Below are 59,209 nucleotides of genomic sequence, written 5' to 3' on the forward strand. Positions count from 1 at the left end.
CTCTGATTCCAATCCAGCTCCCTGCTAATGCACCTGGGAAAGCACCAGAAGATGGCCCAAGTGCTTGGGTCCCTGCCACCCATGTGAGAGACTCAGATGGAGTTTCTGGCTCCTGGCTTCTGCCTGGCCCAGCACCAGCTCTTGTGGCCATTTAGGGAGTGAACCAAAAGATGGAGGATCCCTCCCCTTATCCCTCTGTCCCTCTGTCTCTCTCTCCCTGTCTCGTTCTCTCTGTATAACTCTGCCTCTCAGGAAGAGGGAGAGAGGGAGAGAGCCAGGCCAAAGCCAGGAGCCAGGAACTTCATCCTGGTCTCCCACGTGGATGGCAGGGACCCAAGTACTCAGGCCATCTTCCGGTGCTTTCCTAGGCACATTACCAGGGAACTGGATCAGACACGGAGCAGCCAGGGCTTGAACCAGCACTCATATGGGATGCCAGCATTGCAAGCGGCAGCTTAACTCACTCCCCCACCATGCTGGGCCCAATAAACAAATCTTTTTTTAAAAAAAAATATGAAACTGGCCGGCGCCGTGGCTTAACAGGCTAATCCTCTGCCTTGTGGCGCTGGCACATCGGGTTCTAGTCCCGGTTGGGGCACCAGATTCTATCCCGGTTGCCCCTCTTCCAGGCCAGCTCTCTGCTATGGCCAGGGAGTGCAGTGGAGGATGGCCCAAGTCCTTGGGCCCTGCACCCGCATGGGAGACCAGGAGAAGCACCTGGCTCCTGGCTTCAGATCAGCGAGATGCGCCGGCCGCAGCGGCCATTGGAGGGTGAACCAACGGCAAAAAGGAAGACCTTTCTCTCTGTCTCTCTCTCACTGTCCACTCTGCCTGTCAAAAAAAGAAAAAGAAAAAAAATGTGAAACTATTACTTAGGTGGTCAGCTTGCTTGACTTTTATTTCAGATGTATTTATTCACATGTGTGAGGTGGAAACATGTAGAGAAAGGACAAGGGGAGACAAATGAAACTCGGGCACAGTGAGAGCCATTTGCTTGTGAATGAATGTTTCCAAACAGGCTAAACAGAACACATCTCAAAGTGTAATGGCTAATCATCTAAAAAACACTCTCGCCAACAATCTAACACTGGCCAGAATCAAAAAGAATAAATGGGGCCTAAGTCCTTTCATGGGTTAGGAGTCTGTGATCAGTCATCCTCCAAACTACTTATGCATCATGATGATGGTCAGACCTGGCTGGACCAATTAGAGCACCTAGAATCCTAAGAAAAAAGATTCTGATTTTGTGCTGTCACCATTCTCTATGGAAACAGCACTGTCATGAACTATAAATTCTAGCACCAGTGGGCAGTCAAGACTTTAGGAGAGTATGGAGGGTTGAGTAGAGAACCACCATCTTGAAGCAGGCTGCCGGAGTCATCACAGCATCCAAATTGACAAGAAAACATCACCTAAATGCCCCTCACAATAGCCTACTCTGGTACTACAAAGGTAAGGGCACATTCTAACTTCTTTTTGATTTCCTGAGGGGTATCTTAATGGTGAGGTGAAACCACAGAAGCTGTTAAGGCAGCCTCCAACTTTCTGTTTTGTAATTTTATTTGGGAGTACCCTGAGAAGGCTTTAGCCACATTTATCTGTTTCTACACAAACCCAAAGACCCCTAGCCACATAACTCTGATTACCTAGTGGGAAATTCACAGATAAATAGACTGAGATATGAAAATGAACAGTTTTGCTCACAGACTGGTGGTATTTCTGTATGTTGAAAACTACAGCCTCCATCAAACTAATAACTAATATCATTAGGTTGTTCTGGAGGTCTAGCAAGAAAATGTAAGAGAAGGGAGATATTGAGGAGTTCCGAACTGGAGAAAATGTGCAACAAGTGTACCCTCCTAGAGATAACAGAAAACAATCTTGTCCTATAGCAGACAACATGATATGCTTTGAAGTGAAAAGGTAACTGAGCTTGCCAGCACGCCACATCCTTGCTCAGGCTGGTGCAGCTTTGGACATTGTGACTCAACAAATTATGCTGTCATACCCCAGGGTCAGAGTCAGCAGCAAAAAGCCTGGCCCATCAGCCTGCTCCAACAGCTGACGGGGGTGGCAGCCAGCTGCAGGTGCCCAAGAACTTGGCACTGCCCAGTTCCATCTAACGGGGCATATCTCCCTTCTGGGTGGCACATTTTCAGCCAAAAGTCAAAAACAACTTCACTACAAGGTAATGAGTTCATAAATTTTATTTTATTTTTCTTTTTTCTTACAGTTTTTAGGACTTGACCTGAGACTATATCCAGATCACACGAGAGACCTCTATGTCTCCCCGTCTCTTTTCTAGGTGCATGTTCTGTAGCTCTTGAAACAAAGGAAACACCCTCTTTTCGGAGCATGGAAAGACTTTCTCTATAACTTTTTGAAGTTTTTGTAGATATTCTTGACTGGAAAGCCCATCTTTTTCCAGGATGGGAAAGGAGAGCAATTAGAGGATAACTCTTACCAAAATGTTAGGGGGTGGAGGAAAGGAGAGGGAGGGAGGGAGGCTGGAGGAAGGAGGAAGGCAGGAGGAGGGAGGGGGCCAAGGGAAGGGAGAAAAAGAAAGAAGGAGGAAGAAGTGAAGGATGAAAGAGAATGAGATTGTTTTGAAGAGCCAGAGCAAAAAGGAGGTCCAAGGTTTGAAGGAAGCTGGGGAAAAGGTATGTATAGAGGAAAAGGAATTCAACTGCCTTCTGATAAGCGAAATGAAGGGATTTCTTTGGTCAAATTACCAAAACAAATCAGATTCAAGCCCCAGACACCAAAACAGGTCTACTGAGTTTTTAACTGTGCTTTCTGAGCACAAAACCGCAATCTTATGTAGCAAGATTCAGTCACTGACTCCTGCCAATTTTTTTTTAATTTTTGCACCAGGCTGGGTTGGGAAGTGGGAGGGGGGAGGGGGAGGGGGGAGGGGGAGGGGGGAGGGGGGAGGGGGAGGGGGCAGGGGGAGGGGTGAAGGAAGTCAGCAGAGATCATTTTTTTCTTTTAAAGTAAAATTAAACGTGGTCCTATTGGCCTAAGATCGGGTCTTCCCTCAGAGATTTGCTTCTTGGTGTTTTGCTTCAGGCTAGTACTGTTTTCTCAACATTCAGAATCAAGTTCTGCATGCTGGAAAAGAGCTATTCATTTACTCTATTGGGATTGACCTTAGTCTTTCCCAGTGACTTTTATTACCCTAATTTCACTGTCTTTAATGTAATAAAGATCCTGGAGTCAACTAGAATTACATTGGGGGTGAGGTAACATGAACTTGATTCCTTTAAGCTTTATGCAAGAGTGGATAAAGAAATGTAGGCACAGTAGGATTTAGTTAGTGGAGGTGAGTAGAGGTAAATCCTTACATTTAATCTCCACAATCTGTATCTCTCCTTTTAAATTTGCTCTCCAATCTATCACTTTCCCTGACTGGTGTTCTTCCAAGTCACTATGGTACTTATGGTTCCAAATACTAGGTATAGGGAGTCTAAATTAAAGGAAACTATGGATTTGGGTAGACAGTAATGATCCTGAGCATCAAGTTCAAACCTTTCAGAGTGTCATTCCACACTGCTCATTCCCTCCAGTCCCTAGCCTAAACCTAAATGAAACAGAGGGATGGGTTTCAGGACCTCTCAAGAGATTCATATCCAAGCGTCTCATTTCTTAAAAACTATATATACACATTTTAAACTTATTTTCTTAATATTTTCAGATGTCTGATGATATTGACTGGTTACACAGCCGCAGGGGCGTGTGCAAGGTAGATCTTTACAGCCCAAGAGGACAACAAGATCAGGACCGGAAAGTGGTAAGATGTAAAACTACAACTACCAGGGAGTGGAAACATATCGACATATGGGTATAGATATTCTGGAGCCCAGGATAAACTAATGGCAGGTGATACTGTGAGTTTTTCAAGCACCTAAGTTCAATAAGGCCTTGTAGGTGGGCGGTACGTACCTACATCACACAGGGACCATTCAACAAGGGTGGAGCAAGGTGGGAAGTGATGTAAGGGAGGTGGGAGAGGTGTCAGGCAGGAAGGTGTCAGGCAGGAGGGTGACAGGAAGTGATGTAAGGGAGGTGAGAGGAGTGGTGGCTGCCTAGTAGCTACTGCCTGTTGCCTGATGACCTGAGTCATAATAGCACAGCCTAGCTACCAGCAAGCTACACCAGGCCCCTTAGGAGGATGAAATACTGCAACTACTTCATACTGTTACTCACTTCATATTGTGACTTCAAGGGATTTCCAGAGTACTTCCTACTTTTGATCAACTCAAAGTACTTAATACATATTTTTTACAATGTGTCTGAAATAAAGTTACATCTTAACAATTATCATTACCCTAAGAAACACTATCCATAATATTTCAGGTTTGATGTTCTGTTGAAGTGCACCTATTAAAAAGGAAAAATGTTTACCCATGTACCATCTAAAACCTTTTATATCATCAACAGTGAAAATACCAAGTTTTGAGAAACACTGATGTAGTAGAATGTGCTCAAGGGAAATTGACTTTTCCTACAAGCTCTAGCTTTAAGTTTGTGGTGGTTGGGCCAGTTACTTAGCTTTCTCAGTTGATACAAGTGGATATTGTACTTTGAGCCTCTTTGTGATGGGTTGGTATTCTTGTTTAGGAAATATAGTCATGCTAAGAGTCTGTCTGCCTAACAATAATCACAAAATTAACATTCCTTGAGGACTTTCTATGTTCCATACCCTGCATAAAGCTTCACATGTACTGTCAAAGCTAATCCTCACAAGGATCTCATGAGGTAAGTGCTATTATCACCTCTGAGAAAGAGAGCCTTCACTTTACAGCCTTTCTAAACTCACACTCCTAATTTGATGCAGATATGCTTTGTGGATGTGTCCACCCTGAATATGGAAGACAAAGACTGCAAGGTGCGTAGTCTCTGCTCCAAGGCGGAGTAGGTGGGAAACTGCTGAGATGCGATATCAGTGAAGTATGAGGAAAGGGGATGATTGTCACAGAAGGCAGAAATCAGACGACTCCAGGGTTGGGGGGAAGGGTGCAAAGCCATCATTCTCATGACCCTGGGATCCCTGGTTCTAAATTTACTGTCACACTTGATACCAGATCTCATTTTAGAACACATTTAAGTTTCTGTTAGGGCTTAAAAAATTAAAACACGGAAGATAGGATGTCAGAAAAGTCAAAAAAGACAGCCAACCTGTCCAAAAGGGTGATGATGAATGGAATATGGATATATATGGTCACTGAAACTGATGGTTTTGTGAACATCTTCTGAGGGAGAATTAGCAACTTGTGGAGGGAACTTTGTCTCAGTCTTCAGAGACTAAGTAGCATTGCAAGCCTACTTCTCCTGCAGAAAGCAAAAAGGGTAGTAAGAGACTTGGTATTCATGATGGCAGTGATGGCTTACATGGGTGGAAAGAGCATCTTGGCGAAGTCTGAAAAAGCAACTATTCATAAGAATCTTGCCTTTTGATTCCACAGGATGCTACCAGCTCCAGCCCAGAAAACGAGTTAAACCTCGACCACCTGGAAGAAAAAGAGATTATCGTCATCAAGGACACTGAGAACCAAGATCAGTCGAAGGTATCATTAGCATCTGAGATTCCACCACTTCTGATTCCTAGAGTCCAATGCAGAGTCTAATGACTCTGTTCCAGACATGGGAAGAAAACAACTGTCAAACAAGTCCATCAGTTTCAACACTATGACATTCTAGAGTACACAAACCTAAGTTCAGGCCACAGGAAGTTCAACACCCAAACATTTGATGATGACATTCATTATGCCAATAGAACCTTGCTATTCTTATCCAAAGATGTGAGCTTATAAGTAACATCATTTGCAATGTCCTTTGCTGACTTATAGTGGATTTCTGTGCCCCTCATTCCCCAGCATCCAACAAGGAAATAAAAAAGGGGGATATGGAACAGAGAAGTCACAGAAAACACCAAGTTGGGTGCCTAGTCCCAACTCTGGGTAATCTAAAAGATTACTCAGACATTTGGATAGCTTAAAGTTAGAAACAATTAGACTTGCATGCCACTGTCACATATAGACCCCCTTTGTTTTTGTTTAAGTATCTGGGAATATATCTGTTAGGATTTCTGTTTGGATAGGGAATTGGAGCACACAACAATTGACTCCCACATTCCTACAAGCCTGGGGTTCCTGTTATGGGGACAAGACATTTGGCTTTAGTGCAAAGGAGTCAAATGTTTCTTGTTCTACATCTCTGGGCTCATATTTTAATACAAAAATATGATTTCTGGCCTCAGAGAGCTTCAGAGTGGGGAGAATGGCCATGCAGGGAAGGCAAAACAAAAGCATAGCATTCTCCAAAGAGTTTTGAATTTAGTTGGGGATAGCCAACTCTGTGTTAGAGTCTTGAAGGGATCAGTTACACCTGATGTTTATTTTTAAAAGAGCAATCCATATTGACTACAGACAACACAGATCAATTTGATTATAATTAAGCATTTGCAAAAAAAGCTGACCTTATCATGACCTCACATTTGCATGAATTCAGTGAAAAGAGAGAGGTTGAAGCAACGCAAGGGACAAAAAGGAAACAGTAAGTAGAATATGTATACATAGAATATACACAAATATTCTGACATGGACAGTCACAAGCATGGGTACACACTACAAATTTAGACAAAATGATACAATCAATATACACTTAAAAATAATACATACATTCAATGACAAATACATGCCTGGCTACAGGTGAAACTGACAAACACACAGCACTAATGTAACAAACTTAAATGTACTGATCTATTCTTAAACAAGGATTTACATCTATGTAAAACTATACAAAAACACACAGATGTGGTGACATGTCCATATATATCACATGTAAACCCCCATATCCACATACATGTGCATAATGAATAAACTTACAATCATACACCAATACATACAGCCTAGACCAAACCACAGTGATCTTACACACTCAGATTTTGGCTTACACACTCATAAACATACATACCTATGCAAAAATATACATATACATGCTCATACACACTTATGCTAACATACACACAAACTTACAGCAAGTGACACATATTCATTGACATTCTTGTTTGTATCCTTGAATCACACATTGATACAAATGCGATGACACACCCACTCAGATACCCACACACATACTCAAATGCCAGGGCACATGCAATACTGACACACACATTGTCAAGCCATAAATTAATACCCAGTTAAACATGCACAGTCATTACAAATCATTAATATGTAAACTTATTCTCTAACATTAATTCATACATCATGATTTATATTGTTAACATATGTTGATTACCTGTTGACATTTGCTCATTTATAGTCAGAGACAATCTGACAGATACACTCATATTGTGACACACAAAATTGATGTAACTAATTTAAATACACTGACATATTCAAAAACAAGGAATCAGAAAAGTGCAAAGCTATACAAAGTCACAGAGAGTCAGAAGTGGCTACAAGTCCACATGTATCAAATGTAAACAGCCATATTCACATTCATGGACATAGTACATAAACATACACTCATACACTAATACACAAAGCCATGATCAAACCACATTGACCATACAGACTCAGATTTTGGCATGCATACTTATAAAAATACCTATCCATGCAAAGGTATACATGATCATTCACACTAATGCTAACATACACACATACAAACTTACACCAAGTGGTATGTATTCACTGACACACTGGTTTGAATGCCTTGAGTCACAAAAATTCAAAGACATACCCACTGAGATACACATATATGCAAATGTAGAATATAGGTAACACTGACACACACATTGTCAAGCATTGAAATACATTAATTGATATTCATTTAAAATGCAAAGATATTACACAACACTAATATGTGAGTTTACTCTTTAACTTACATTCATAAATTATGGTTTATATAATAAACATGTTGAATATCTGTTGACACTTACTCATTTACATATAGACAAATATACAGTCATATTTTGACACCCAAAACTGATGTAACTTTATGCACTGCCCTATTTTTATTCGAGGACTCACATATGTGCAAAGTTATACAACGACACACACAGTCAGATGCAGTTACATACCCACATGCATCACATGTAAACACCAATACCCACATTCATGCAAATAATGTATAAACATATACTCACACTGACACACACGGCCTTGATCAAACCAAAGAGACCACACAGACTCAGGTTTTGGCATACACACTTATAAATATAAATACTTATTGCATGGTCACATACAATCAAACTTACACCAAGTGACACGTATTCACTGCCACTCTGGTTTGTATGCCTTGAATCACACTCTGATACCATGAATATGACATATTCACTCAGATACACACATACAAAAATGTCAGAGTATGTGCAACACTGGCACACACACACACAGACATTGTCAAGCATTGACAGCATAAATTGATACCAAATTTAACATGCACAGTCATTATACAATCACAAATATGTGAACTTATTCTTTAATACTAATTGATAAATTATGATTTACATCATTAAAATATGTTTATTACCTATTGACAATTGGTCATTTACATTCAGAGACACACTGACAGAAGCACTCATATTGTGATGCCCAAAACTGATAAGACAAACTTAAATTCACTGACCTATTCTACAACAAGGACTAACACAAGTCCAAAGTTATACAAAGGCACCCAGGGTCAGATGTGGTGACATGTCTGCATGTGTCACATGTAAACACCCATATCCACATCCATGCACACAATTTATAAGTATACACTCAGACACTAACACACAGCCTTGATCAAATCACAGTGACCACACAGACTCAGGTTTTGGCACACCAACTTATAAATATGCATACCTATGCAAAGACATGCATGGTCATTCACACTCATCTTAACATACACATATACAAACTTACAGCAAGTGGCATGTATTCATTGACATTCTTGATTGTATCCTTCAGTCATGCAATGATACAAGTGAACTGACACACCTATTCAGATACACACATACTCAAATGCCAGAGCACATGCAATACTGACTACACACATTGTCAAGTATTGATATACGATGAATTGATACTGAATTTGACACAGTCACTACACAATCACTAATATGGGAATTATTTAACATAAATCCATAATTTTTTATGATTTACATCATAAACATTTGTTGAATAGTTTGATACAAATGCAACGACATATCCACTCAGAAACTCACATTCTCATGAAAATGCCTGAGTATGTGTAACACTTCCTTACTTGACGCCTGCTTATTTACAGTCAGAGACGCACAGACAGATACACTCATATTTTGACACAAAAATTGATGTAACAACCAACATTTCACTAACGTATTATGAATCAAGGACTCACACATGTGCAAAGTTACACAAAAAAGTCAGGTGAGTTTGGACAGGTCCACATACATAACATTTAAACACCCATATCCACATTCATGATGATAATGCATAAACGTACACTCAGACACTAATAGAGAGCCTTGATCAAACCGTTGTGACCATATAAACTGAGGTTGTGGCACACATACTGAAAAATATTCACACTATAAAAGGACATGCATGGTCATATAATATCATGCTAACATACAGGAATGCAAACTTACACCAGACTAAAACAAACTCAGTATTCACTGACATTCCAATTAGTATCCTTAAATCACAAATTGATACAAGTGCATATTAATGCAAATACTCACACATGTCAGATATGGATACAAATCACTGACACACACATTGATACAAGTGCAATGACATACCCATACATCTATTGACACATATACTGAATGCCAGAGAAGGTGCAACACTGACACACACATTGACACAAATCACTGACACACACATTGATTCAAGTGCAATGACATACCCACACAGATACTCACACATATACTGAATGCCAGAGAATGTGGAACAATGACACAGACATTTAAACAAATAACTGACAAATGCATTAACGCAAATGACTGACACATACATGAATACAAGTGCAATGACATACCCACACAGATACTCACACATATACTGAATGCCAGAGAATGTGGAACAATGACACAGACATTTAAACAAATAACTGACAAATGCATTAACGCAAATCACTGACACATACGTGAATACAAGTGCAATGACATACCCACACAGATACTCACACATATATTGAAAGCCAAAGATTGCACAAACTGACACACACATTGACACAAATCACAGAAACACATGTTTCACAACAGCAATGACACACCCATGCAGGTACTCTCACACATATACTGAATGCCAGAGAATGAGCAACACTGACACACACATGATACAAATCACTGATACACACATGGATAAAAATCACTGACACAGACATTGATTCAAGTGCAATGATACACCCATGCAGGTACTCACACATATACTGAAAGCCAGAGAATGTGCAACACTGACACACACATTGACACAAATTGCTGACACACACATTGATACAAGTGCAAATACACACACATGCAGATAGTCACAATATACTTAATTGCAACACAGACACACACATTGACACAAATACTGACACACACATGGATACAAGTGCAGTGACACACCCATGCAGATACTCACACATAACCAGAAAGCTAGAGAATTTGCAAAACTGACACACATATTGGGACAAAAAACTGACAAACACATTAATACAAATTACTGACATACACATTGATATGAGTGCCTTGAAACACCCATGCAGATACTCACAATATACTGAAAGCCAGAGACACACACACAGACACACACTTTGACACTAATCACTAATATCCACATTGACACAAATCACAGACACACACACTGATACAAGTGCAATGACACACCCATGCAGATACTCACACATGTACTGAAAGCCAGAGAATACACAACACTGACACAGACATTGCCACAAATCACTGACACACACATTGATACAAGTGCGATGATATACCCACACAGATAAACATATTCTGAAATGCTGGAGAATGTGTGACACTGACACACATTGACAGAGAGCACTGACACACATCACATCTGTACTGAAATGCTAGAGTGTGCAACACTGACACACATTGACACAAATCACTGACACAAACATGGATACAAGTGCAATTACACACCCATGAAGGTATTCACATATATACTGAAAGCCAGAGAATGTGCAACACTGACACACATATTGTCACAAATCACTGACACACACAAGGACACCAGTGAAATGACACACACATGTTATACAAGTGCAACGACACATCCATGCAGATACTCACAAATATACTGAAAGCCAGAGAATATGCAACACTTACACACACATTGATACAAATCACTGACACACACATGGAAACAAGTGCAATGAACACACATTGATACAAGTTCAATGACACACCAGTGAAGATACTCACTGCAATAACACACCCATGCAGATACTCACACATATACTGAAAGCCAGAGAATGTACCAAACTAACACACACATTGATACAAATCACTAACATGCACATGGATACAAATCACTGATGTACACATTGATAATAGTACAATAACACACCCATGCAGGTAGTCACATACATACTGAATGGCAGAGAATGTGCAACACTGACACAACATTGACACAAATCACTGACATACACATTGACACAAATCCCTGACACACACACATTGATACAAATCACTAACACACACAGTGACACATGTGCAATTACACACCCATGCAGAAAATCACACATATACTGAATGCCAGAAAATATGCAAAACTGACACACACACATTGGCACAAAAAACTGACAAACACATTAACATAAATTACTGACAAACACATTCATATGAGTGCAATGGAACACGCATGTAGATTCTCACAATATACTGAATGCCAGAAAATGTGGAACACTGACACACACGTGACACAAATCGCAGACACACACATTGATACAAGTGCAAATACACACCCATGCAGATACTCACAATATACTGAAAGCCAGAGAATTGTAATACAGACACACACATTGACACAAATCACTGACGCAAACATGGATACAAGTGCAATGACACAACCATGTGGTACTCACACATATATATTGAAAGCCAGAGAATGTGCAACACTGACACACATAGTCACAAACCACTGACATACACATGGACACAGGTGCAATGACACACATGTTATACAAGTACAATGACACACCCATGCAGATACTCAGAAATATACTGAAAGTCAGAGAATGATCAACATTGACACACACATTGACACAAATCACTGCAAAACACATGGACACAAGTGCAATGACACACATATGTTATGCAAGTGCAATGACACACCCATGCAGACACAAATATACTGAAAGCCAGAGAATGTGCAACACAGAAACACACACTGATACAAATCACTGACAGACGTAGATACAAGTGCAGTGACACACCAATGCAGATACACATTTCAGACACACCCATGCAGATACTCACACATATACAGAATGCCAGAGGTTGTGCAACACTGAAACACACATTGACACAAATCACTGACACACACATTGATATGAGTGTAATGACATATCCACACATATGCTCACACATATACTGAAATGTCAGTGTGTGTAGCACTGACACACACATTGACACAAATACTGACACACACATTGATACGAGTGCAATGACATACCCACACATATACTCACACATATAAAGAAATGTCAGAATGTGCCACACTGAACACAAACATTGACACAAATCACTGACACACACGTTCATACACAAGCAATGACACACCCATGCAGATACTCACAATATACTGAAAGCCAGAGAATTCCAACACACACACACACATTGACACTAATCACAGACACACACACTGATACAAGTGCAATGATGCACCCATGCAGATACTCACACATATACTGAAAGCCAGAGAATACACAACACTGACACAGACATTGACACAAATCACTGACACACACATTGATACAAGTGCAATGACATACCCACACAGATAAACATATTCTGAAATGCTAGAGAATGTGTGACACTGACACACATTGACAGAGAGCACTGACACACATCACATCTGTACTGAAATGCTAGAGTGTGCAGCACTGCCACACATTGACAAAAATCACTGACATACACACATCTATACTGAAATTCCAGAGTGTTTAGCACTGACACACATTGACACAAATCACTGACACACATCACATCTGCACTGAAATACCAGAGTGTGCAGCACTGACACACACATTGACAGAAAGCACTGACACACATCACATCTATTCTGAAATTCCAGCGTGTGCAACACTGACACACACATTGACACGAATCACTAACACATACACACTGATACAAATGCAATGATGTAACCACACAGATATTCAGGTCTATGCTGAAATGCCAGAGTATGCAGCATTGATGCACACACTGACATAAATCAGTGACACACACATGTTGATACAAATTCAATGATCTAGCCACACAGAAATTCAGGTCTATACTGAAATGCCAGAGTGTGCAGCATTGACGCACACACTGACATAAATTACTGACACACACTTTGATTTAAATACAATGACATAACAATGCAGATATTCACACATACACTGACACACACATTGATACAAATCACTGACATATACTTTGATATGAGTGCAATGACATACCCACACATAAACTCACACATATACTGAAATGCCAGAGTGTGCAACACTGACACACACATGATACAAATCACTGACACACACACATTGATACAAATGCAATGACATACACATGTTGCAGTAGATTCATTTCTGGGAGGAGGAGCATGGTGGGGGCAATAGGCGAAGAGTCGCCACACAGATCCTGGGAGTCGGGTGAAAGCAGGCCTGAGTTAAGCAGCCTGCAGACTCGTTTATTTCAGTTGCTACAACAGCTTATATACCCAAGGCAGCCGATCTGGTCAAGGGGCATTCTATGCCCTAACCTATCACATCCTGTTGCCAGGCAGTTTCTGAAGCCATCAAAGCACAGCCTGTTGCCAGGCAGACTTCGCTGTCATGTGGTTTCCTAAGCCATCCAATGACAGCCTGTTGCCAGGCAGACTCCGTTGCCAGCAGCCATCTTGGCATGGCCTTCTCATTCCACCACATTTCCTCCTTTTCGTTTATTTTTGAGCAACGGGAGGCATGATTCTTGGCCATACCATTGTTGACCATGTGGTCTCCGTACGCAGCTGTGCCAGTCTTAGGTTGTCCCCCAGGGGATCTTACCTGTCATTGACTAACCAGCGCTCAAAACGGGAGACCACAGGAGTGCTTGCTCAGATGAGGGTAGGAATTAGGAACAATGGTAATCAGGAATGGCATGACTGCACACAGGCTGTGGGCTGTTCAAGTGGCTGACCAGAGCTAGTTGGGTATAAAACAGTAATGGATGTGGCTATGGGCAGTTCCTCAGGGTAGGATGATAGGGCAGGTGCATCCGCTAACAAGGTGGACTCTCAGTCTTGTTCAGCTGGTTCTGGTTGGCTGTCAGTTGCAGGCTTGATGTTTCTGGCTGGTACCCAAATGGGCTGTCCCACATTCTCTGGAAAGACACAAGCATATCCTTGACCCTTGGCTAGCAGAAGCCTTTTTACAGGCGTTGGAATCCAGGGCCTGAATTCTGCATCCACTCCTACATTTATGGCAAACATGCGGGTGGGATGGGGTCTAGCAGCTGCCATGAGAGCCTGGGGTGCCTGGGAACTGCCATAAATGTGGGGAACTTCACTGGGTGTGGATGGGATGACCTCTCATGGGTTATTGCCTCGAGGTTGTCTAAGTTTATCCCACGAGTATTTGGGGGGTGGCTGACCAGGCATTGCTACCTTTTCCGCTGTCATGTCATTTTCACTGTCAGAGCTCTCTCTCCCTAAGTCATCAACTGTTGTCTGTGAGACAGGAACCTGGAGTGTCAGGCTCTTTTCATTCACAGATTCACTATGTTTGGTAATCTGCACAGGATTTTGAGGGGGGGGGTATCTTTCCCATGTTTGAGTGCTTAAGAGCGGCATGCCACACCAACTCTAGCCAAAGGAAAGACACGTACAGCACTGCTGCCATAACAAAACAGATTCCTAGCACCTCAGCAGCTGATGGTATTCTGTAGGGGGTTCCCTACCTTAGACAAACAGACAGTGGTGTATCAGATCATACGTATGTTCTGTGCTTAGTGGGGGACTTCCTTGATTCATTAGGTCAAGGCCGTATGCCCACACTGTGTCTCCGGAGTGTCACCTCTCTCGAGGGAGGGAAGATGACTTGGTTCCAAATTCTGGGATGATCAGTCCCTTATATGAATTCGCCAGGCGAACCAAAAGTAAAAGGAGGAGCCAAGAAGCGGCGTACGCTTCTGGGTGGTGTGTGCCTAACCTAGGGACACTTAGACCAAGGACAAGGACAAGGAAATGGGCATAGGAGGGGGTTCTGTGCTCACCCTCACAGAACTGAACAGCACACAAAACACCAAGGAGCCTACTTGCCAAAATCCAGGGGGGACCTTGCCGAGTCCAACACGCTGTCTCTCTCTCATTCACGGTGGCACGCCAGATGTTGCAGTGGATTCGTTTCTGGGAGGAGGAGCATGGTGGGGGCAAAAGGCACAGAGTCACCACACAGACCCTGGGAGTCGGGTGAAAGCAGGCCTGAGTTAAGCAGCCTGCAGACTCGTTTATTTCAGTTGCTACAACAGCTTATATACCCAAGGCAGCCAATCTGGTCAAGGGGCAGTCTATGCCCTAACCAATCACACCCTGTTGCCAGGCAGAGTCTGAAGCCATCAAATCACAGCCTGTTGCCAGGCAGACTTCGCTGTCATGTGGTTTCTGAAACCATCCAATGACAGCCTGTTGCCAGGCAGACTCCGTTGCCAGTGGCCATCTTGGCATGGCCTTTATTTCCACCCCATACACACACAGATACTCACACATATACTGAAATGTGGGAGAGTGTGCAGCACTGATGCACACATTGATACAAATCACTGACACACACATGATACAAATCCAATGACACACACACACAGATACACATATTCTGAATGCCAAAAAATATGCAACACTGACACACACATTGATACAAATGCAATGACATACCCACACAGATACACAAATGCCGAATGTTAGAGAATGTGTGACACTGACACACAATGACACAAATCACTGACACACATCACATCTGCACTGAAATGATCGAGTGTGCAACACTGACACACATTGACACAAATCACTCACATACACACATTGATACAAATGCAATGATGTAACCACACAGATATTCAGGTCTATACTGCAATGCCAGAGTGTGCAACACTGACACACACATTGACACAAATACTTGACACACACATTGATACAAATTACAACGATGTAATCACACAGATAATCAAGTCTAATCTGAAATGCCAGAGTGTCAGCACTGACACACACATTGATACAAATGCAAGGATCTAACTACACAGATATTCAGGTCTATACTGAAATGAAAGAGTGTGCAACACTGACACAAAATGAGAAAAATCACTGACACACATCACATCTGTTCTGAATCACCAGAGTGTGCAGCACTGAAACACACATTGAGACAAATCAATGACACATACACATTGATACAAATTGCAATATTTTAAGCACACAAATATTCACGTGCATACTGAAATGCCAGAATGTGCAACAGTGACAAACACAATGAGAAAATCACAGACACACACACTGATACAAGTGCAATAACGCACCCATGCAGATACTCACACATGTACTGAAAGCCAGAGAATACACAACACTGACACACACATTGACACAAATCACTGACACACACATTGATACAAGTGCAATGACATACCAACACAGATTCTGAAATGCTGGAGAATGTGTGACACTGACACACACTGACAGAAAGCACTGACAATCATCACTTCTGTACTAAAATGCCAGAGAATACACAACACTGACACAGACATTGACACAAATCACTGACACACACTTTGATTTAAATGCAATGACACAATAACACAGATACACATACACTGACACGCACATTGATGCAAATCACTGACATGCACTTTGATATGAGTGCAAAGACATAACCACACATAAAATCACACATATACTGAAATACAAGAGTGTGCAATACTGACACAAACTAAGACAAATCACTGACACACATCACATCTATACTGAAATGCCAGAGTGTGCAGCACTGACACACACATTGACACAAATCACTGACACACACTTTGATTTAAATGCAATGACATAACAACACAGATACACATACACTGACACACATTGATACAAATCACTGTCATGCACTTTGATAGGAGTGCAATGACATACCCACACATAAACTCACACATATACTGAAATGCCAGAGTGTGCAACACTGAAACACACATGATGCAAATCACTGACACACACACATTGATACAAATGCAATGATATACACACACAGATACTCACACATATACTGAAATGCCAGAGTGTGCAGCACTGATGCACACATTGATACAAATCACTGACACACATGATACAAATCCAATGACATACCTACACAGATACACCTATTCTGAATGCCAAAGACTATGCAACACTGACACACACATTGACACAAATCAATGACACACACATTGATACAAATGCAATGGCACACCCACACAGATACACAAATGCCAAATGCTAGAGGATGTGTGACACTGACACACTGACACAAATCACTGACACACATCACATCTGCACTGAAATGACCGAGTGTGCAACCCTGACAAACACATTAACACAAACCACTCACAAACATCACATTTATACTGAAATGCCAGAGTGTGTGGCATTGACACACATTGACATAAATCACTGACACACACATTGATACAAATGAAATGATGTCACCACACAGATATTCAGCTCTATACTGAAATGAAAGTGTCTGCAAACTGACACAAACTGAGAAAAATCACTGACACACATCACATCTGTACTGAATCACCAGAGTGTGCAACACTGACACACATTGAGGCAAATCACTGACAAACACACATTGATACAAACTGCAATGTTTCAACCACATAGATATTCACTTGTATACTGAAATGCCACAGTGTACAACAGTGATACACACATTGATACAAATCACTGACACACATATTGATACAAACCAGTGACACAATCATTGCCACGAGTGCAATAACATACCCACACATATACTCACACATATAAAGAAATGTCAGAGTGTGCCAAACTGAACACAAACATTGACACAAATCACTGACACACATGTTCATGCAAGTGCAATGACACACCCATGCAGATACTCACAATATAAAAGCCAGAGAATTCCAACACACACACTTTCACACTAATCACTAATACACACATCGACACAAATCACAGACACACACACTGATACAAGTGTGATGACATACCCACACAGACAAACATATTCTGAAATACTAGAGAAGGTGTAATGCTGACACACATTAACACAAATCACTGACATACATCACATCTACTAAATTCCAGAGTGTGCAGCACAGACATTGACATAAATCACTGACACACTCCTTGATTTAAATGCAATGACACAATAACACAGATACTCACACATACACTGACACACACATTGATACAAATCACTGACATACACTTTGATATGAGTGCAATGACATACCCACACATAAACTCACACATATACTGAAATGCCAGAGTGTGCAACACTGACACAAATGGAGACAAATCACTGACATACATCACCTCTGTACTGAAATGCCAGAGTGTATAACACTGACAGAGATTGACACAAGTCACTGACACATCACATCTATACTGAAATACCAGAGTATACAGCACTGACACACACATTGACACAAATCATGACACACACTTTGATTTGAATGTTGACATAACTCAGATACACAAATTCTGAATGCTAGAGAATGTGAGACACTGACACACATTGACAGAAAGCACTGACACACATCACATTTATACTGTAATGCCAGAGTATACTGCATTGACACACACTGACACAAATCACTGACACACACATTGATACAAATGCAATTATGTAACCACACAGATATTCAGGTCTATACTGAAATTCCAGAGTGTGAAGCACTGACACATATTGACACAAATCACTGACACACATTACATCTGTACTGAAATTCCAGAGTGTGCAACAGTAACACAAACATTGACACAAATCACTGACACACACATTGATACAAATACTGACACAAACATTGACATGAGTGCAATGACATATCCACACATATGCTCACACATATACTGAAATGTCAGTGTGTGTAGCACTGACACACACATTGACACAAACCAATGACACACACATTGACACGGGTGCAATGACATACCCACACATATAAAGGAATGTCAGAGTGTGTCACACTGAACACAAACATTGACACAAATCACTGACACACACGTTCATACACAAGCAATGACACACCCATGCAGATACTCACAATATACTGAAAGCCAGAGAATTCCAACACACACACAATGACACAAATCACAGACACACACAATGATACAAGTGCAATGACGCACCCATGCAGATACTCACACATGTACTGAAAGCCAGAGAATATACACACTGACACAGACATTGACACAAATCACTGACACACACATTGATACAAGTGCAATGACATACCCACACAGATAAACATATTCTGAAATGCTAGAGAATGTGTGACACTGACACACACTGACAGAAAGCACTGACAATCATCACATTTGTACTGAAATGCCAGAGAATACACAACACTGACACAGACATTGACACAAATCACTGACACACATCACATCTATACTGAAATGCCAAAGTGTGCAGCACTGACACACACATTGACACAAATCGTTGACAGACACTTTGATTTAAATGCAATGATAAACAACACAGATACTCACACATACACTGACACACACATTGATACAAATCACTGACATACACTTTGATATGAGTGCAATGACATACCCACACACATGCTCACACATGTACTGAAATGCCAGAGTGTGCAACACTGGCACACACATGATACAAATCACTGACACACACACACACTGATACAAATGCAATGACATACACACATAGCTACTCACACATTACTGAAATGCTGGAGAGTGTGCAGCACTGACACACACACATATTGATACAAATCACTCACACACACACTGATACAAATGCAATGACATACACACACAGCTACTCACACATATACTGAAATGCTGGAGAGTGTGCAGCACTGACACACATATTGACACAAATCACTGACACACACATTGATTTAAATGCAATGACATAACACAGATACTCACATGTACACTGACACACATGGATAGAAATCACTGACACACATCACATCTATACTGAAATGCCAGAGTGTGCAGCACTGACACAGACATTGACACAAATCACTGACACACACTTTGATTTAAATGCAATGACATAACAACGCAGATACACATGCTCTGACACACACATTGAAACAAATCACTGACATACACTTTGATACAAGTGCAATGACATACCCACACATAAACTCACACATATACTGAAATGCCAGAGTGTGCAACACTGAAACACACATGATACAGATCACTGACACACACACACTGATACAAATGCAATGACATACACACACAGATACTCACACATATACTGAAATGCCAGAGAGTGTGCAGCACTGACACACACATTCATACAAATCACTGACACACACATGATACAAATCCAATGACACACCTACACAGATACACCTATTCTGAATGCCAAAAAATATGCAACACTGACACACACATTGACACAAATCAATGACACACACATTGATACAAATGCAATGACATACCCACACAGATACACAAATGCCGAATGCTAGAGAATGTGTGACACTGACACACAATGACACAAATCACTGACACACATCACATCTGCACTGAAATGACCGAGTGTGCAACACTGACAAACACATTGACACAAATCAACGAAACACACATTGATACAAATGCAATGATGTAACCACACAGATATTCAGGTCTATACTGCAATGCCAGAGTGTGCAACACTGACACACACATTGACACAAATCACTTACATACACACATCGATACAAATACTGACACACGCATTGATACAAATTGCAACGATGTAACCATGCAGATATTCAAGTCTAGACTGCAATGCCACAGTGTGCAACACTGACTCCACACATTGACAGAAATCACTGACGCACACTTTGATTTAAATGTAATGACATAACAACACAGATACACAAATTCTGAATGCTAGAGAATGTGTGACACTGACGCACATTGACAGAAAGCACTGACACACATCACATCTACACTGAAATTCCAGAGTGTACTGCATTGACACACATTGACACAAATCACTGACACACAGATACAAATGCAATTATGACACCATACAGATATTCAGGTCTATACTGAAATACCAGAGTGTGCAGCACTGACACACATTGACACAAATCACTGACACACATCATTCTGAACTGAAATGCCAGAGTGTGCAACACTGACAAACACATTAACACAAACCACTCACAAACATCACATTTATACTGAAATGCCAGAGTGTGTAGCATTGACACACACTGAGACAAATCACTGACACACACGTTGACACAAATGAAATGATATCACCACAGATATTCAGCTCTATACTGAAATGAAAGTGTCTGCAACACCAACACAAACTAAGAAAAATTACTGACACACATCGCATCTGTACTGAATCACCAGATTGTACAACACTGACACACATTGACACAAATCACTGACACACACACATTGATACAAATTGCAACATTTCAACCACATAGATATTCACTTCTATACTGAAAGGCCAGAGTGTGCAACAGTGACACAAATATTGACACAAATCACTGACACACACATTGACACAAACCAATGACACACACATTGACACGGGTGCAATGACATACCCACACATATACTCACACATATAAAGAAATGTCAGAGTGTGCCACACTGAACACAAACATTGACACAAATCGCTGACACACACGTTCATACATGAGCAATGACACACCCATGCAGATACTCACACATATACTGAAAGCCAGAGAATACACACACTGACACAAACATTGACACAAATCACTGACACACACATTGATACAAGTGCAATGACATACCCACACAGATAAACATATTCTGAAATGCTGGAGAATGTGTGACACTGACACACATTGACAGAGAGCACTGACACACATCACATCTATACTGACATTCCAGAGTGTGCAGCACTGACACACATTGACAAAAAGCAGATACACATCACATCTATACTCACTGACACACACTTTGATTTAAATGCAATTACATAACAACACAGATACTCACACATACACTGACACACACATTGACATACACACTGACATACACATTGACAGAGAGCACTGTCACACATCACATTTGTACTGAAATGCTAGAGTGTGCATCACTGACACAGGCATTGACACAAAGCACTGGCACACATCACATCTATACTGAAATTCCAGAGTGCGCAGCACTGACACACATTGACAGAAATCACTGACACACATCACATCTGTACTGAAATGTCAGAGTGTGCAACACTGACTACACACATTGATACAAATCACTGACACACACTTTGATTTAAATGCAATGACATAACAACACAGATATTCAGGTCTTTACCGAAATGAAAGAGTATGCAACACTGACAGAAACTGAAACAAATCAGTGACTCACATCACATCTATACTGAAATGCCAGAGTGTGCAGTACTGACACACACATAAACACAAATCACTGACACACACATTCATGCAAATGCAATGATATAACCACACAGATATTCACATCTATACTAAATTGAAAGAGTGTATAGCACTGACACACACATTGACACAAATCAACGACAAACACATTTATACAAATCAATGACATACTACACATACAGTGAAATGCTTGAGAATTTGTGACACTGACACACACATTGGTACAAATCACTGACACTCACCACATCTGTACTGAAATGCCAGAGTGTGCAACATTGACACACATTGACACAAATCACTGACACACACATTGATACAAATGCAGTGATGTAACTACACAGATACTCATACATATACTGAAATGCAAGAGATTGTGTGACACTGACACACACATTGACACAAATCGCTGACATATAAATCACAGATATACTGAAATGCCAGAGATTGTGCTACACTGACACACTTTGATACAAATGCAATGACATACCATACATATACTCACACATATACTGAAATGCCAGTGAATGTGCAACAGTGACACACACATTGATATGAATCATTGACATACACATTGATACAAATGGAATGATGTTCCCATACAATGCTCACCCATATACTTAAATGCCAGAGAATGTGCACACTGACATACATATTGTCAAGCATTGATATACCATATATTGATACCCAGTTCAACACGCAGTTATTTATTACACAGTCCTTAATGCATGAACTTATTCTTTCAGATCAATTTCATAAATTTTGATTTATATCTTTAACATATATTGATTACCAGTTGACATTTACTCATTTATACTCAGAGACAATCTCATAGATACACTTATATTTTGACACACAAAAAGGATATTACAAATGAAATACACTGATTTATTCTGATTCAAGGAATCATCCAAGTGCAAAGAAATGAAAAAGCCCAAAGAATCTGATGTGATGACAGGTCCACATGCCTCACACATAAACACCCTTATCTGCATTCATGCACATAATGCATAAACATACACTAGCACACAGAACCTTGATGAAAATACAGTGACCCTACAGATTCATGTTTTGGCATATACACACTTACAAAATATATACCTATGCAAAGATATACACCCTCATGCTAATATGCACACATACAAGCTAACAGCATGTAACATGTATTTCCTGATACACTTGTTTGTATCCTTCAATCACACGTTGATGCAAGTACAATGACCCACCCACACAGATACACACATATGCAAATGCAAGACCATGTGCCACACTGACACACACTTTGTCAAGAATTGATACAACATTGGGGCTGGTGCCGTGGCTCACTTGGTTAATCCTCTGCCTGCAGTGCTGACATCCCATATGGGCACTGGGTTCTAGTCCCAGTTGCTCCTCTTCCAGTCCAGCTCTCTGCTGTGGCCCAGGAGGGCAGTGGAGGATGGACCAGGTCCTTGGGTGCCTGCACTTGCGTGGGAGACCAGGAAGAAGCACCTGGCTCCTGGCTTCGGATTGACGCAGCACCGGCCATAGCAGCCATTTGGGAGGTGAACCAACGGAAGGAAGACCTTTCTCTCTGTCTCTCTCTCGCTCACTGTCTATAACTCTGTCAAAAAAAATTTTTTAAAAAGAATTGATATAACATGAATTGATATAGCATAAATTGATACCAAGTTAAACCTGCACACAACAACTCACAATGACTAATATGTGAACCTATTTTAACATAAATTCATAAATTAATTTTATCATAAATATGCTGATATCAGAGAAACTATGACAGATACACTCATACTTTGACACACAAAATTGATGTAACAAACATAAATACACTGGCCTATTCTTAAACAAGAACTCACACATGTACAAAGCTATACAAGGCACACAGGGTCAGCTCTGGTGACATATCCACATGGTCGCATGTAAACACCGATAGCTACACTAATGCCCATAATGCATAGACATACACTCAGACACTAACACACACAGCCTTGATCAAACCACAGTGACCACAACAGACTCAGGCTTTGGCATACACACTTATAATTATATATCTATGTAAAGACATACGTGGTCGTATGCAATCATACTAACATACACACATACAAACTTATACAAGTGACATATATTCACTGACACACTCGTTACTCATTTGTATGCATTGAATCATACTTTGATACAAATGCAATGACACACCCACTGAGATACTCACATACATACTTAAATGCAACACTGACACACACATTGTTTAGCTTTGATTTTAACATGCAGTCATTGCAAATCACTAATATGCAAATCTATTCTCTAATATAAATTCATAAATTATGATTTACATCATAAACATTTGTTGATTACTTGTTGACACTTGCTCATTTACATACAGAGGCACTCTGACAGATACACTCATATTTTGACACACAAAATTGATGTAACAGACTTAATTACACTGGCCTATTATCTTTTTAATTTTTTTTTATTTGAGAGTTACGACAGAGAGAGGGAGAGACAGAGAGATAGGTCTTCCATCCACTTATTCACTCTCCTAGTGGCCACAATGGCCAGAACTGGGCCGATCTGAAGCCAGGAGCCAGGAGCTTCTTCTAGGTCACCCACGTGGGTGCAGGGGCCCAAGCGCTTGGGCCATCTTTCACCACTTTCCTAGGGCATTAGCAGAGAGCTGGATAGGAAGAGGAGCAGCAGCACACAAACCAGTGCCCATATGGGATGCCGGTGCTGCAGGCAGAGGTTTAACCTACTACGCCTATGCCACAGAACCAGCCCCTGACCCATTTTTAAACAAGGACTCAAACATATGAAAAACTATATAAAGGCACTCAGAGTCACATGTGGTGACATGCCCACATGTGTCATATGTAAACACACATATGCACATCCATGCACATAATTTATAAGTATACACTCACACACTAACACACAGCCTTGATCAAACCACAGTGACTACACAGACTCAGGTTTTGGCACTCAGACTTACAAATATATATGCCTATGCAAAGACATACATGGTCATACACAACCATATACACACATATATATGTGTGTATATATATATGTGTGTGTGTGTATATATATACACACACACATATAATCTTACAGCAAGTGACACACTGGTCTATATCCTTCAATCACGTATTGATACAAGTGCAAGGATATACCCATGCAAATTCTCACACATATATGCAAATGCCAGAGTATGTGAAACACTGATACACACACACATGCCAAGCATTGATATATCATGAATTGAGACCCAGTTAAAAATGCATAGTCAATACATAATCACTAATATGTGAACTTGCTCTTTAACCAGAATCATTAATATGTGAATATATCCTTTAACATAAATTCATTAATTATAATTTATATCATAAACATGTTGATTACCTTTTTTAACTTTTATTTAATGAATATAAATTTCCAAAATACAGCTTATGGATTACAATGGCTTCCCCCCCCATGACTTCCCTCCCACCCACAACCCTCCCCTCTCCTGCTCCCTCTCCCCTTCTATTCACATCAAGATTCATTTCCAATTCTCTTTATATACAGAAGATCAATTTAGCATATATTAAGTAAAGCTTTCAACAGTTTGCACCCACACAGAGACACAAAGTGTAAAATACTGTTTGAGTACTAGTTATAGCATTAAATCACAATGTACATCACAATAAGGACAGAGATCCTACATGAGGAGTAAGTGCACAGTGACTCCTGTTGTTGACTTAACAAATTGACACTCTTGTTTATGGCGTCAGTAATCTCCCTAGGCTCTTGTCATGAGTTGCCAAGACTATGGAGGCCTTTTGAGTTCGCCAACTATGATCGTATTTAGGCAAGGTTATAGTCAATGTGGAAGTTCTCTCCTCCCTTCAGAGAAAGGTACCTCCTTCTTTGATGACCTGTTCTTTCCACTGGGATCTCACTCGCAGAGATCTTTCATTTAAGACATTTTTTTCCCACAGTGTCTTGGCTTTCCATGCCTGAAATACTCTCATGGGCTTTTCAGCCGGATTCGAATGCCTTAAGGGCTGATTCTGAGGCCAGAGTGCTGTTTAGGACGTCTACCATTCTACGAATCTGCTGTGTATCTCGCTTCCCATGGTGGATCGTTCTCTCCCTTTTTTATTCTATCAGTTAGTATTTTCAGACACGAGTCTTGTTTATGTGATCCCTTTGACTCTTAGTCCTATTATTACAATCAATTGTGAACAGAAATTGATCATTTGGACTAGTGAGATGGCATTGGTACATGCCACCTTGATGGGATTTTAACACTTGCTCATTTACATACAGAGATATTCTGACAGATACACTTAAATTTTGAAACAAAAACTGATGTAATAAACTTAAATATACTGACCTATTCTACAACAAGGACTAACACAAGTCCAAAGTTATACAAAGGCACCCAGGGTCAGATGTGGTGACATGTCTGCATGTGTCACATGTAAACACCCATATCCACATCCATGCACACAATTTATAAGTATACACTCAGACACTAACACACAGCCTTGATCAAATCACAGTGACCACACAGACTCAGGTTTTGGCACACCAACTTATAAATATGCATACCTATGCAAAGACATGCATGGTCATTCACACTCATCTTAACATACACATATACAAACTTACAGCAAGTGGCATGTATTCATTGACATTCTTGATTGTATCCTTCAGTCATGCAATGATACAAGTGAACTGACACACCTATTCAGATACACACATACTCAAATGCCAGAGCACATGCAATACTGACTACACACATTGTCAAGTATTGATATACGATGAATTGATACTGAATTTGACACAGTCACTACACAATCACTAATATGGGAATTATTTAACATAAATCCATAATTTTTTATGATTTACATCATAAACATTTGTTGAATAGTTTGATACAAATGCAATGACATATCCACTCAGAAACTCACATTCTCATGAAAATGCCTGAGTATGTGTAACACTTCCTTACTTGACGCCTGCTCATTTACAGTCAGAGACGCACAGACAGATACACTCATATTTTGACACAAAAATTGATGTAACAACCAACATTTCACTAACGTATTATGAATCAAGGACTCACACATGTGCAAAGTTACACAAAAAAAGTCAGGTGAGTTTGGACAGGTCCACATACATAACATTTAAACACCCATATCCATATTCATGATGATAATGCATAAACGTACACTCAGACACTAATAGAGAGCCTTGATCAAACCGTTGTGACCATATAAACTGAGGTTGTGGCACACATACTGATAAATATTCACACTATAAAAGGACATGCATGGTCATATAATATCATGCTAACATACAGGAATGCAAACTTACACCAGACTGAAGTAAAATCAGTATTCACTGAAGTTCCAATTTGTATTCTTGAATCACGCATTGATACAAATGCAATATCATACCCATGCAGACACACATACTGAATGTCAAATAATGTGCAACACTGACACAGACATTGACACAAATCACTGACACACACATTGATACAAATGCGATGACATACCCACGCAGATAAACATATTCTGAAATGCTAGAGAATGTGTGACATTGAGACACACATTGATACAAATCAAAAACACTCATGTTGATTCAAGTGAAATGGCATACTCACACAGATACTGAATGGCCAGAGAATGTGCAACACTGACACACACATGATACAAATCACTGACACACACATTGATACAAATGCAATGACATACCCACACAGATAAACATATTCTGAAATGCTAGAGAATGTGTGACACTGACACACATTGACACAAACAACTGACACACATCACATCTATACTGAAATGCCAGAGTATGCAACACTGACACACACTGACACAAATCACTGACACACACACATTGATAAAAATGTAATGATGTAACCACACACATATTCAGGTCTATACTGAAATGCCAGAGTGTGCAGCATTGACACACATATTGACACAAATCACTGACACATACTTTGATTTAAATGCAATGACATAACAACACAGATACTCACACATACACTGACACACACATTGATACAAATCACTGACATACACTTTGATACAAGTGCAATGACATACCCACACATAAACTCACACATATACTGAAATGCCAGAGAGTGTGCAACACTGACACACACATGATACAAATCACTGACACACACATTGAGACAAATGCAATGAAACACCCACACAGATACTAACACAAATACTGAATTGCCAGAGAATGTACAAAACCAACACACACATTGAAACAAATGACTGACATATACATTGATATAAATCACTGACACACACATTGATACAAGTGCAATGACATACCCACACAGATACTTACACATATTCTGAAATGCCAGAGAGTGTGCAACACTGACACACACATTGATACAAATCACTGACACACACACTGATACAATGCAATGACATCTCCCTAGGCTCTAGTCATGAGTTTCCAAGGCTATGGAAGCCTATTGAGTTCACTGACTTCGATCTTATTTAGACAAGGTCATAGTCAAAGTGGAAGTTCTCTTCTCCTTTCAGAGAAAGGTACCTCCTTCTTTGATGGCCCGTTCTTTCTACTGGGATCTCACTCACAGAGATCTTTCATTTAGGTCCTCTTCTTTTTTTTTTCTCAGAGTGTCTTGGCTTTCCTTGCCTAAAATACTCCCATGGGCTCTTCAGCCAGATCCAAGTGCCTTAAGGGCTGATTCTGAGGCCAGAGTGCTGTTTAGGACATCTGCCATTCCACGATGGGAGGGGTGCGGGTGGGAGGGAAGTTATGGGGGGGGAAGCCATTGTAATCCATAAACTGTACTTTGGAAAATTATATTTACTAAATAAAAGTTTTAAAAAATTAAAAAAAAAAACAAATGCAATGACATAACATAGATATTCACACATATACTGAAATGGAGAGAATGTACAATACTGACACACATGGACACAAATCACTGACACACACATTGATATCAATGCAATGAAATACCCACACAGATACTCATATATTGAAATGCCAGATAATGTTCAACACTGACACACACATTGACCTAAATCACTGACACACACATTGATACAAATGCAATGACATAACATAGATATTCACACATATACTGAAATTGAGAGAATGTACAACACTGACACACATTGACACCAATTACTGACACACACATTGACACAAATTACTGACACACACATTGATATAAGTGCAATGACATACCCACACAGATACTCACAAACACTCTGAAATACCAGAGAATGTGCAACACTGACACATACATGATATAAATCAGTGACACACACATTGACACAAATCACTGACACTCATGTTCATACAAATGCAATGACATGCCCTTACAGATGTTCACACAAACACTGAAATGCCAGAGAATGTGCAACACTACACACACATGGATACAAATCACTGACACACACATTGATTCAAGTGCAATGACACAGCCATGCAGATACACATATACTGAAATGCCAGAGAATGTGCAACACTGACACACACATTGACACAAATCATTGACAGACACATTGATACAAGTCCAGTGACATACCCACGCAGATTCTCACATATATACTGTAATGGCAGAGAATGTGCAACACTGACACACACATTGTCAAGCATTGATATACCACGTTTGATACCCAGTTCAACACAGTTATTTATTATAAATTCCATACCACATGAACTTATTCTAAACACTAATTCATAAATTTTGATTTATATCATTAACATATTCATTACTTGTTGACATTTGCTCATTTATACTCAGAAACAATCTGACAGATACACATTTTTACACAAATTACAGATGTAATATATTTAAATAAACTGAGATGTTGAAAAACAAGGAATCACACAAGTGCAAAGCAATACAAAGGCACACAAAGTTATATTTGTTGACAAGTCCATATGCATCACATATAAACTCCCATATCCACGTTCATGCACATAATTTATAAACATACACTCAGACACTAACACACGGCCTTGATCAATCCACAGTGGCCACACACACTCAGGTTTTGGAACGCACACATATACACATCTATGCAAAGACATACACGGTCATATGCAATCATACTAACATACACACATACAAGCTTACACAAAGTGACACGTATTCACTAACACACTGATTTAGATGCCTTGAATCACACTCTGATACCAATGCAATGACACAACCACTGAGATACACACATACACAAATGATAGAGTATGGACAATACTGACACACACATATTTTCAAGCATTGACACACATATATTGATACACATTTTAAAATGCACAGATATTACCCAACACTAAAATGTGAACTTACACTTTAATTTACAATCATAAGTTATGGTTTGCATCAAAAACATGTTGAATACCTCTTGACACTTACTCATTTACATATAGACACACTCTAACTGATACACTCATACTTTGACACTCAAAACTGATGTTACAAACTTTAATACACTGACCTATTCTTAATCAAAGACTCAAACATGTGCAAGGCTATACAAAGGCATATAGAGTCAGATGCAGTAACATATCCACATGTGTCACATGTAAACACAAACATCCACACTAATGTACATTCATGCTAACACACACATGTACAAAAATACACCAAGTGACACATATTCACTGACACGCTGGATTGTGTGCTTTGAATTACATGATACAAATGCACTAACACCCACTCTAATACTCACACATATACTCAAATGCCCAGAGTATGTTCAAAACTGACACCCACATTGTCTAGCTTTGATATAGCATAAATTGGTACCAAATTGCACATGTACATTCACTATAAAATAGCTAATATGTGAGCTTATTCTATAATATATATTCATATATCATAATTTATATCATAAACATACATTGATTATTTGTTGACTCATTCAGACACTCTGACAGATATACTCATAATGTGACAACTAAAACTGATATAACAAACTTAAATTTACTGACCTATTCCACAACAAGGACTCACAGAAATGTAAAGCACTACAAAGGCACACTGAGCTAGATGTCATGACATGTCCTCATGTGTCACATGTAAACCTCCATAACCACATTTATGCACATAATACATAAACCTGCATGCATACAGTAACACACACAGAAAACATACACACCAACGTGCACATGTTGGTTGATACAGTAGACATGTACAATGGGTGATGATGTCATCACAGTGTAACAAAATGCTTACAATCAGGTTTGTTTACATAGACACAGACATAGACACACTGGCAGGTCTTTCACAGAGTAACATTACACACTGACACATTGTTGCATATATTGAGATATATACACGTACATTGTTATATACACATACATTGTACACACATATAACAGATACAGTGACATATTTTGCAAAAAAAAATTATTTGAGAGGCAGACAGACATCCAGACAGCCATTAGGAGTTCCCATCTGCTGGTTCACACCCCAGGTGCTCACAATGGCTAGAGCTGAGCCAGGCCAAAGCTTGGAGCCAGGAATTCAATCCAGGTCTCTTATATGGATGGTAAGGGCCCAATTATTTGAGCAATCACCTGTTGCCTCCCAGGGTACACATTAGCAGGAAGCTGGAGTCAGGAGCCTGAATTCAAACCCAGGTACTTTGATCTAGGATATGGGTGTCCCAACTGGGGTCTTAACCACTGGACCAAATGCCCACTCCACATTGGCACAAAAAAATACACATGTACATGAAATTGACAAACATATTAATAATGTTTTTATGTTGTTAAGTGTACAAGTGTATATAGGGTGAGCTCTTGTTGCTGCCACTTCTGCTTGAATGTATATATACATGGAAGTAATTGGATTATGTTCTCATGCAAATTATAAAAGATCAAATCCCCAATCTATGCAATTTGAAATATATGTCTTCTAAATAAAATAAGGGAAAGAAGTAGCCTACCCAGACCCTTATGGATGGGTGTTCTTCTTTTTTTAGACGGAGGGATCTGTGTGCCTTTTCAAACAAGCTCCCTCTGATCCCATAAGTGTCCTTAATTGGCTTCTTAATGACCTCCAAAAATATGCCTTGGGTTTCCAACATGCACTGAGCCCTTCAGCCTCAAGTTGCAAACATAAAGTAGGAGACACAGAGAATGAACCTCAGAAATTATTCCCTGGGAACTGCTACAGTGTCTACGCTGATCACCTAAACATGGATTATACGGGAAATGGACCTCAAAGAGTACATCTAGAAATGGCAGCATCCAAAAACACCAACAATAACCAAAGTCCTTCAAGTCCTCAAGCCAAATCTTCAAGTACCCAGAGGTCAGTTGTCTCCCCTGAAGGAGAATGTTCTATGGATGACCTTTCCTACTATGTCAACCGACTGTCTTCTCTGGTAATCCAGATGGCCCGTAAGGAAATCAAGGAGAAGTTGGAAGGTGGAAGCAAATGCTTCCATCATTCAAACTATCCACCTTCTGGGGACAAAGGGAAGAACAGTCCCCGTAGTGCTGTGAGCAAGATTGCTTCTGAATTGGCCCACGATGCTGTGGAACTGACCTCAACAGAAATGCGTGGCAATGGGGAGGAGGAGTACAGGGATGGTGGCAGGAAAACCTTTCTGTACAGTGAGTTGTCCAACAAGAACAAGAGTGCAGAAAAACAGATGTGCCCAAGAGATAGTAAAGAGTTCGCAGATTCCATTAGCAAGGGGCTCATGGTTTATGCCAATCAGGTGGCATCTGACATGATGGTCTCTGTTATGAAAACCTTGAAAGTGCATAGTTCCGGAAAGCCAATTCCAGCCTGTGTGGTCCTAAAGAGGGTGCTGTTAAAGCACACCAAGGAAATTGTGTCTGATTTGATTGATTCCTGTATGAAGAATCTGCATAATATAACTGGTGTCCTCATGACTGACTCAGACTTTGTCTCAGCTGTCAAGAGGAATCTGTTCAACCATGGAAGACAAAATGCTGCAGATATCATGGAGGCCATGCTGAAGCGCTTAGTTAGTGCCCTTCTTGGAGAGAAGAAGGAGACTAAGTCTCAGAGTTTGTCATACGCAGCTTTGAAAGCTGGATCCCACGATCTCAAATCTAAGAATCAGAGTCTTGAATTCTCAGCCATGAAAGCTGAGATGAAGGGGAAGGATAAAGGCAAAATGAAAGATCAGTGCAATTCATTGACCAGTGCTGAGAAAGTTGGTGAACATATTCTCAAGGAGAGTCTGACTATGTGGAATCAAAAGCAGGGAAATCAGGGCAAGATGAGTAACAAGCTATGCTCAAGCAAAGAAGATAAAAGAGAAAGGATCAGCCCTTCCACAGATTCATTGGCCAAGGACCTGATTGTATCTGCCCTTATGCTGATCCAGTACCATCTGACCCAGCAAGCCAAAGGCAGAGACTCATATGAAGAAGATGGTCCCAGTTCCACCATGGGCTATATGAGTCAGAGTGCCCAGTATGAAAAGTGTGGAAGTGGCCAAAGTACCAAATCGCTTTCGATGAAACATCTGGAATCTCGCGGAGGTCCTGGACCATCTACCTCTCCAAAAGACAGTCAACAGATGGACTCCCAGAAACTGGACATGTCAAACATCGTTCTATCACTGATTCAGAAGCTGCTTAGTGAAAGCTCTTTCAACAGTGACGAATTTGAAGGTTACAACAAGAATTCTGACACCAGGACAAGCAAACTAAGCGCCATGTCCAAGAGAACTGAGAGAGGGGAAGATCAATGCCTGGACAATCAAGAACTGGACTTTATGAGTGGGATGAAGCAAGTGAACCGCCAATTCATAGATCAACTGGTAGAATCTGTGATGAAGCTCTGCCTCATCATGGCCAAGTACAGCAATAATGGGACAGCCCTGGCTGAGTTAGAAGAGCAAGCAGCCTTGGCGAACAATTCCAATTTCAGCTCTCGATGTAGTCATGTAGGTACCATGTCCCAGAACTTCCAGGACTCCCCAGGGCCAGAAGTGATCGTGAATAATCAGAGCTGTACCAGCAGCTTGCAGAAGCAGCTCCAAGCTGTCCTGCAGTGGATCGCAGCCTCCCAATTTAACGTGCCCATGCTCTACTTCATGGGAGATGATGACGGACAACTGGAGAAGGTAAGCAAGGTCTCAAGGCACAAGGAAAGGGAGGGTTGGAAAGGGCAGACGCAGGGAAGCCCTATTGTACTTAAGAGTCCAAGATCAGTGCAATTTCTCTGCAAATCTATTCCTTGCCACATGCTCCATTGAATTACTTGCACCTCATAAAGAGACACAAAGGTGGTGAACCAGTAGGTAAGTGGGGACAGCGAACACCTCAAGACCTGTGCACCTCTGCCAAGAGCAGGAGGAGAGTGAGACCAGCTCATGTTGTCAGTGCCCCTTTCAACACACTATCTGGTGTAACCTTGGGGAATGATTTTTTTCAGTGTGATGTTTTCAGTTCCAAGATCCTCAAAGGACTCTGGAAGAGAGAGTTAAAAAAGGGGGGGGAGCTGCTCCTCCCTCCTCCTCGAGGTGACGGAAGGGTCATGGGCTCATTTTGTCTTTGGCCTGCCAAAAACAGTTTAAAACAAGCCTCTTACTGCTTCCCCCACATGCCAATGCTTCACCCCTCAGCTCTTTACATTTTATGCCCTAGGTACCTCACTTCTCATATTCCACAGAGGCCAGCATTCATGCTCTCTCTCTCTCTCTCTCTCTCTCTCTCTCTCTCTCTCTCTCTCTCACACACACACACACACACACACACACACCACCCCACAGCTGCACTTCCTGCATTAGATGGATTCCAAAGAAATCAAACACTTAGCCAAATGATTGTCAGTCTAGGAGCTGAGCCCAGGCAATTCTATCTACCCCCAATCTCACACTACTTTAAGGGAGGTGGAGGGGATTGGCAACCCCAAACTTTGACTTAGTACCTGCTGAGAAGTATTCAATGAACACAATTGATTTCAAAGTTCGATTTTGAAACTCAAAGAGAAAAGTACCTTTGGCATTTCTGATCTGTATCATTAGAGAAGGTTCAAGGGAAAAATGAAAGCTGTGTCAGCTGCCTCCAGTCCTGACTGCATACTTGAATCCTAGAATTGTGGGAAGGGAAGTGGTTGGCGGGGAAGAAGAAGAGGGAGCCGGGGGAGGAGGAGTGTTAGTTCAGTTTGTCTAGCATGTCCTTTCTCTGGAATGTCATCTGGTGACTCAAGCTGGTTCTGCTCTCTCCACAGCTTCCCGAGGTTTCAGCCAAGGCAGCAGAGAAGGGGTACAGTGTGGGAGATCTGCTTCAGGAGGTCATGAAGTTTGCCAAGGAACGTCAACTGGATGAAGCTGTGGGTAACATGGCTAGGAAGCAGCTGTTAGACTGGCTGCTCGCTAACCTGTGAGCTAACAACTTGTTTGACTCCTCTCCATCTTACTCCTCCTCCCCCCAAGCAGCATTCCAACCCAGCTGGAGCACCCTTACCATCAGGCTGGTGAATGTTTCCCAGTCTCACTGTGCAAATTCAGGGTATGCAACAAGCTGGGCAAGAACGTGAATTAAAAAATTTTAAAAAAATGTGTCATTGATTACTTTATCAGATTGATCTGATTCAAGGGAAGAAAAGGGGTCCAATTCCTAGGAGTAGTGATAGAGTGGTGAACAAATGTCAAGAACTCACTGGAGTTATGGTCTAACCACCCAAGACACAGACATAAGACCCACGTCCAAGTTTCTAAATCATCTGGTTTGTCCAAAATAACCTCAAATCAGAGTCTATAGATTTGTTATCTGTAACCTCCCTATTTCTCCCAGAATTGCACACCTACCTAACTTGCTAATTCCCTTTCTAATTTCAAGGATACAACTTCCTTGGTCTTTGTTAAGAGTGTGCCTATGAACCAGCTCAGGCAAACACCAAGTTGAAGGAAGGGAACATTGCCAAACCTGGCCACACACACACCTACCAGTGTTCACTGCACATGACTAAACACTATCTAAAACTACTTCAATTAATGGGATTTCTTTATCTTCTGCCAGTCTAAAGAAAACTTGGCAAGAACAGAGCATAAAGCTATAGGATGGTAAGCTCCTTGTGAGTACCAATAATCCCTGTGGGACTAGCACTAAAGTTCCTAGATTTTGCTCTATGCTTCCCAGAAGTCAATCTTGACGCCAGAATGCATTGCAAATCAGATCAAGACAGTAGTCTCAGCCCCGTGGACCTCTGTTTAACCAGTTTGCTGTTTGCTCTTGTGGCGTGCCTTGGCTCCTTTAAGTTGCCTATAGCTTGGTAGAACAAGCACAGGTTCTAGACTCAACACTTCTTAGGGCAGGCTTAATGGTATAGTGGGTTAAGCTGCTGCTTACAAAATAGGCACCCCATATCAGAGTCCCAATTTGAGTCCTGAGTGCTCTGCTTCAGATTCAGTTCCTTGCTAATAATGCACCCGGAAAAGCAGCATATGATGTCACCTCCACGGGAGACACAAATGGAATCTCAGGTCCCTGGCTTTGTCCTGGCCCAGACTCGATTGTTGTGGAGCGTGATCCAGCAGATAAAAGATCTCTCTCCCTCTAATAAGTAAGCCTTTAATATAATGTTTTTTTTCTTTTTATTCTTTTTTCTTTTTTAAAATAAATAAAATTTTAAAGTGTCATTTTTTACTAGTCACGTGGTCTTAGTCCTCCAGACTCTTGAGTTTTGTTTTTAAGATTTATTTATTTATTTGAAAGGCAGAGTGATAGACAAAAAGGGACAAGAGAGAGCAGTAGTCCATCCCTGGATCACTCCCGACATGGCCACAAAGGCTGGGGCTGGGCCAGGCCAAAACTAGGAGGCCACAACTCTATCCTGGGGTTCCGTGGGGATGGCAGGGGCCCAACTATTTGGACAGTCTTCTGCTGCCTTCTCAGGCACAGGAACAGGGAGCTGCTTGAGAAGCAGAGCAGCCTGGAAGGGAACACTTGCATCCATATAGGATGCTGGTGTTGCAAGGTAAAGCATGTGCCAAAAGGGTAGCACTTTCTCAGTCTTTTCTAGTACTTAATTATATGTATATTTTCAAGTTAAGCTTTAACATGATAGGGAATGCAATGGATATTGCTGGCATTTGGGGGACTGAACTAGGTGATAGGAGATCTTTGCTTCTCTCTGCCTTTCAAATAAACAAAACTATGTTTTCTGTTTTAATGTTGTTAAGCACTGCATTGGTTTACTTTATTAGTTTTTAATATTTATTTATTTATAAAGCAGAGTTATAGAGAGAGGGAGGGAGAGACAGACAGGGAGAGAGATCTTCCATCTGCTGGTTCATTCCTCAGATGGCCAACATGGCCAGGGTTGGCTCTGGCCAAAGTTAAGAGTTTGGAGCTCCATCTAGATCTCCCACAAAGGTGGCATGGGCCTCAGTGCTCAAGGCATCTTCTGCTGCTTTCTCAGGAACAATAGCAGGGAGTTGGATGGAAACTGGAGCAGCCTGGACTTGAACTCATGCTCATATGGGATTCCAACTGCCATGGCAGGTGGTATCTTAACTCGCTGTGCCACAACACCGGCCCAAAAAATTATGTTTGAAAAACACTGGGCCTGATGCTGTGGCTCAGCAAGTTAGGCCACCTTTTGCAGTGCCAGCATCCCATATGGGTGCCAGTTCAAGTCCTGGCTGCTTCACTTCTAATCTAGCTCCCTGCTGGTGTGCCTGGGAAGGCAGCAGAGGATACCCAAGTGCTTGCTTGGGGCCCTGTACCCACACAGAAGACCCAGAGGAAACTCCTTGCTCCTGGCTTCAGCTGGCCCCAACCCAGCCCTTGTGACCATTTGGAGAGTGAACCAACAGATAGAAGGTCTCTCTCTCTCCTTCTTCTCCTTCTCCTTCTCCTCTCCGCCTCCTCCCCTCCTCCTCCCCTCCCACTTCTCCTCCTCCCCCTACCCCTCCTCCTCTCCTCTACTCCTCCTTCTCCCCCTCCTCCTCTTCTCTCTCCTTCTTCTTCTCCTTCTTCCTCCTCCCTTCCTCCTTTCTCCTCCTCCACTTCCTCCTCCCCCTCCTCCTCCCCCTCCTCCCTCCTCCAACTCATCCTCCCACTCCTCCTCCCCCTCATCTTCTCCCTTCCTCCTCCTCTCCTCCCCTCCTCCCCCCTCTCCCCCTCTTTCCTCCTTCCCCTCCTCCTCTCCTCCTCCTCTCCCTCCTCCCCTTCCTCCTTTCTCCTCCTCTCCTCCTCCTCCCCCTCCTCCTCCTCCAACTCATCCTCCCACTCCTCCTCCTCCCCCTCATCTTCTCCCCCTCCTCCCTCCTCTCCTCTCCTCTCTCTTCCCCTCCTCCTCCCCCTCCTCCTCTATCCTCCCTTCTCCCCTTCGTCCTCTTCTCCCTCTCCCTCCCCCTCTCCCCCCTCCTTTCTCCCCCTACTCCCTCTCCCTCTTCCCCCTCTTCTCCTCCCCCTCCTCTTTCCTCCCAGTCCTCCTCCCCTCTCTTCTTCCTTCTTTCCCTCCCTTCCACTCCTCCTCCCCCTCTTTCCCTCCTTTCTCCTCCTCCTCCCCCTCCTTCCCTCCTCCTCCTCTGTCCCCTCCCCCTTCTTCTCTCTCTCTCTCTCTCTCTCTCTCTCCCTCTTCTCCTTCCTCCTCCTTCTCCCCCTCCTCCCCTGGCCCTACGAATTTTTAAAAATTGAACTGGAGGTGGGTAATTTTTTAAAAAATTCTTATTTATTTGAAAGGTAGAGTTACAGAAAGAGACAGAGATATCTTCCATCTACTGGTTCACCTCTAAATGGCCACAATGGCCAGAGCTGGGCCAGGCCCAAGCCAGGAGCCAGGAGTCTTCTTCCTGGTCTCCTCCCACACGGGTGGCAGGGGACCAAGTACTTGGCCATCTTCCACTGCTTTCCCAGGCTATTAAAAGGGAGCTGGATTCAGAAGTGGAACAGCTAGTATACTCAAACCAGTGCCCCATATAGGATGCTGGTATTGGCATTGCAGGCAGCAGCTTTACGCACTATGCCAAAGTGCCGGCCCCTATGGGGATTTTTATACCATTGCATTTGTTTACTTTATTTATTTATTTAAAAGGCAGAGTTATGGGGGGGACAGAGATCTTCCATTCCCATCAGTTTACCTCCCCAGATGGTTGCCACGGCAGGGGCTAGGCCAGTCTGAAACCAGGAGGCTGGAACTCCACCTGGGACTCCCATAAGAATGGCAGGGGCCCAGGCACTTGGACCATTTTCTGCTGCTTTCCCAGGCACATTAGCAGGGAGCTAAGTGGAAACTAGAGCAGCCGGGACTTGAACCCCGGGCTCATATGGGATGTTGGTGTTGCAGGGTGCTGCTTAACCAACTGCACTCGAAGTTGCCCCCCCAAATTTATAATTTAAAATGTAAAGCTATGTGATGGGCATTGTGCAGCAGGTCAGACATTTCCTGGGATGCCCACATCCCACATTGGAGGGCCTGAGTTCAGGTCTAGGCCGAATTCCTTCCAACCTCATTCCCATACACACTGGGAGAGGCAGCAGGTGATGGTTCAAGCACTTGGGACTCTGCCACAGACCTGAGAGACCTGGACTAAGCTCTGGGACCTGGCTTCAGCCTGGCCTAGCACTAGCTCTGAAATTTTGGGAGGGAAAGAGCTTATGGGAGATTTCTGTCTGGGTCTCCCTCTGTCTCTCTTCTTTGCCTTTTATTCCTTGGGTTTTTTTTCAAGATATGTTACTAATTTGAAAGGAAGAGTGACAAGACAGAAAGACTGACAAAGAAAGAGATCTTCCATAAACTAGTGCACACCCCAAATAGTCTTAATGGCTGGGTCAAGGCCATTCTGAAGCCAAGATCCTGGAACTCCATCTGGGTTCTGCACAAGAATGACTGGGGCCCAAGACTTAGGGGCTCTTCTGCTGCTTTCCCAGGAGCATTAGCAAGGGAGCTGGAATGGAAGTAGAGCAGTGGAAACTCCAATCAGCACCCATATGGGACAATGGCGTTGCAGCCAGCGGCTTAACCTGCTGCACCACACCGCTGTCTCCAAGATTGTTCTTTTCTTCTGCAAACTAATACGCGCCCCACTGTTTCGAGGCTAACGTTGAGGAATGGCTGTTGTGGTGTTTTGCACGTGGTGGATCTTTTCCCATGTCCAAATATGTGAAGGAAGCTGTGCCTCAGGGTGGTGGGGGGGGGGGGCAGTCCTCCTGATGCAGTTCAGACCTGCAAGTCAGGTCTGCAGAGTATGGGACTCCGAGTAGCAGTGTTTGGAGGAGGTAAGAGGCACACAGGCAAGTTTTGCCAACTTGCCCACAGTTCTGGGACCAGTGAGAAGTAAAGGCAGGCCCTTTCAAACCCACACTTTGAAAAGAAAAAAAAAACAAAAAACGCTTCAGCCCAGCTGAAAGCGAATGAAAGCTTTCCAGTTCCCCCCTCCCCCTGGAAAGCTCTGGAGTTGAGCCACTGCAGATCCCTTCCCTCTGCCCTTGAAGAAAATCCTTAGTAAGCCAATCCCCAGGCCAGCGCTGCATTTCTAATGACTCAGCCCTCCCTGAGCACAGCTGGCTCCCATAGTAGTTTACTTCCTTGATGAACTTGGCTCTTCCCTTGCTCCTGAGTCTTCTTATGCAGCGGCTTTGGGGATTCCTTGGAACATGGAAATAGAGCAAAGGAAGTGATATGTTCTCTTAAATGAGGGAGGTGGGGCGAGATGCTCTCTAAGGGCTCTTCCAGTTCTGACATTTGAGGATTAGAAGAACAAGTTTCTTCTCCATCATTTCTCCGGGAATCCTGTGCGATGAGGTAAATCCAGGGTGAAGAAACTTGATTTTCACCAGAGCTAACTGACAGACTCCAGCAGAGAAAGGAATGCTTTGGGCCCCAAGGACCCTGACAAGGATCTGCAGGAGCTCATGAGCCCTTAGGGTTTATTCCTGGCGAGTGAGATGCTGGCCTTCCACCTCTCGAAATGAAGAAGTGGTCCCAGGCATCCTTCTTAGCAATGTGGCCATGCTCAATGCCAGCAGCTGGAAATGAACAAGGATTTGTGCTGAGTTGAAAGCCCAGCCCTTAGTAGGAAAGGGATGACAGGGGCAGAGAAAGTAAAAAACAGATTCTCCCCTGGCAGGCGGTGCAACTAAGTTTCATAGGCCCTTGACGTTTGCAGTCTCTCTGACAAAGGCCTCCCTTTCGAAAGAATGTTGTTAGCAGAAATTGCCTGAGAGGTTACTGCAGGGCTAGGGCTACATGGAGGGGGAGGCAAGAGAGGTACTTGCCTCCTCCTCTGGGGCCAAAACACTCAGTCATCAAGAGAAATATGTGCATGTAATATTTAAAAAAAAAAAAAAACTCCGAATTAACAGGAAAAAAATCCAGAAGGAGCAAAGTATCAAAACTTTTCAGTCAGTGGAGCCATAACAGCGGCCGTGAGAAGCCATCAGGGAGCGTGAGGCAGAAAGAAAACTTGGCAAGACTGAGTTGGTGGAAGGAACACTTGATGGGGTATTGCCAAGGCAGGCCTGAAGGAATTCGCTGCCCACAAAGGCTGTATTGGTACATAAAGACACAGTGAAGTCCCTGCTTACAGGACTTAGAAACAAGTTTAGGAAACGGGAAGTAAAATCTGGAACAAGGACAATGCCAAATAAGCAGAAGCAAAGTTTCACTTAAGACTGAAAACAGTCTTACCACGGGGGAGTGCTGCTGTTCTTTGTCTCTTGTGGAACATGATAGCAATACCTCTTCCCAAACGAAAGCTCAGATTCAATTCATTCTGCTTCAAGTCGGGCACCACACAAGCTTGGCCCTGTTAAAATGCTACCTTAAGATAGCTTTAATAATCCAAGAGGGAAATCAAAGTGGAAATATAGGAGAGGTCAAAATAAAAATGGCTCTTTTGCAAGTGATATAGCTGGACATCAAGGAACATGAAACCCCCAAGTAGCAGGGTTGCAAGTGAAAGAGTTTTGCAAAGGTGTAGGCCAGAAGATAGCCGTGGAAGAATCAGCCAGCAACTAAAACAATGCCAGCTGCCTTCTCCCCGGGGAGTCACTCAGAGACAGAGTTCAGCAGTTCCCTCACGCTAAAGTCTCCCGGGTGTCCGGAGGTAAAATAAATCTAAGAGAATGTACTGAATTCCTAGCTCCCAGCCCCACCCAGCCACAAAGAGGAGAGTCTATTTACAATACTGCCACAATTATTAAGCACAGGGATTAAGGCAGGCAAGAAAGGACATTTACAAAGCGCTTATGGAGTGCCACATGCTACTAGGTGCTCTAGTTCGTCCAAAAGCCTTGTGAGGTGGTTTCCTCTCTGCTATTTTTTGTTATGAATGAGAAATTAGGGACTCAGCTTTAAATGAGTTTTTCAATGTCATGCAGTCACTAAGTGGGAGAGTTGGGATTCAAATTCAGTTGGCCTTGTGTCAAAAATTATGTTCTTCTATCCTATCACACTGTCTTCCTATTAATCCAAATCCACATGCATATTAAAAATAATACTACAAAATTTGGGAAAAATAAAGGAAAACAGATGCATAGAAAAACAAAGCATGCTTCTGACTGGTAAAATGAAGTGAAACATTTTCTCTTTCTGAAAAAAAGATTTTAGGGGCCTGCGTTGTGGCATAGTGGGTTAAGCCACCACCTGCAGAGCAAGCATCCCGTATGGACACTGATCCACTTCCCATCCAGCTAATGCTACTGGGAAAGCAAGGAAAGATGGCCCAACTGCCTGGGCCCCTGCATCCACGTGGGAGACCCAGATGAAGTTCTTGGCTCCTGGCTTCAGCCTGGCCCCACCCTGGCTGTTTCGGCTATTTGGGGAGTTAACCAATGGAGAGATCACTCTGTCTCTCCCTCTCTGTGTGTCACTCTGCCTTTCAAATAAATAAAACCTTTTATTTATTTGAAAAGCAGAATAACACACATACAGAGAGAGAGAGAGAGAGAGAGAGAGAGAGAGAGAAGGAGGGGAGAATCTTCTATCTGCTGATTCACTCCCCAAATGTTTACAATAGAACTCCATCGAGGTCCCCCACATGGGTGGCAGGAGTCTAACTTGGGCCATTTTCCACTGCTTTCTGAAGCATTGTGGGCATTGCAGGTGGCTGCTTTACACCCACTGTGTCACAGTGCTGGCCCACAAATAAGACATTTTCTAATTCAACATACAGGTTTTTATATAATGCAAATCGAAATCTTTGTAGGATAGTTTCAAAGTATCTTTTATCCAGTTAAAAGGGGTAAATAGTATCTTTCCAATGAAGAAATCCATCAGTCACATCTTAAATAAGTGATCAAGGTGAACATAACCAATAAAGATATAGTGGTATGCTCTATCTTCAGCTTTGAGATGGTAAGAAAGGTATATCATCTCTGTGGCACTTCTGCTACATCCTAAACCCTAGTCTAATCATGAGGAACCAACAGAAAACCTAAACTGAGGGACATTCTACACAATACCTGACTGGAGTTGACTGCAAAAGTAACAAGAGAACATTTTAGGATGGGGGATGTGTTCTATATATCTTGATAGTAGAAGTTCTTTTTTTTTATTTATTTGACAGGTAGAGTTATAGACAGTGAGAGAGAGACAGAGAGAAAGGTCTTCCTTCCGTTGGTTCACTCCCCAAATGGCTGCTATGGCCGGTGTTGCATCAATCCAAGCCAGGAGCCAGGTGCTTCTTCCTGGTCTCCCATGTGGATGCAGAGGCCCAAGCACCTGGGCCATCCTCCACTGCCCTCCCAGGCCACAGCAGAGAGCTGGACTGGAAGAGGAGCAACCGGGACTAGAACCCGGCGCCCATATGGGATGCTGGCACCACAGGTGGAGGATTAGCCAAGTGAGCCACGGTGCCAGCCCCAGAAGTTCTTTTTTTAAAAAAAGAAAAGTACTTATTTGAAAGGTAGAGTTGTTACAGAGAAAGAAACAGAGAAAAAGAGGGAGAGAGAGAATCTTCCGTCTGCTGTTCCACTCCCCAAATGGTCACAAGGGCCAGGACTGGGCAAGGCCAAAGCCAGGGGGCCTGGAACTCCATCCAGGTCTCCCACTTGGGCAACAGAGCCCCAAGCACTTCCTCCTTCCTCTTTCAAGAATGCCTCCAGTTTATTCTTTATGCTCTGAGACACTCTTACCCTACAGCCCTCCCTCCTTCTCCCTCACCTGTGGTGACTCAGAGTGGCCCCCTCTTTAGGAGAACTTTCCTCCCAGCTCCAGTTCAATTCCTTCTTGACATGAAAATCCTCTCCTCAAAAAAAGCCTTCCTTTGCTACCTCCATAGTTACTTCTTATGACTACTTTATCTTGCATTAAGTTTTTATTATTATTAATTTGAGAAGCAGAGACAGAGACAGAAAGCAGGCTCCCAGCCACTGGTTCACTCCCCAAATATCTTCCAGGAGCCAGGAACTTGATTGGGATCTCTCTTGTGGGTGATAAGGACCCAACTGCTTGACCCATCACTGCTGCCTCCCAGGGTCTGCATCATAGGCAGCTGGATTCAGGAAGCGGAGCTGGGTGTAGTATCCAGGCACTCCATTGTAGGTTGTAGCTGTCTTACCTGGCAGCTTAGTACACAGGCCAAAATGCCTGTCTCTAAATGACTTCTAGGAAAGTAGCCAATCAATGCTGTGTTTTACTGAAGAGCAGCTAAGAGGTCTTGTGTGCTGACTGTGCCAGACCCTGCACTAGGATCTTTGTGCTGAACCTCTCTGAGCCTCACAACATCCCTGTTGGTAGTCCCATATTGCAGCTGAGGAAATGAAGGCCAAGGAGCTGAATCTCACCCCCATCTAGGATTAAGCCCACACAAAATGATTCTAGAGTCTGGACTCTGAACTACCATGCTGCATTTGAGTAGCCGGCAGTGGCTCCCCATATGCAAAACTGCACAAGTGGATAAATCATTACTTGTTTAGGAACTAGGGAGACATATGGCCTCTGGAGTCGAGGTTTATGAATGAGAGGTGAGGGGTGACAAAGCTAGCAAAGCCATCCAGCATCAGCGTGCAAAGGGCCTTGTACATCACCTTGAACAAACTGGAATGGCTGCCTTAAGGTCAAGGGTAAACCATGTGAAGCAGTTGAGCCCTGCAGTTTCAGGGTGATATCTGGGTTGTGGAATGTGCTCTCCATCTACTATGAGAAGGATGCCGTTGGGGGAGCTGTGTGCCGCTCAATGCTCCTTCACTTTCTTTGTTTCTGTTTATCTTCTTTCCTTTCCTTTTTTTCCCCCTGAAACTGTGCCAGCTTTTACTGAGAGCTGGAAGAATTTCAACCCCCCCGGACCAGCACACCTCTTGCAGGGCAGGTGGGAGAGGTGAAGCAGGTGTCTTCTGCCCAGCTGGAAGCCCCGCTGTGATAGACACAGTTAGTTGGCAAAGGCGAGGGTGGCTGAAGTTTACTTTCCCTCCCTCTGGCTGCATTTGGTCCCTCCCCCAACCCCCGCCGGGGCCTGTATTCACCACAATCCCACCAGATGCCAGCAACTGGTCGACTCCAGACTCTCCCCACCCTCAAATGACAAATGGATGTATTTTCTCTGACCCTGAAGTGCTTTCACACAACACCTCCCAGAAACTATAAATCCTGTCCCAAAACTCGGCAGGAGGGGAAGCAAAGGCAAACATTCTGACCTGCTAACCTTCCTCTTGGGGGTTTGACAGCATCTGGCTCCCAGAGATCTAGCTTGTAGAAAGGAAATTTCTCCCACCAGAGATTTTAGGTGCCTATGCCAGCCAGTCCTGTACCCCAGAGGGAAATCCCCTCTGGCACCAAATGGTCCACTTCTGAATGGAAAGGGCACTCTAGTTTTTCCTCCTCCTGATGCAAAGTCTAACCAGGCACACCTACAGTGACTTGTCTTCTCTCTCTATCCTCCTCTTTTTATTTAAGATTGTATTTATTTACTTGAAAGTCAGAGTTACAGGGGCGGGGGAGACAGAAAGAGAGAGATCTTCCATCTGCTATTTCACCCCCCCAGTGGCCACAATAGCCAGGGGCTGGGCCACAATGAAGCCAGGTGCCTGTCGTGCTGCATGGCAGGAGCTTAAGCACTTGGGCCATCCTCCGCTGCTTTCCCCGGGCACATTAACAGTGAGCTGGATTGGAAGTGGAGCAGCCGGGACTCAAACTGGCGCCCATATGGGATGCCAGAGGCTGAACCTGCTATACAACGCCGGCCCCCTCTCCATCCTCCTTTGAATCGATTCCCCTGCCCTTCCTTCTTTCCTTCCTTCTCAGTCTCTTTCACAGAATCTTCTTTTTCTGCTCTCATGATCAGTATTGGAGGATCCCAGGAACTCTAACCACTCCCTTCCCTAGTTGCATCCACTTCACAGCCAGTGGGGAACAGGCCCAGGGGGAATATTGCCAAAGAGAACTAGTGCTAAGGTTTGGGTCCTCAAGGAAGCCAAGCACCAGGAGAAGCAGAGGAGGATGTGAGATGTAGCTCTCCTAGTGGTGCTTTTTCCCTGCAGGCCTTGGATTCTTAAACTACACAAGCCCAACCATCCACCTTCCCCATCCAGGGAAACGCTCTACTACTTGGTTGTGAGCTACAATGCAGGACATATTTTATTTTGAAAAAAAATATTCTCCAAATGGTGTGTGCTCTTAGCCCTTTTATTTTGAACAAATGAAAACCTATAGAACAGTTTTAAGATTAGTTACAATGAGTACCTATATACCCTTCCTCCAGTTTTACCTATTGTTAATATTCTGCCTTCTTGCTTTACCCATCTAGCATACAACTGATGAAAATTCTATTTACTATGTAAAATAATAATTGTGCTGAACCATTGAAAGTGCAGACTTCATGATATTCAGCCCAGACATTTTCACATAAAATTTATATTCAAATTTCCTTAAATATCCCAATGACAGCCTCTATAGCTGCTCCCCTCCACCCTATCATAATCCATGCATTGCACCTAGTTATTATATCCCCTTAGTCTCCTTTAATCTGGAACCGTTCCAAGTCTTTTGTTTTTTCTGGTCTTTCATGATAGTGACATTTTTTTAAGAATCCAGAGCAGTCATTTTTGCAGAATGTCCTGCATATTTTCATGCATGGGCCAAGGTTAAAATCTCAAAGAGTAGTTTGGGGGGGGGGGTCATGACCAGCCAATGGACTGGAAGAATTCAGGAGCAAAGCTGCGAAGAGTGAAGAGGGGAGGCTGGCTGGGCTGGACAGCTGAAGACATGAGATCAAGGCTACAAACACCCAAATCCACCTAGCAGTGATTCTCATGGTGATTTCTTCAATCCTCACACTGACCTGCTGCACCCCAGCACCCCAGGCCCTTATTCAGAACCCCATCCCTGCCATAGACATGTATTGAGCATACACTGTGTGTCCAGCACTGTTTGATGCACAATGCGTGCACCACCGCATTTCACCCTCACCACACCAAACCCTCGAGGTGGCAGAAGCAGATGATTGTCCTGGCTTGATGGGTGAGGAAACTGAAGGCCAGAGTGGGTGGTACCTTGTTTGGAGTCACACAGCTGGTAAGCAGTGGTACAAGAATTTGAACCCAAGCTACTTTAAAAGTGAATAAAATTTTTAATTTTTTTTTTTAGTTGTTAGTCTGTAAAACTTTTTTCTTTTGGTTTACAGTTCTAGGAATTTTGGCATGTTGCTAGATTCATGTGATCCCCATAACCAGGATATAGAACAGTTCATTTCCCGCCCCCAAAATTCCCTCTGTTGCCTCTCTATAGTTCCCACCCCCACCTATGAAGAATGTTGCTATTTTTTCCTCTTGCAGCCTGAATTTCCATTGTCAGTTCATTTTACAAAATACTGTGCAGTGCTAATGGAGCCTTGCTCACGTGACCAGCTAGTGGTCAGCTGAGTCTGTGAGGAGGTCCCTTTAACCTCAGTTCTCAGAATCTTCGTTATGCTAATTAGCGGTAAACGCCCGCAGAGGCCAACGGTAAACCCTAGAGTTCGTTAACAGCTTTATGGAAAGCTGTTTACCTGAGCCTCTGGCTTTCTGTTAGCTTCCTAGTGTTCTCCCATTTCCGGGATTCCCATTTTAGTATTCTAGGTCAGAAACAATCCACTTCCGGGATTGCGCTGTGTGTGTATGTGTGTGTCTGCGACCACGTGGGCGGGGCGGGAGGGGCAGGAGGGGACAGTGTAGAGTAGCGGGGGCGGAGGCAGTGGTGGGGTGGGGAGGAGGCATCCAAAGACAAAGGAAAGCAATGGGTTTTAGGCCCTTGTTCTTCAAGCTGTCCCTCCATTGAGCAGAAAAGAAAGTTCTCCAGAGTTCTGGCTTGCAGAGTTTCCCATCCCTGGCTTTTCCTTTCCCCTGCCACCGCCCTTATTACTGTAGAAGTTTTGCCTGGTGGCTGGGGGCAGGAAGAAGGTGGTGAGAGGGGAAGCACTCTTCTGTTTCTTCCACTCTACTTTTCTCCTCAGTCCAGAACTAGAGGGATTCTACTACATCAGCTGCCCAGACGGTAGTGCTTACTTCCTGTTCACATTTGTTGAGTCGGTGCTGGGAGATGCTGGAGGAGTGAAACTTGTAAACTCACAACCAGTTGGGTGGTACTTTCAATTCTATTGTTTTCTGGGCTTCCTGCTGATATTTCCTCTATGTAGTTGCCCATGCATTCTGTACAAGTGGCATTGTCAAGTTCAGTGGGAGATACAGGGAGATATGTACCTACTTCATCATATCAAGAATTTAAAAATCAGCCCTGAATTTCTTTTTTGTTTATTTTATTTGAAATAGAGAAAGAGGAAGAGAGAGAGAGAGACAGAGAGAGACAGAGAAACAGAGATCTTTCATCTTCTGGTTTACTTTCCAAATGCCTGCAACAGCTGAGGCTGGGCCAGGCCAAAGTCAGCAACCCAGAGCTTAATCCAGGTCTCCCACATAGTTGGCAGGGACCCAAGTATTTGAGCCAACACCTACTGCCTCCCAGGGTGCTCATTAGCAGGAAGCTGGAGCCAGAAATGGGGCCCATATTTGAACCCAGACACCCCGGTGTAGGAAGCAGGCATCTCAAGCAGTGGTCTAACTCCTTCACCAAACACAGGCCCCAGCCCTGAATTTTAAACTCCATGTCATGTGCCTCTCCATATAAATGGCCCTTAGGTTATTTAATGTTTTGTTGTCTCTATACAGAAAAGTACACAATGTTATATACTTGGCATACTATCTTTAGTAAAAGGCGAACGATTTATACGATCTGAAGAGAAACCAGAATATTGGAATACTATCAATAAATTACCACAGACCAGCATTGTTGCAGCACCTCAGATGCCAGCAGCCCATATCAGAGCGCCAGCTTTAGTCCCGGCTGCTCTGTTGCCTGTGCAGCTCCCTGCTAATGTGCCTGAGAAAGCAGCAGAAGATGCCCCAAGGCCTTGGGCCCCTGCTACCCATGTGGGAAAGCTGGATGGAGTTCCAGGTTCCTGGCTTCGGCCTGGCCCAGCGCCAGTCATTGTGGCCATTTGTGGAGTGTACTCTTTCTAGCACTCTGTCTTATGTAGAAGTAAATAAATCTTTTTTTAAAAAAAATAAATTATTACAAATTGAACCCATTCATGATCCAGAAACAACACCCTCAGCATCCGCAAGCTGCTCTTGTGCTTCCTCCCTATAGGTGACCACTACACTAACTCTCAGCACCTGTGAGGGCCCTGCATGCGCCCATGTGAGCAAGTGATTTGATGTCCAGAGAACCAATACCCCCAAGGGCCAGTACATCCCAAACCCGAGAACTCAAGTACAACTCTGAGGGGTCCAGAGAACAACTGAGGTTGAGTTTCTCTCCAGACTGAGAAGATTGGGAATTCAAAATGGAATTTCTGTTGATTTCTAAACAGATGACATGTTTCTCATCCGAGTTTCCAAACTGGTAGTGTTGTGCAGGGTGTTTGGCTTGATGGCTTGATGGGTAAGTGGACTATGAGCTGGATTTCAGTCCCCATTTATTCCTCTCTCACTGTGTATATCCTGAACACGGTATGCATTGCAGTCCTGAGTGTCTGTCTGGCTCCCGTTCTAACCCACCCTTCGTCCCCTCACCACCAGAGTTCTTGTTATGAAACCCACCTCCGACCATGGCACTCTTCTACTTGAAATCTTTCAGTGGTTCACTACTGCCTAAGCCTGTGCTGACAAATACATCCATCCCTAGTCTTTTGGTTTTGTTTTTTTTTTTAAAGAAAACTTATTTAATAAATATGAATTTTAAAAGTACAACTTTTGGATTATAGCAGTTTTCCCTCCATAAACTCCATCCCACCCACAAACCACCCCATCTCCTACTCCCTCTCCCATCCCATTCTTCATTAAGACTAATTTTTAATTATCTTTATATACAGAAGATCAACTTAGTATATACTAAGTAAAGATTTCATCCCTAGTCTTTTGAACATTTGAAATGTGGGTAGTTCAGATTAAGATGCACTGTCCCTATAAAACATATACCAGAATTCAGTGGCTTTGTATCAAAAATACATAAAATCAGTAATTAATCATTGATAATATTGATTACATGTGGAAATAGTACTATTTTTGATATGTTGGGTTAAATAAATTATAGCGTTAAGGTTTTTTCATTCATGTTTTAATGTGGCTACTAGAAAATTTTAAATCGGAAAGGTGGCTTACATTGTATTCTTAATGGACAGTGCTGATCTAGGTAAAGTCTGAAACTCCTGACTGACACCAAAGTGCATTATATCCTGGTCCTTGCATCTTTTATGTCCTCATCACTCCTCTAGTTTACCTCCTTTTTCCCTATCCTTCCAGTCCCCATCTGCACACACTGGCTCACCCAGCATCACAGCCATTCTAAATCCTTTATCATTCCCTTTTACACATCTTGCTTTTGCACATCCATTTTCCGTTTCTTCCAATGTACTTGCCTCCCTTGGGTTTTAGGTTCATTATGCATCAAATTAAAAGAGAACAGCAGATCTCTAACATTCCTTCCAGCTCAGTGGTTCTATACCTGGCCTCAAAGAAGTATTCGGATAGTACAACAACCAATTTTCTTTTGCATTCAGTGGGGGCACTCTGTTCCCATCCCTTTCCATCCCACTGAATCTCCTCAGCCAACCTATGATAATCCTATCAGTTTCCTGCCTTACAGATGGGTAGGCTCAAGGTCAGAGAAGTTCAGAGATTTGCCAAGGTTACCATCAATGTCAGAGCTCATGCTCTTATCTCCTCTATTACATTTGAGCAGCTAGTTTTGTTGTAAGCCCCTTCAGAGAAACAGGGAGGGCTGAACAATGATCTTCACATTGGAATATTGACAACATTTTCAAGATAGGAGAAAGTTCTTAAAATCATGTTGTAGACCTTTAAGTTTGTACAATAAAAATAAAGTTATATATTTTACAAAAAAAAAAGGAAAATTCTGTGAGTCCCTGTCTCTGTTGTTTCATCCATGGGTCACTGGCTAGATGCTCCTAGGATGGAGCATGTGAGTTGCCTCATTTGTCACTGACCAGTGTGGAATCTTGAATAGGTCATTTAACCTGAGTCTCAGCAGACAGAATGTCACTTACTGCCCATTTCCACTCATTTTTTTTTTAATTTGAGAGAGAGAGAGAGAGAGTGAGAGAGAGAGAGAGACAGATATCTTTCATCTATGGGTTCACTCCTCCAAATGACCACAATAGCTGGAGATGGGGCAGGGCAAAGCCAGGAGCCAGGAACTTAATCCAGATTTCCCATGTGGGTGCTGGGAACCTGGCTACTTCAGCCATCACCTGCTTCTTCCCAGGGTCTGCATCAGTTAGAAGCTCAAGTCAGGAGCCAGAGCCCAGACTCAAACCCAGGTCCTCCAACATGGGACTCCAACTACTTAACTGCTAGGCCAAATCCCTGTTCCTCTTCTTTTTTGATTTTTTTAAACTTTTATTTAATGAATATAAATTTCCAAAGTACAGCTTATGGATTACAATGGCTCCCCCCCCAAAACTTCCCTCCCACCCGCAACCCTCTCCTTTCCTGCTCCCTCTCCCCTTCCATTCACATCAAGATTCATTTTCAATTCTCTTTATATACAGAAGATCAGTTTAGTATATATTAAGTAAAGATTTCAACAGTTTGCCTCCACATAGTAACACAAAGTGAAAAATACTGTTGGAGTACTAGTTATAGCATTAAATAACATTGTACAGCACATTAAGGACAGAGATCCTACATAATATTTTTTTAAAAAATTGATTAATTTTCTATGCAATTTCCAATTTAAAACTAAGTTTTTTTTTTCATTTTCAATTATCTTTATATACAGAAGATCGATTCAGTATATACTAAGTAAGGATTTCATCAGTTTGAACCCACACAGAACCACAAAGTGTAAAAATACTGTTTCAGTACTAGTTATAGCATTACTTCACATTGGACAACACATTAAGGAGAGATCCCACATGGGATGTAAGTACACAGTGACTCCTGTTGTTGATTTAACAATTTGACACTCTTGTTTATGGCGTCAGTAATCTCCCTAGGCTCTAGTTATGAGTTGCCAAGGCAATGGAAGCCCTTAGGGTTCGCCAACTTCGATCTTATTCAGACAGGGTCATAGTCAAAGTGGAAGTTCTCGCCTCCCTTCAGAGAAAGGTACCTCCTTTTTTGATGGCCCTGGGATCTCACTCGCGGAGATCTTTCATTTAGGTCTTTTTTTCCAGAGTGTCTTGGCTTTCCATGCCTAAAATACTCTCATGGGCTCTTGAGCCAGATCCGAATGCCTTAAGAGCTGATTCTGAGGCCAGAGTGCTATTTAGGACATCTGCTATTCTATGGGTCTGCTGTGTCTCCCGCTTCCCATGTTGGATCCTTCTCTCCCTTTTTGATTCTATCAGTATTAGCAGACACTAGTTTTGTTTGTGTGATTCCTTTGACTCTTAGACCTATTTTCCTCACCTGGAGAAACCCTCCTTGCACCCAACAACCCTTACCCTCAGTCTTTGTACTGTTGGAAACCTGGTCTTTAAATCTCAGCTTACACATGCCCTCCCCAGAGAGGCTGCCTCCCTGGTGCCAAATCCAAAGGCAACCCTCTACCCTTTACTTTCACTGTATTGTCTCCCTAGCAGTTATCACAATCTGTGACTATGTATTTGCCTACTTGCTCATTGATGGTCGGTTATATCCTTAGACTGTGAGCCTTAGCAGCTTGGCACTGTATGTATGTCCCCTGCTTCATTCCCAGCACGATGCTCACCACTAGGCACATCTATATAGGTGGCAGACATTAATACAAAGCTATTAGTGGGAGATCTCTGAGGACAGGGTGCACTCATTTTGTGTTAGGAGTCTTTCTCTAGTTTCCACAACCAGTCCAATGGAAACAAAGCTTTTATTTAAAAAAATGGAGGTGGGTGGGACTGGCATTGTTGCCTAATGACAACTTGCAGCCTGCAATGCCAGCATCCTACATGGATGCTGGTTTATTTTTCTCAGTTGTTCCACTGCCCATCTGGCTCCTTGCTAATGAACCTTGGAAGGCAGTGAAGGATGGTCCAAGTGCTTTGGGTGCTGCCACCCACATAGGAAACCCAGATGAAGCACCTGGCTCCATGCTTTGGCTTGGCCTAGAGCTGGCCATTGCAGCCATATGGCGAGTGAACCAATGGATGGAAGACCTGTATGTGTGTGTGTGTGTGTGTCCATCTCTCTCTGTAACTCTGACTTCCAAATAAATAAAGTCATCATTTAAAAAAAAATAAGCGGGGGGGGGGGGGGGCAGGGGGAGAGGCTTGCACTGTGGTATAGCAGGTAAAGCCGCTGCCTGCAGAACCAGCATCCTACATGGGCACTGGTTCCAGTACTGGCTGCTCCACTTCCGATCCAGCTCTCAGCGTGGGAAAGCAGTGGAAGATGGCCCAAGTCCTTGGGCCGTTGCACCCATGTGGGAGACTCGGAAGAGGATCCTGGCTCCTGGCTTTGGATCTGCTCAGCTCCGGCCATTGCAGCCACCTGGGGAGTGAACCAGTGGATAGAAGACCTCTCTCTCTCTGCCTCTGCCTCTCTGTAGCTCTGTCTTTCAAATAAATAAATAAATCTTTTTTTAAAAAAATGAAGTTCGATAGAAGTTACTAAAGATGGAGAGACTTGGGGAAGGGTCATATTTTCCTCTCTAATGTATCTATCTCTCTATCTCTATCTGTCATCACAATTGCCACTGCCCACCAACCTTTGCCTCAATATTATGCTCCCTGGAGTCTCGCTTTCTTTTTCTCCAGATTAAATTGCACACGAGATGTCTTCAAAAAGTTCATGGGAAAGATATATTCTAAAAAAAAGCTTCAAATATTTTGGCACCAAAATAAATTTATCTTCACATTCCATTTTTCTGTGAACTTTGTGAAGGACCTCCATAAAAGAATATTACTGATAAAGTCAAACAAGGCCTGCTTTGTTCCTTTCTCCCACCTTATTTTCCCTCCTCCCACCAGAGACAAATGCCATTATGAACTTGGGGGATGAGGTTTGGCTCCAGGGTGTCAGATTTCCTGAGGCCCTTAATCCAACACTTTCATTCTCCAGGTCCCCCTGCTGAAGCACAGGCCTCACTAAAAATCTGATGATGGAAGGGAGGAGTGGATTTAGTGTTTTGTCTTGAATGCTAATTGTTGGTTCACCTCCCACAGGGACAGAGAAAAGGGAATCAGTGCTTTAAGCGATACAAGGGCAGTGTGTGTCCTTGATGTACTTATGATGGAATTGAGGAGAGAAGGAAATACTTAAGGCGGCATATGCTGCCTTAGGTCAAGTGAAGGAACAAACCAACATTGTTGGAGTTCTGAGGAAAGACCGGGATAGGCCCAGGATTCCTATATAGCTAAAGGTAGGATTTAAGGGTGGTTGCTAACAGACGGTAAGGCCTTAATTAGTCATATAGTGAGTAGGGGAACATTTGAGGCTTGAAACAACTCAAGTGAGGAAGGGATATAAACAGACAGACTTCCTGGAACATACCAATGTCTGGTAGGATTCTCTCTGAAGTACTGTCATCTACAGTTAAACTGTCATTCTATGCCTGGGGTCCCCAAGGCAACCTGTTATTCAGAAATAGCTCCTTTGGTCTCCTTTTTGGGGAGTGTTGAAGACTACCTCGTGGGTAGTCTAAATAGCCCAGAGTTGTATTCGGAGTATGTTGTATGAACCCAATGGATGTGGAATGAGGGACATGATGGGCTGTGGCAAAGGCAGGGCCTAGTTTGTTATTTAACAAATGCTTGTATAGTATTTGCCAGTGCTAGGCATTGTTCTAAGCACCTTCAAATATTTATTAACAAATATCAACTTCATATTGAATTAGGAAGTAGTCACTATTATTATTCTCATGTTCAAGGTGAATAAACTGATGCACATAAGGTTAGAGTCACACAGCTAGTAGGCAGCAGAGCTGAAATCCAATTCGTTGTTCACTCTGAAGCTCTAGTGCCTCTTACCAAAATTCTTGGGTGGCTGATTAAAATAAGGTTCCTTAAATCCTCCTGAAGGAACCTTAAGACTTCCTTGTTTTCTTTTTAATAAGCTTAGTATTTTGGAATCATTTTAAATTTACCCGGAAGTTGCCAAGATAGTACAGAGAATTCACACACACCCTTCACTCAGTTTTCCCTTACATTAACATGTTACATGTTCATGGTTCTTTTATGAAAATTAAGAAGTCAATATTGACATATTGCTGTTAATTGAAAGACTTTATATCCTGCCAGTTTTTCCACCAAGGTCTTTTTTTCTATATTTAGCCCTTGTGTCTCCTTAGCCTGTCAGTTTCTGTTTTCCCTTGTTTCTCATGACCTTAACAGTTTTGAAAAATACTGGCCAGGTATTTTGTAGACTGCCCCTCAGTTTGGATTCTTCCAACATTTTCCTCTTAGCTAGACTAACATTACAGGTTTGGGAGAAGGACACCACAGAGGTGAAGTGTCCTTGTCATCGCGTATTATCAGAGGGTACATGACATCCACACGACTTAGCTGTGGTGATGTCAACCTTGATCACCTGGCCAGGGTAGCTTTCGTCAGCTTTCTCCACCATGAAGTTATTATGCTTCCATTTTCCATACATATTTCTGTTCTATATACATACTGCTTTGAAGTGAGGTATCAAGTCCAGCCCACACTAACAAGGGAAGGAACATTGGTTCCTCCTCCTTTCTTTATTTATTTGTTTAATCATTTATTTCTATCAGCATGGACTCATGAGTTTTGTAACTTGAGTTACCACATAATGTTATACTATTTAGTCCTTTTTAAAATCCATATCCTTCCTATACATTTGCAAGGTTCTTGGCTTGAAAAATCCAGAATTTCTCATTGTGGGTTTATTAAAAAAAAAAAAAAACAGGGACTATCTGAACTAAGTTCTGGTGCAAAATTTGTAGGGTGTGTGTGCATGGATGCGCCCATTTTACTGATGAGGAATAGAAATGTGGTGACATTAAGTGAGTTGGTCAGATGTATACAATTTGTGATGAGACTTTGTATAACAATTGTCTTCCCCAAATTCCCAATAGTAGATGTCCACCCTCTGCTTAAACACCTCTAGGGAACATGATGCTCATTACTTCACAATGAACTCTAGGCCCTGCTCTGTTCCTGGTAGGACTGTAATCTTCCAGGTCATGAGATTGAAGAGGAAATGTAAGATGGTGGCCTTGGGAGGAGCAGAGCATCATGGAATGGTGGGTGAGAAATGGGATTCGATCAGAGAGGAGGAAATGACTGAGTCTAGCGTGAGGCAGATGAAAACAAGGTTGTCCCTGGAAACACAGAGAAGCAACTGTCTGCCAGGCTGACCAAGTGTGTGCAGAGAGAGAATGTGTAGTAACCAGCCCCCAGCCCTATGCCCCCTGCCTCAGTGGCTACCCTTTGGTTGTTGTAGTCCTCCTTTTGCCCATCCCTAATAATCCATGCTTAAATCTAAATTATATTTATTAATTATACAGATTAGTCTAAGGGCAATAATTGAGTGGGGGAAGTGTGTTCTGTGGAGGGGATGAAGAAAGGCCTTCTACTGCCCATTGTTACCTATATTAAATTAAGCATTTCTCCTTCTAGCCATAATTTCGTTTTAAAATAGTGTGACTGTGATATGGTTTATGTGGCCCAAAATTCAGCCAGTTAAAATGTATAGTTCAGGGGCCAGCATTGTGTCACAGCAGGTTAAGCTGATGCCTGTGACACTGATGTTTCATATAAGCATCAGTTCCAGTCCCAGCTGCTCCACTTCTGATCTAGTTCTTTGCTAATGTGCCTGGGAAACCAGCAGAAGATGGCCCAAGTGCTTTGGCCCCTAATACCCAAGTGGCACACCCAGATGGAGTTCCAGGCTCTTAGTCTTGGCCTGATCCAGTCCTGGCTGTTGCAGCCATTTGGAGAGTGAACCAGCACATAGAAGCTCTCTCTCTGTCTGTACATCCCTTTCTCTGTAACTCTGCCTTTCAAATAAATAAATCTTTAATAAAAATAAAATGTACAGTTTAGCAGTTTTTAATATATTCATCATACCATATTTGAATTTGTTTTTTCTCATAAAATGATATTTTTTTCATTTATTAAACTTTTATTTAATGAATATAAATTTCCAAAGTACAGCTTATGGGTTACAATGGCTTCCCCCCTCCCATAACTTCCCTCCCACCTGCAACCTTCCCCTTTCCCGCTCCCTCTCCCCTTCCATTCACATCAAGATTCATTTTCAATTCTCTATATTAGGTAAAGATTTCAACAGTTTGCCCCCATATAGCAACACAAAATGAAAAAAATACTGTTGGAGTACTAGTTATAGCATTAAATAACAGTGTACAGCACATTAAAGACAGAGATCCTACATAATATTTTTTTTAAAAAATTAATTAATTTTCTATGCCATTTCCAATTTAACACCAGGTTTTTTTTTTCATTTCCAATTATCTTTATATACAGAAAATCGATTCAGTATATACTAAGTAAGGATTTCATCAGTTTGTACCCACACAGAAACACAAAGTGTAAAAATACTGTTTCAGTACTAGTTATAGCATCACTGCACATTAGACAACACGTTAAGGACAGATCCCACATGGGATGTAAGTACACAATGACTCCTGTTGCTGACTTAACAATTTGAATTTATTTTTAAAATATTTATTTTATTTTTATTTGAAAGGCAGAGTGACAGAGAGAAGGAGGGAGAGATACAGAAAGATCTTCCATCTACTGGTTTATTCCCCCAAATGGACACAATGGCCCAGGTTGGACCAGGGCAAAGCCAGGAGCCAGAAACTCTAGCCAAGTATCTCACATGGGTGACAGGGGCCCAAGTACTTGTGCTGTATTCCACTGATTTTCCAGGCATCTTCCCAGGGAGCTGGATTGGAAGCGGAGCGGCCAAGACTGGAACAGGTGCCGTGATACGGGATGCTAGCACTGTAAGTAGTAGCTCAATCCACTGCGCCACAGTGCTGGCCCCAGGAGGTTATAGAGCATGTTA

The 59,209-nt window shown here is 42.4% G+C and overlaps 1 protein-coding gene across 2 annotated transcripts; it reads left to right on the forward strand.

Moving 5' to 3' along the window:
• The first annotated feature begins 1,434 nt into the window (after positions 1-1,434).
• AKAP4 (A-kinase anchoring protein 4) lies at positions 1,435-36,176 on the forward strand. Of its 2 annotated transcripts, none has more exons than XM_062184226.1 (6): positions 1,435-1,452; positions 3,695-3,790; positions 4,838-4,888; positions 5,466-5,567; positions 32,785-34,911; positions 36,021-36,176. In XM_062184226.1, exons 2-6 carry the CDS (start codon positions 3,695-3,697, stop codon positions 36,174-36,176), a joined length of 2,532 nt encoding a protein of 843 aa, XP_062040210.1. In that variant the 5' UTR covers positions 1,435-1,452. The 2 variants fall into 2 exon arrangements, with proteins under 2 accessions (XP_062040210.1, XP_062040209.1); XM_062184225.1 differs by lacking the exon at positions 1,435-1,452 and adding an exon at positions 2,614-2,660.
• The last annotated feature ends 23,033 nt before the right edge of the window (positions 36,177-59,209 follow it).

This window comes from Lepus europaeus, chromosome X (genome assembly GCF_033115175.1).
Source record: "Lepus europaeus isolate LE1 chromosome X, mLepTim1.pri, whole genome shotgun sequence".
NCBI lineage: Eukaryota > Metazoa > Chordata > Mammalia > Lagomorpha > Leporidae > Lepus > Lepus europaeus.

Coding starts and splice junctions, on each gene's coding strand:
- AKAP4 (XM_062184226.1), top strand. CDS start 3,695: ATGTCTGATGATATTGACTGGTTACACAGCCGCAGGGGCGTGTGCAAG. Junction 3,791..4,837: donor AAGATCAGGACCGGAAAGTG/GTAAGATGTAAA, acceptor AATTTGATGCAG/ATATGCTTTGTGGATGTGTC. Junction 5,568..32,784: donor AGAACCAAGATCAGTCGAAG/GTATCATTAGCA, acceptor TTCTTTTTTTAG/ACGGAGGGATCTGTGTGCCT.